Here is a 72,089-nt window from a genome sequence, read left to right as displayed (position 1 = left end):
CTGTACCACATTGTCCACCCACAAAATAATATCTGTGCACTGGCTACCATCTTACTCCTGTCTCCCACTCTTCAAAAGTGATGTTGCAAAGTTGTATTTCTTGAAACTTCTAGATGTCATTATTTGACCACTTGACAGGTGTTTATAGAAGTGAAGTCCCCTGACACTTGATCTGGACAGGGTGGCAGAAGCTAGTCTGATTTCTAGCTTCGGCTCAATCACCAGCTCTTGAGGAATCTGCCTTTCAGGAAAAGATTTGAAAAGAAATATCAACCACTTGGTTGGACTTGTCTGTTCTAACTTCCATTGTCTTAGTCCGTCTTCTGTTGGTATGAATGAATCCCAAAGATTGGGTTATTTACAAAGAAAAGGTGTTTATTAGGTTTGTGGTTCTGAAAGTCCAAGATCACGATGCAACCACAGTACAGTGGTTCAGTAACTTCCAGGAGGGGGAACCTGGCATTGTGTGGACCTTGTGCATACTGCTTCTGGGCAGGGAATACATTCTTGTGACACAAATAGTACCTTAATGACATTTTCCCCATATATATACATATATATATATATACATACATATTTATAAAATCTGTCATTTTGATATTTTTCTTTTGAAAGATTTATTTGTTTGAAAGGCAGAGATAGAAGGAGTGAGTGACAGCGAGAGTGAGAGCAAGAGCGAGAGCGAGAGCAAGAGAGAGAAAATGATGTCTTCATTCACTGGTTCACTCCGCTGTGCCAGCCAGCCTGAAACCAGGAGCCAGGAGCTCCTTCTGGGTCTACCACGTTTCAGGGATTTCAGGGGCACAAGGACTTTGGTCACCTTCTGCTGCTTTCCCACATGCATTAGCAGGGAGCTAGATTGGAGGTAGAGCAGCCAGGACTTGAACCGGCACCCATATGGGATGCCGGCACTGCAGATGGAGGCTTAACCTTCTACTCACAGCGTCAGCCCCTCCATATATATTTTAAAAGGGGTACCTGTATTTTTATGCTGCCCAGGCTCTTACAAATTATGTAGGCAGTCTTGCCAATTGAGACTAGGCAATGTTAGTTGCAAATACTGTGCTAGGATATTTTGTGTTTTTTTGTTATTTTTTTAACTTACATTAAATAAATATAAATTTCCAAAGTACAACTTTTGGATTATGTACTAGGATATTTTGAGACAGTGGAGCTTAAAAAATGTTCTAGTTATAAAAATTAGGTGATTTTACATATTAGTAGAGAGTAGAGAAATGTGTTTTGTAAAGAACTTATGAATGATAATGACCAGAAACAAGTTCCCTTCAGTGATTCACACCTTGCACTGTAGGGACTCCTTGTTAGGAAACCATAGTGAGTGAAGTTGATTGGCTGGCTCCTTAAAACATCCTAGGGGGTGGAAGTCTATTAAAAGGTAATTTTTAAAAGATATAGTTATTTTATTTCTGATTATCTTTTGCAAGGAGGACCTCACAGAAGCAGAAAAATAGGTATTGAAATTAAAATTCTTTCGATTCAGATAATATGATTTGGGGCTGAACAAATTTATAGTATATTTGGTAGGGGGTTGACTGTGTGTTTAGGACATAATCACAGAAATACATGATTAAAGACAGAGACAATGAGTGCTACATTTTAAAATTTCATTTCATTTTACTTTGTAACCACAATGGAAAAAGTTACAGGCAATATATAAAAGCTGAGGCTAAGATATGAAGTTTGAATTTTTTAAAATTTTCAGAACTCAAGGCTATGATTGTCCACCACGAAGGAAGCAGACGCACAGCAAGCATCTAAGAAGCAGAACCATGCTCAGCAATTTCACAAAGCCTGCAGCGCAGCTTTGCTTTGAGAATGTGAATGGATCTTGCATCAAAACTCCCTACTCGCCGGGGTCCCGGGTGCTCCTGTACACAGTGTTTGGCTTTGGGTCCCTGATGGCTGTGTTTGGAAACCTCCTGGTGATGACTTCAGTTCTTCATTTCAAGCAGTTGCACGCTCCCACCAACTTCCTCATCGCCTCCCTGGCCGGTGCCAACTTCCTGGTCGGTGTGACTGTGATGCCCTTCAGCATGGTCAGGTCCGTGGAGAGCTGCTGGTATTTTGGAAGCAAGTTTTGTACTTTTCACAGTTGCTGTGATGCGGCTTTTTGCTACTCTTCTCTCTTCCACTTGTGCTTCATCTCCATCGACAGGTACATTGCTGTCACTGACCCTCTGGTCTATCCCGCCAAGTTCACTATGTCTGTGTCAGGAATTTGCATCAGCATCTCCTGGATCCTGCCCCTGGTGTACAGCTGGGCCGTGTTTGCCACAGGTCTCAATGATGATGGGATGGAAAGCTTAGTAACTGCTCTTAACTGTATAGGGGGCTGTCAAATTGCTGTGAACCAAGACTGGGTTTTGATAGATTGCCTGTTGTTCTTCATACCGACCCTTGTTATGATAATTCTTTACAGTAAGATTTTTCTTGTAGCTAAGCAACAAGCAATAAAAATTGAATCTACTAGTAGCAAAGCAGACTCATCCTCAGAGAGTTACAAAGCCAGAGTGGCCAGGAGAGAGAGAAAAGCAGCTAAAACCCTGGGGGTCACGGTGATAGCATTTATGATGTCATGGTTACCATATACAATTGAAACATTAGTTGATGCTTTTATGGGCTTTATAACCCCTGCCTATATTTATGAGATCTGCTGTTGGTGTGCTTATTACAACTCAGCCATGAATCCTGTAATTTATGCTTTATTTTACCCTTGGTTTAGGAAAGCCTTAAAACTTATTTTAAGTGGGAAAGTTTTTCAAAATAGTTCATCCACCCTTAGTTTGTTTTCAGATTAAGTATAAGCATTAAATTGAAAATTAATGATATTTTTAAAATTGTGATCTTATGTTGAAATAAAACAGAATAAATGAATAATTCTTTCTAAATTTGAAAAATATATTTTTCAAAGCATTGTGAAGAGTAAAACATTGTACAGATACTTACTGTACTACATAATAAATGATCAATTGGTTTATACTTGTCCCTGTCTCAACATTCTGTTTACCTCCTTGCCATGTGCACTAATTTTTTCCAATTGGTTATTTCAATCTCATCTCTGATTATGAAATCTTAAATTCCCTTTTCTCTTAAGTGCAACTCATTTATCTTCAAGTGAAGTTAAATGTATCATTTATTACACTGTGTTAATAATCTAGGGTGGCCATAACGTATTCACACACACTGGGGAGCTTAAATGATAGAAACTCACTGTCCCACAATTCCATAGGCTAAGAAGCCCTAAGCTCAAGCGCTCTCCTCTGAGAGAGTCCCTCCTCACCTTGCACATTACTGTCTCCTTTCTGTGTGCTCTAGTTTCTTTCTTCTTGCATTTGTGTCCTGACCGCATGTTTTTATAGAATACAAGTTATCTTGGAGTAGAGCCCCCCATAAATTCTTCATTTTAACTTAACTATCTCTTTGAATATTGCAGTATTGGGAGTTAGGACTTCAGAATATCAGCTTTGAGTGGCACAATTCGGTTTCTGGCAGCAGTTTCAATTAGATATTCCACACATGATGGTGCTTCTCCAGAATCTGTTTATTTGCTGCTCTTCATTGGCTACTCTTCCACTTTCCTAAAATGTTTTCACTCCCAGAAGTTTTAGGGGCAGGAGATAAACCTTTTCTGCTTAAAGGCTATAAAAAATTTGGACTGTTCACTCAGAATTTGGTGAGACGATTAATTCTGTCTTGGGGACAGGTAGGAATTGTAGACATTGCCCCAAATTTTACAAGTGGAAAAATCTACCACAAAATACGTGGCACAGTGATCATTAGGAAATGGAAACTCTATAAAGCATTTGACAATTATTACTAGCAGTTGTTACTTGTATACTAACTTTCACCACCTGGAAATAGTGTGCAATTCACTTTTGCAACTTTTCCCAACAGGTTTTCTCACCTAAAATAGCATATATTTCATTTTTTCAGAAAATTGTGGAGTCAAAAATCCTATGGTAATATTGCAAAAAACATGCATTAAAAAGAGTATAAACAATGCATGCTAAAATATTTTTGATTAAATAATGTCAATTGGAGGGCAAGTGTTTGGCACAGTCATTAAAAGGCTGCTTAGGACATCTGCATCCCTTATCGTAATGCCTGGGTTTGATTCTCAGTGCTGTTTCTGAAGTACACCTGGGCAGGCAGCAGATGATGGTTCTAATAACTTGCATCCCTGTGACTCTTGTGGAAAATCAGATTTGCCCCTGTCTCCAGCCTCACCAAGCCCTGGCTATTTCAGGCATTTGAGGGAGTGAACCCTGGATGGGAGATCTCTATCTTGCTCTCGGTATCGCTCTGCCTTTCAAATAAGAAAAAGTAAAAAAATAGAAATGGCATTTGGAAATGCATATCTGAAGTATTTTGTAAAAAGAAACTGAAATGTGGTGTAGTATTGTTTAAATCGCTTTTTTCCTTTTCTTTTTTCTTGTGTTTATTTGTGGAGTCACTAGGTTATTGAAAAAAATATATTTTTTTCTCATTTGATTCCAATGAAGATTTTAATTACTTTCAAACAATTTTGAGCATAATGGTGTGTTATGTTCCTGTGTCAGGAATGGTTAATGTTATAAAATATAACACATATAATGTTTTTTGCCAGGAAAATAATTTTGATGATAATACGGACAACCTATTTTAAACTATATTATTGAGGACCCAAAATGTTAAGCAAACTAATTCCTGTGAGCATAGGATCAATTACCACTACAAAGCTGGTCATTCCTGTAACATTATCTTTTCACTGGCATAGGTCCCATGGCCCTGAGGTATTGAAAGTATTCAAAAAACATCTTTATTTTTCTTATTAGAAAGGATTTTTTTTTCTTTTTTAAAAGGAGATCATAATTTTTAAGTTAACTCATTAGTTTTTATTTATCTAGACAGATAGAGAAAAGGAGATATTTCCCACTCATTTCCTACTTAACAGCCAGGACCAGGCCAAGCTGAATCCAGGAGCTCAGAACTCAATCCAAGTCTCTGACATGGGTAGCAGAGACCTAGGTATCTGAGTTTTCATCTGCTGCTTCCCAGGGTGCACATTAGCAGGAAGTTGGAATGCAAAATGGAGCTGAGACTTGAACCCAGGCACTCTGATATGCAATGTACAATCCCAATAGGGATATTAATAGCCGCTCTGTATGCCAGCTCCATAGTAAGACCCTTTGATGAGTCTTCAACTACGTTGGAAGATAGACAAGAATCCTAAAAATGTTTTGTTTTTTGAAAGTTGAATTAATGTAAATGGAGAATTGGATTTTACAAATTAGAAGGCAATGAGTGGGGCCGGTGCCGCGGCTCACTAGGCTAATCCTCCGCCTTGCAGCGCCGGCACACCGGGTTCTAGTCCTGGTCGGGCGCCAGATTCTGTCCCGGTTGCCCCTCTTCCAGGCCAGCTCTCTGCTGTGGCCAGGGAGTACAGTGGAGGATGGCCCAAGTGCTTGGGACCTGCACCCCATGGGAGACCAGGATAAGTACCTGGCTCCTGCCATCAGATCAGCGCGGTGCGCCGGCCCCAGCACACCAGCCGTGGCGGCCATTGGAGGGTGAACCAACAGCAAAGGAAGACTTTTCTCTCTGTCTCTCTCTCTCTCACTGTCTACTCTGCCTGTCAAAAAAATAAAAAAAAAAAAGAAGGCAATGAGTGGATTAGTAGCTTGATAGCAATCAATAAAGTTGCATATCATTTAACTATCATCAAAAAATCATCCTATCTTTAAAACACCATGTGTTTTATTTTTATAGTATAGAGGGCAAACAGAAAAAAATAAGTGAGAGTTGGGTAGGACCTAGATTGTGGTGCAGAAGGTTAAGCCACTGCTTGTAACAATAACATCCCATATTCAAGTGTTAGTTGGAGTCTGGGCTGTTGAGCTTCCAATCCAGCTCCTTATTAATGCACCTGAGAAAGCAGTGGAAGATGGCCCAAGTGTTTGGTCCCCTGTACCCACATGGGAACCCAGATGGACTTACTGGCTTCGGCTTGGTCTTGAGCTGGCTGCTGTAACCATTTGGATAGTGAATCAGTGGATGGAAGATCTCTTTCTCTTTCTCTACCTCTCACTCTATATCTATCACTATGCCTTTGAATAAAGAAAAATAGATACTTTAAAAAGAGTTGGGGGACTGGCACTGTGGCATATCTGGGAAAGTCACTGCCTGTGGCTCCATGTGGGAGCTGGTTCATGTCCTGGTTGCTTTACTTCTGATCAAGGGAGCTGGTTCATGTCCTGGTTGCTCTACTTCTAATCCCAGCTCCCTACTAATAACCAGAGACAAGCAGTAGAAAATGGCCCAAGTGTTTGGATCCCTGCTACTCTTATGGGAGACCTGGATGAAGCTCCAGGTTCCTGCCTACAGCTCAGCCCAACCTAGGCCATTGGTGCCTACAGAGGAGTGAACCAATGGTTGGAAGACCTCTGTGATTTTTCCCTCTCTCTGTAGAACTCTGACTTTCAAATAAACATATACTTTTTTAAAAAGATAAAAAAGAGTTGGATAATATTCCCAGTCAAAAAATGTTCAGTAGAATTACACTGTAGTTAAATTAAATTATAGATAATGCCCAAATCACTAATATAATTCTAAACATGACATTTCTTTTGAAAATGCAGAGAATAAATTCAAACACAAAAGAAAGAAAAGGGAGGCAGTTACAGGTCTCCATATCCTTCAGTACAGTCTTTCTCAAGTATCACTTAATATGATAATGTGTTTGTGGTACCACTCAATAACCTCCCTGAGTTGGGTGCTGTGGCACAGTGGGTTAATTTGCCACTTGGGACACTCCTATACATATCAGAGTGCCAGTTGAATACTTTCAATACACCTGAGAAATGCACTTCCTAATAACGCACTTGCGAAAAAGCTGGAGATGCTGGCCCAAGCATTTGGTTCCTTACCACTCAAGTAGGAAAGCTGGGAGGAGCTCCTGACTCTTGGCTTTGGCCTGGCCCAGCTCTGGCTGTTGTGAATATTTGAGGAGTGGAGCCAGAGCTTCTCAAAATGTCAACTTCAGTTTTGCAGATTGCCTTTTAGGTGTTCTATTATTTATCACAGATCAGGGAGAACATTATCATCAAAATTCATCACGTACAAAATAACTTCAAAAAGTTTGTGGAAAATGGAATTAAATGATGTTTATGTGGGTGCAAAAATATTGTGAACTATCCATATGTAGTTTTTTCATAATATGCACTTTCATAAATATTTTGAAGACCTCTTACACACGTGGATTTCAAGATGTTTTTGCACAAAACTAAATTTATCTTTCAATTTATTTTCCATAACCTTTTTGAAGTATTCTCATACTTAAAGGGTAAACATTAGAAGCATTCTTTTGAGGGTCCAGATAAAGGCAATATAGTCCTATATTGTTACATTGTATAATCATTGTTTTATAAGTACCTGTTAACATAAATGGATGATGATGAGAGAAAGGTAGAAATTAAGAATTAGGAGTTAATCAATATTTGAAGATGGATGACATACCTGAAAATAACTAAGTCTGCTCTGTTGCATTTGAGGACTAATTTCAGACACCCACAGGTGTTTCCCTGATAGAGACAGATTACAGATATACATTTTCTGTGATTACTTAGTTTGCCTAAGATAAATGTACTCTGACTTTGGGTTATATTACATACATTGCCTAACACATTAATTTAATTTATTTATTTAAAATGCACATGTGTAGGGCTGGTGTTGTGGTACAGCAGGTTAAGCCAACTCCTGTGACTTCAGCATCCCATATCAGAGTGGCTGTTTGACTACCAGCTATTCTGCTTCTAAGATAACTTTCCTGCTAATGTGCCTAGGATGGCAGAGGAAAATAATCCAAGTATTTGGGCCCTTATCACCCATGTGGGAGATCCAGATTGAGTTCCAGGCTTCTGGCTTTAGCAAGGACCAGCCTTAACTGTTGCAGATGGACATTTTGAGAATGAACTAGTAGGTTGAAGAGCTCTCTCTCTCTGTCTGCCTTTCAAATAAATTAATTAATTTAAAAAATCCACATGTGGATATCTACTTCCAGTAATGACAGAATAGCTTACAGAGGGGGCTTGTGCTGTGGTGTAGTTGACTGGGCCTCTCTCTGCGGTGCCAGCATCCTGTATGTGCTCTAATTCTAGACCTGACTGCTCCTTTTCCAGTCCAGCTCTCTGCTATGGCCTGGGAAGGTAGTGGAAGATGGCCCAAGAGTTGTTCCCATTCACCTGCCTGGGAGACCTGGAGTAAGCTCCTGGTTCCTGGCTTCAGATTGACCCAACTCCAGCCATTGTGGCCATTTGGGGAGTGAACCAGTGGATAGAAGACCTTTCTCTCTGTCTTTCCCTCTGTCTGTAATTCTACCTCTCAAGTAAATAAATAAAATAATTTTTTAAAAAGAATAACTTACATAGACTAATTCTAGAGAATCTGGGAAAAGTGCTTTACAGTTTTCATAAATGTTAGAGCTAAGACAAGAGCCAGGAGTTATCCAAGGTCCAGAATAAAGGAAATTCAAAGATATGACTCCAAAATTTAGGACAACTTTTTTCAGCAAATGTTAGTGAATTCCATAAGAAGTTCTGGGAGGATGAAGAGATAGGCAGAGCTATTGACAACTTTGTTGGATTAGTGGGAAACTACTAGGTTTTAAGTTCTAACAAGAAAGATGGGAGACACCAATCTGAATAGTGGTATATATACCAAGGCAATTTCCCAAGAGCTAAGAAACCCAAAAAGAGACCACAGTGCCTGATTTTAGTACAACAACAACAAATATGCATTGAAGAAGGCATTCTTCCTAGGACAGAGTTGCCCACTTTACTCTTCCCTTGCCTCAAGTACAGCAGCATGGAGAAAGAGGTCTTCCACTTTGCAGCAAAAGAGTGAATTAACTCTGGACCACAGACTTGAAACAGCACCAGTTCTGCTATGGTGAAATCCTACAACTGAGAAGAAATTCATTGTCCCTACCCCTTGACCAGAGCCTACAAAGTGAGCTTTTGTGACTCTCCTCGGTCAGGCAGCCAAGAGATTACCTCCACCAAACCTCCTGCAACTTCTGTTAGACAAACAAGCAGAACTCTAGTTGTGGGGGAGTTAAGTGGGAAAATGAGCTTATGTCTTTGATTCGAAGCTCAGTGCTGGGTCTGATGAAGTGAGATCCAGCACTAGATAAAGCATAAAGACCTCTAGGCCCATGCCAGTGTTAACACACTCGGCCTTTAGATTCACTACGCAATAGACACTGTAGAGGGATGGATTTATTTTGACCCATGTCACCACCAACCTCATACAAACCTGGAGTGTAGTCCCAAGACTACAGAGAGCCCTGTGGCAAGGAGACACAAATGTAATCTAGCTTAGTGTCAGCTTGGGCAACTAAGGCACTGGCTTCACCAGCCCTCCTCCAACCTTCAGCAAATAGCAAGGAGTAACAATCAAGTCACTGGGGGAAGGGATAACAAAGGGAGCACAGGACTGCATTTTGAAACTGGTAAATCCATCACTGGGCAGATACTAATGGTCTCAATTCTCAGGCTAGTGACTGTGGGTTGAGCCTCTGAATCTGTCCTAATCCCAAGTAGACACCAATGGCCAGAGTCAGTGGGATTTATTCTTGTCAGCATCACCTGTGCTTGGTTGCCATGGCCTCATGCTGCAATTTCTCCTCAGCAGCAGGAAGCCTGGTGAAAAGAGGGTCTTGTTAGTCTGTGGAATCTGTATATTATCTAGCATTGCACTGGAGATGTCCACAGGATTGGTCACTCTATTCCTCTCATAACTGCAGACAACACAATTACTTGGAAGAAGTAATTACTTGGAAGAAGACAGAGTAATTATTTGGAAGAAGAAAAATAATGTGGGTAATGAAACATTGTATAGAAACCTAGTGCTGGCACCATGGGGACCCATGAACCCCTATCAGACTTTGGAGAGGCATTACTATGACCCTGTCCATGCTCCTGCCACAATATAGATTCAAATAGCTCCTTTAGAACTCCACTTTTGTGCTCCCGTGACTCCAACCATAGCAGAGTGAAGGAAGAACCTTTACAACCTCAGATCATATGCCATGGTCTGCCACTGAGACCCACTTGCCATGGTGATACTAAGAAGTGTACTCTGTGCCACTACTGTCATTGGCATGGAAGAAGATATAGGAGTACTGTAGTGCACCGTCTAACTAGAACTAAGCCAAAACAACCTACAAAATCAACACCCAAGAAGACATCTTCAAGACAAGACTTTGGAGCCACAAAACCACTCATTAAAAGTGATAAAAAAGAAAAAGTTAATAGTCTCCACAACAGACTACACAAAGCAGAACAAACAGTATCTGAAGATGAAGACAGGTCCTTTGAAGTATCTTAGACAAAAAAAGCTAAAAATACATTAAAAAATTGAAACAGATTCTGAGACCTCCAAAACAGTATTAAATTATTACACCTTTGAACAGCTGAGCTTCCTAAAAGAGAAGAGAGGAGTAATGCCATATGTGGAAAACCTATTCAAGGAAGTAATAGTTGAAAACTTCCACAATCTTGGAAAACATAGGCACACATAGACATTATCGGAAAAGATCACATTATAGTCAAAAGTATAACACAATTCTAAAATCTATGTAACCATGTCAAGTCATGCTAAGGGGAGCCCTCTTTAGACTAATAACAAATTTCTCAGCATAGAATAGGAGGGAATAGAAGGACATTTCTGAATTCTGCAAGAAAAAATAAAACTACCAACCAAGAATATTTTATTCAGCGAAGCTCTCCTTCATAAATGAAGGAGAAATAAAGATTTTCTAAGACAAGAAAAAACACACATAATTCATCACTCAAGGGAGTCCTACATACAGCAGGGAAGGAAAGATCGCAACCATCATAAAAATGTGTGAAAATTAGAAGTCTATTAGAAAAATAACAAAGGTTATTGAAAATAAAATGAACAGGGAAAATTATAAAGTCATAAGACTCACTCAGTGCTTATCAGTAATAACCTTGAAGGTACCAGGACTAAATTCCCCAAGTAAAAGATAGACTGACTGAATGGATTAAAAAAAGACCTAATGGCATGCAACCTACGAGAAAATAACTTCACAAGTAAATACATATTTAGACTGAAAGGGAAATGATTATAAAGGGTATTGTTTGTAAATGGAAACCAAAAGCAAGCAAGAATAGTAATACTTTTATAAGACAAAATAAACTTTAAGATGATAATCGAAAAAAAGATAATGTCATTATACACTGACCAAGGAGTCTATTCAGCGAGAAGATATAATGACTATAATTGTATTTGCACATAATGCCAGGACACTCAATTTTGTAAAACAGACATTATTTGTTATAAAGGGCAAGATAAGTTCCAACACAATAATAGTGGGGACTTCAATACTCTACTTTCATCAGTAGACAGATCATTCAGATATGAAATCAACAAAGGCTCATTAGAGTTAAATTATATTATTGATAAAATGGAACTCACAGATATTTATAGAACATTTCAACCAACAGTTGCAAGATATTCATTATTCTAAGAGTGGGAATAAGAGATGGAGGAGGTAGTCTATAACTGTGAAGTAGTATAGTTCTGCATGCAGTCATATAGACTTATCTCTAAGGGTACAGCCCAAGAACTTGTCATGGGGCTCCAAACCCATAAAAATTGGTGGTATAAATGCCATCTTAACTGTTAAAATGATCATATTAAATGTTAAAGTCAACATATAGCTTGGTTTAAATATAAAAGTGGTCATATAAATAACATCAAGTGCCCAGTAAAAATAATAGAATTAAAAAGGAAGGAAAGTCCAATATGGGAAGCAGTCCACACAGCAGACTCCTAGAATGACATTAGCTGTAAATAACACTCTGACCTCAGCATCAACCCTTATGGCTTCCTGGTCTGGCTGAAAGGCCTGTGAGAGAATTTCAGGCATGGAAAGCCAAGACTCTGTGGCAAAAAATATCCTACATGGAGGATCTCTGTGAGACCTCACTGGAAAGAAAGGGTTGTCAAAGAAGGACATACTCTTCTCTGAAGAGAGGAGAGAACATCCACTTTGCTTATGGCCGTGTCCAAATACTGATAGGGTCTATGGTCACAAAAGGCTTCCATAGCTTTGGCATCCCATGGCAAGAGCCTTGGGTGATCACTGATGTCATAAATAAGAGTGTTAATTGTTAACAGAACAATAGAAGTCACTGTGCACTTACTGCCCATGTAGGACTTCCATCCCTAATGAGTTGTACTATGAGAATCAACTGCAAATTTTGTTCCCAAACTGTACTCTATATGTTGTGTGTGTGCATGGGTGCAAATTATTGAAATCAATGCTAAATATGGAGCTGGTCCTCTGTATATAAAATCAAACTAAAAGTGAACCATTATGAAGAAGGAGGTGGGAGAGGGAGAGGGAGGTGGGATGGGACTTGTGGGGGAGAGTGTGAGTATGGGGGAAAGAAACACTATATTCCTAAAGTTGTATCTATAAAAAATTCATTCATTAAATAAAAACTTAAAAAGATATTCATTATTCTAATTAGGAATGGAAGATTCTACATGATAGACCATATAATATGTCACAAAACAAATTTAAAAAATGCAAAATCATATCATATATTTTTTTCTGATGGTTGTGTATCAAAACTAGAAATCAACAACAAAAAATTATTCAGAATTATCCAAATATGTGGACTAGGAATAATATGCTTCTGAATGAGCAATGTGTCTTTGATAAAATCTAAAGAGAAGTCTAAATATATCTTGAAACAAATAAAAATAGAAATACATTATATCAGGGTTGGTGCTGTGGCTCATTTGGCTAATCCTGTGCCTGTGGCGCCAGAATCCCATATGGGCCTGGGGGTCTAGTCCCGGTTGTTCCTCTTCCAGTCCAGCTCTCTGCTGTGGCCCGGGAAGGCAGTGGAGGATGGCCCAAGTGCTTGGGTGCCTGCACCCGCATGGGAGACCAGGAGGAAGCACCTGGCTCCTGACTTCAGATCAGCGTAGTTCTGGCCATGGTGGCCATTTGGGTGGTGAACCAATGGAGGGAAGACCTTTCTCTCTGTCTCTCTCTCTCACTGTCTAACTCTGTCAAATAAAAAAAAATTAAAAAAAAATAAAACAAGATACTTGAAACTCAGTGCTGTAAATTAAAAAAAAAGAAGAAATACATTAGATCAAAACTTACAGGATGCAGCAAAAACAATACTGATGGAGATGTTTGATGGTGTTGATTTCTCAACAATGTTGCAGTGGATTCGTTTCTGAGAGGAGCAGCATGGTGGGGGCAAGAGGCGCAGAGTCACCACACAGACCCCTGGAGTCGGGTGAAAGCAGGCTTGAGACAAGCAGCCCGCAGACTCATTTATTTCAGTTGGTACAACATCTTATATAGCCAAGACCAGCCAATCTGGTCAAGGGGCGGTCTATGCCCCAACCAATCACAGCCTGTTGCCAGGCAGTTTCCAAAGCCATCCAATCACAGCCTGTTGCCAGGCAGTTTCCAAAGCCATCCAATCACAGCCTGTTGCCAGGCAGGCTCTGTTGCCAGGTGGGTTTCAAAGCCATTCCTGAGTAACTGACGCTTGCTTGCCAGTGGCCACCTTGGCATGGCCTTCTCATTCCACCACAGATATTTATAATATGCATACATATTTTAAAAACTCAAATAAACAAGTTAATGAGGGGAGATTCCAAGATGGCAGAATAGGGAGGAAGCTTACTGCTCTAGTCTAAAGGGAAGATAGTTAAAAAAAAAAAAAAAAAGAAAAACGGAGAGAATACAATCTCAGGGAAAATCTAGGGAGAAAACTGCAGAGGAAACTCCACACAAATTAGAGGGACAGAGAGTGTGGATACACACAACTCAAGATCCCAGCAACCAAGAGCCTCAGCAATAGCTTTGGAGGGTAAGGTGAAACCAGACTGCAGCAGCCTAAGCCACTGGTGATAAAGTTATGAGAAGAGCCTGGCCTGAGTCTGTCTTAGAGCCCACTGGGGGACAGTGTACCCACCAACCCAGAGGAAAAAAAAGTGGACACCCCAACATCCTGGCACTAGCATCCTGAAACTAGCCAAGAGAGGGTTGGTGCCATCTTGGACATATGTGACAGCTGCACCATCTTGTGTCCCTGAGCCCAGCAAGCAGTTGAGAGGAGACATCTGAGACTGGCTGGGAGAATTGAAAGGGAGCTGGGTACTCACAACTGTGAGAACCTTGTATGCTGGGATGGACTATGAAAACACTGTGCCTACATTGGAATGCACAGGGTGTGCTGTATTTCTGAGCAGTCACTATGTACAGCTCCACACATCCAGGGCTACCTGATTTCCAGATGAGAGTCATTGCTGTGGGATACATGCTCTCAATGAGGATTACATGTATCCTTTGTGTGGTTCTTGTGATAGTACGGATGAATATTGCACCCACAGGGGCTAGCACCTGGACATTGCTCTCCTTGGAGGATAGGAGTTGAGCATGAGACTATGCCAACAGAGCTGATCAAAACCTCCCCTAAGATAAAAAAAATTACCACACCCAACTTGGGTGTTATGTTGGACACTCTTCTTACCCTGGAGCACTGAACATGACTTCCTGGCCACACCCAACACATGCTTCTGAGTATTCACTGAAAGAGCAGACACTCCGCTAATCCACAGAAGCACAGTTAAAAGAAAAAAGCCATCACATGGAAAAACCATCCAACAAGTATCTTCACAAGTGCTTAAGAATACATGCAGAAATTCAAGAAATAAGAATAAGGAAGACAACATGATACCCCAAAGGAACACAACAGCACTTCAGTACTGGAGTATGAAGATGAAGAGATTGAAGCAATGCCAGAAATAGAATTCAAAAATTTGATTGTAGGATTACTTAAAAGTAATCAGAAGCAAATCCACAAATTAAAGAAATCTGCATGTGACATGAATGAAAATTTTTCCAATGAAATTTAGATTTTAAAGAGAAATCAAAATGAAATATTAGAAATGAAGAATTCAATAGATCAAATAAAAAATATGATGGAAAGCTTCAACAACAGACTTGGTGAAGCAGAAGAAAGAACATCTGAGTTAGAAGACAAATCCCCTGAAAATTTACAGTCAGACAAAACAAGAAGAAAGAGGAGGAGGAGGAGGAGGAGGAGGAGGAGGAGGAGGAGAGGAGGAGGTGAAGGAGGAGAAAAAGAAATAATTAGAAAGCTAAAAAACAGTGTTGGAGATTTATATGATACTATCAAATGACCCAACATACAGATCTTAGGAGTTCCTGACGGAATGGAAAGAGAGAATGGTTAGAAGTCTTTTTAGGGGCAAGTGCTGAGGCACAGTGGATTAATGCCCAGGCCTGAAGTGCCCGTATCCCATATGGGTGCCGATCTGAGACCCGGATGCTCTACTTCTGATCCAGCTCTCCACTATGGCCTGGGAAAGCAGAAGAAGATGGCCCAACTCCTTGGGCCCCTGCACCCATATGGGAGACCTGGAAGAAGCTCCTGGCACCTGGCTTTGGGTCAGCACAGCTCCGACCATTGTAGCCATTTGGGGAGTGAACCATCAGATGGAAGACTCCCCCATCCTGCTTCTCTCTGTGTGTAGCTCTGACTTTCAAATACATAAATGAATTTATTTTAAAAGTCTTTTTAAGTGATATAATTATAAAAGGCTTCACTGATTTGGAGAAAGAGAAATTCAAGTACAGAAAGCATACATAGAACTCCTCATAGACATGACAAAAAAAGATCTTCACCATGACACATTGTAGTCAAACTTTCCACAGTAATGCTTATAAAGAAAGATTCTAAAACATGTATGAGAGAAACATCAGATTATGTTCAGTCTCCAATAGAAGGAATTGGCAAGATATAGTCCAAGTCTTGAGAGAAAAAAATTGTCATCTAGAATACCGTACCCTGCAAAGCTCTGATTTATGAATAAAGATGAAATAAAGACTTTCCACAACAAACGGAAATTGAAAGAATTTGTTACTACTCATCCAGCTGTAAGAAAAATGCTTAAGGATGTGCTACACACAGAAACACAAACATGATAATCACTATGAAAGAAAGTGAAAGCAAAAATCTCCCAGTAAAAGTACAAAGGAAATCCAAAGTAAAGATTAGAAATATTTATGGAAAGCAGGCAGGACCAAATCATTACTTATCATTAGTTAACTTGAATGTAAATGATCTCATTTCTTCAGTTAAATGATTCCGACTGGAAGAATGGATTACAAAACAAGACTCATCTATTTACTACCTAGAAGAAGCACATCTTTCCAACAATAATACATGCAGTCTGAAAGTGAAAAGATGGACAAAGATATTCTATGCTAACAGAAGCCAAAAAAGAATTGGTGCAGCCATCTCAATATCAGACAAAATAGACTTTAACACAAAGAGTGTTAAAAGAGACAAAGACCACCGTGTAATGAATATGGAAGCAATTCAATAGGAAGATGTGACTAACATAAACATCTAAAGAGAGATATGGACTCCTATACAATAGTAATGGGGGACTTCAGTACCCCCACTTTCAACAATGAACAGATCAACCAGACAGAAAATTAGCTAGGAAACAACAGAGTTAATTGACACTATAGACCAAAGGGACCTAATGGATATCTACAAAACTTTTTATACTACAGTTGCAGAATATATAATCTTCTCACTAATGCATGGGACTTTCTCTATGATAGACCACATGCTAGGCAATAAAGCAAGTCTCAGCAAATTCAAAAAAAAAATCAAAATCATACCATGCATCTTCTCTGACCACAATGGAATGGAGCTGGAAATCAACAACTTAAGAATCTCTAGATCATGTCCAAACACGGAGAATGAACAATATGCTACTGGATGAGCAGTGGTCATAGAAGAAATAAAAAAATAAGTTAAAAAATATCTCAAAACAAATGAAGATGAAAATAAAACATGTCAAAACTTATGGGATACAGTAAAAAGTGTTAAGAGGAAAGTTTATAGCATTTGGTGCTTACAGCAAGAAATTGGAACGGCACCAAATAAGTGAACTATCAATGTAGCTCAAAGACCTAGAAAAACAGCAGCAAATCAAACCCAAAATTGGTAGGAGAAAAGAAATAATTAAAATTAGAGAAGAATTAAACAAAATTGAAACCCAATAAATAAATAAGTAAGTAAGTAAGTAAGCAAAACAAAGAGCTGGTTTTTTGAAAATAATAAACAAAATGGACACACCATGGCCCAACTAACCAATAAAAGAGAGAGAAGATACAAATCAATAAAAGTAGAGATAAAAAAGGAACTGTAACAGCAGATACCACAGACATAAAAAAAAGCAGGAATTACTACCAAGAGATGTATGCCAACAAATCAGGAAACCCAGAAGAAATGGATAAATTCTGGATGCATATGCCCTACCTAAATTGAGCCATGAAAACACAGAAAACCTAAACAGAGAAGTAACTCAGACAGAAGGTGAATCACTGATAAAAAATCCTCCCAACAAGGTACCTTTCTCTAAAGGGAGGAGAGAACTTCCACTTTGACTATGACCCTGTCGGAATAAGATCAAAGTCAGTGAACTCAAAAGGCTTCCATAGCCTTGGCAACTCATGACTAGAGCCTAGGGAGATTACTGACCCCATAAACAAGAGTGTCAAATTGTTAAGTCAACAACAGGAGTCACTGTGTACTTACTCCTCATGTGGGATCTCTGTCCTTAATGTGTTGTCCAATGTGAATTAATGTATAACTAGTACTCAAACAGTATTTTACACTCTGTGTTTCTGTGTGGGTGCAAACTGATGAAATCTTTACTTAATATATACTGAATCGATCTTCTGTATATAAAGATAATTGAAAATGAATCTTGATGTGAATGGGATAGGAGATGGAGTGGGAGATGGGAGGGTTGCGAGTGTGGGGGGAGTTATGGGAGGAGGAAAGCCATTGTAATCCATAAAATGTACTTTGGAAATTTATATTTACTAAATAAAAGTTTTTAAAAAAAGAAAATTAAAAAAAAAATCCTCCCAACAAAGAAAAGCCCAGGACTGGACAGTTCACTGCTGAATTCTATGAGACATCTGTAGAAGAACTAACTCCAATTATTCTCAAGCTATTCAAAATAATTGAAAGAGAGGTAATCCTCCCAAACTCCTTCTATGAAGCCAGCATCATCTTAATTCCTAAACCTGAAAAAGATACAACATAGAGAACTACAGACCAATTTCCCTCATGGACATAGCAAGAATTTCAAAAAAAAAATACTAGCCAGTCACTTCCAACAACACATCAGAAAGATCATTCATCCAGATGAAGTGGGATTTACCTCAGGTATGCAGGGAGGGCTCAAAATACTCAAATCAATGTGATAGACCACATTAACAAACTGAAGAACAAAAACATACGATTATCTCAATAGAAAAAGAGAGAGCATTTGATAAAACACAACATTTTTTCATGATGAAAACATTAAGCAAATTGGGTATAGAAGGAACATTCCATGACACAATCAAAGCAATTTATGGCAAATCCATGGTCAATTTCCTATCGAATGGGGAAAAGTTGAAAGCATTCCCACTAAGATCTGAAACCAGACAAGGATGCCCATTCTCACCAATGCTATTCAATATAGTCCTGAAAGATTTAGCCAGAGCCTTTAAGAAAGAAAAAGAAATGAAAGGGATACAAATTGGGAAGGAGGAAGTCAAATTAATATCACTTGCTGATGATGTGATTTTATATTTAGGGGAGCCAAAATATTCCACTAAGAGATTGTTGGAACTCAGAAGAGTTTGGTAAAATAGGAGGATTTAAAGTCAATACACAAAAATCAACAGCCTTTGTATACACAGACAATGCCACGGCTGAGAAAGAACTTCTAAGCTCAATCCTATTCACAATAACTGCAAAAAAAATTAAATACCTTGGAATAAATTTAACTAAGAACATCAAAGATCACTATGATGAGAATTTAAAAATATTAAAAAATAGAAGACACAAAAAAATGGAAAAATCTTCCATGTTCATGGATTAGAAGAATCAATATCATTAAGATGTTTATACTACCATAAGCAATTTACAGATTCAATGCAATACCAATCAAAATACCAAGTATATTATTGCCAGATATAGAAAAAAATGATGCTGAAATTCATATGGTAACACAGAAAACCCCAAATAGCTTAAGCAATCTTATACAACAAAACCAAGCCTGAATCATCACAATACCAGATTTTTAAGACATCCTACGGGCAGTTATAATCAAAACAGCCTGGTACTGGTTGAAAAACTTTGGAAGTCAACCTATGCATCTACAATCAACTTATCATTGAAAAAGGCACTAAAATCAATCCCTGGAGCAAAGACAGTCTCTGCTACAAATGGTGCTGGGAAAATTGGATCTGCACCTGCAGAAGTATGAAACAAGACCCATTCCTCACATCTTAAACAAAAATCCACTGAAAATGGATCTAAGACCTAAATCTATGATCTAATACCATCAAATTATTCTAAAATGTTGCGGAAACCCTGCAAGCCATTGGTATAGACAAAGACTTTTTGGGAAAGTTCCCAAAGGCACCACCAATAAAAGCCAAAATTGACAAATGGGATTATACATAATTGAGAAGTTTGTACTGCAAAAGAAATAGGAAAGTGAAGAGACAACCAATATAATGGGAGAAATTATTTCTCAAACTATGCAACTGATAAAGGATTAATATCCAGAATCTATAAGAAGTTCAAGAAACTCAATAACAGTAAAACAAACAATGCAGTTAAGAAATTGCCAAATGAATTAAACAGGCATTTTTCAAAAGAGGAAATCCAAATGGTCAACAGACACATGAACAAATGTTCAGTATCACTAGCCATCAGGGAAATGATAATCTAAACCACAATGAGGTTTCACCTCACCCCATCCTACTCTACCCTGCTTTAGACTGGCTTGCATACAGAAATCAAGAAGCAACAAATGCTGGCAGTATGTGAAATAAAGGTATATTGTTGGTGGGAATGTAAACTGGTACACTCACTGTGGAAAACAGTATGGAGATACCTCAGAAATCTGAATATAGTCCTACACTATGACCCTGCCATCCCACCCCTGGGAATTCACCCAAGGTAAATAAAATCAGCATATGAAAGAATTACCTGTACCCCCATGTTTATTGCAGCTCAATTCACATTAGCTATGATATGGAATCAACCCAAATGCCCATCAACTGGAGACTAGATAAAGAAATTATAGCATATGTATGCCACAAATACTACATAGCACTAAAAAAAATGAAATCCTGTCATTTGCAACAAAATGGATGCAATCGGAAAACATTATACTTGGTGAAATAAATTGGTCCCAAAAGGACAAATACAATATGTTCTCCCTGACCTATGTTAACCAATAGAGCATCTAAAAGGTAGTCTATAGAAATGGAATTGACAATTTGAGATATGATGACTTTGAACAGCCCTTGTTTGACTATTGAGGAACAGTTTTGTTTTTTTTTCACACTGTTTGTTGAACTCTTTACTTAGCATAGAGTTAATCTTATGTATAAAGTTAATTGGAAAGATAAATCAGTAAAAACTAAGACTGGAAATAGGAGAGGGAAGAGTAAGAAGTGTGAGAGTGTGGGTGAGAGGGTGATAGGGTAGGAAGAATCACTATGTTCCAAAGTTGTACTTATGAAATGCATGAGTATGTATAATTTAAATAAAAGGTTTCTTGGTTAATAAAACCAAGTTAATCATGTATTTTGAGGACCTGGAAAAGCAAACACAGGTCAAACTCAAAGTTAGTAGATGGAAAGAAATAACAAAGATAAGAGCAGAAAAAAATGAAAAAAATAAGACCAAAAAACCCCACAAAATATCATTGAAGAGATCATTTTTTGAAAAGATAAATAAAATTGGTAAACTATTAGGTTTAGTAGTCAAGGAAAAAAGAGAGAAGACCCAAGTAAATAAAATTAGAGATGAAAAAGGAGATATTACAACTGATACTACAGAAATCTAATGTATCATTAGAGACTCTTATGAACAACAATATATTGTTACACTAGAAAATCTAGAAAAAATTTCTAGACACATATAACTTTGTAAAATTAAATCATGAAGACATGAAGACACAGAAAACCAAAACAGACTCATAATAATAGGAATAATTAAATTCAATCAGTAATGAAAGTCTCACAACAAAGAAAAGCCCAGGGCTAGGTGGCTACAATACTGAATTTCATCAAAATTATAAGAAAGGACTAACACTAATTCCTTCAAATAATTCCAAAAAATTTCAAGGTAGGAAATCCTTCCAAACTCATCCTTCAAAACTAGTCAAAGATCCACCAAAATAGTATCCCTAATGAACATACTAGCAAAGATTCTCAACAAAACACTGGCATTAAGTCCAATAACACATCAAAAAGTCATTCACTATAACCAAGTGGGATGCAGGGATGGTTCAACATATGCAAATCAATAAGCATAATGCATATTGATAGAATGAATAAAAATCACTTGATCATCTCAACAGAAGCGAATAAATATGACTGGTTTAATTCTGTAATTAATACACAGTTATTCTTAAGTGTTAAAAATTAACTGAAATGTGATCCCTGTTAAACATAAGAGTGGGGATAAGAGAGGGAAGAGATGTACAATTAGGGACATGCTCAAGCTGACTTGCCCCAAATGGTAGAGTTAGAAACATATCAGGGGACTCCAATTTAATCCCATCAAGGTGGCATGTACCAATGCCATCTCACCAGTCCAAGTGATCAATTTCAGTTCACAATTGATCATAATGAAAGGACTAAGAGTCAAAGGGAGCACATAAACATGTCTAGTACCTGCTAATACTAACCGATAGAATAAATAAAGGGGAGAGTGATCCAACATGGGAAGCGAGATACTCAGCAGACTCATAGAGTGGCGGATGTCCTAAACAGCACTCTGGCCTCAGAATCAGCCCTAAAGGCACTCGGATCTGGCTGAAAAGCCCATGAGAGTATTTCAGGCATGGAAAGCCAAGACACTCTGGCAAAAAAAAAAAAAAACAAAAAAAAAAAACCCAAACAAACAAACAAACAAAAAAAAACACCTAAATGAAAGATCTCTGTGAGTGAGATCCAAGTGGAAAGAACAGGTCTTCAAAGAAGGAGGTACCTTTCTCTGAAGGGAGGAGAGAACCTCCACTTTGACTATGACCTTGTCTAAACAAGATAAGAGTCGGAGAACTCAAGGGGCTTCCATAGCCTTGGAAACTCATGACTGGTGCATAGGGAGATTACTGATGCCATAAACAGGAGTGTCAATTTGTAAAGTCAACAACAGGAGTCACTGTGCACTTACTCCTCATGTAGAATCTCTGTCCTTAATGTGCTGTACATTGAGGCTTAATGCTATAACGAGTACTCAAACAGTATATCTCACTTTGTGTTTCTATGAGGGTGCAAACTGTTGAAATCTTTACTTAATGTATACTAAACTGATCTTCTGTTAAAAAAAAAAAGAAGAAATTATCAATTCCCAACTTGACTCTTGCTGGGATTAAACATGACAATAGGTCTGAAAAAAAAAAAGAAGCCCAGAAACAACTAAATAACTTACACAGTCACAGTACTTCACAGTATATTACAATCACAGTCACAGTACTTCAGTATACAGTATATAGTACAGTACTTCACAATATAATATAGCAAAGTATATTCTTAGTTATGAAATATTTGCCTGTAACTGGAGAAAAGTCTAAGCTTCTTTAACGATTTTCTTTACTTCTTTTTAAAATTGTTTGTGACATTATTTGTGACAGGTCCTGAAACATAGTATGTGCTCATTTCACTTATACAATAAATGGATATTATATGAATGAAAAAAAAAAGAAGCAAATAAAACATGCAATAAAATTCAACATTCACTTATGATAAGAACTTTGAATGAATTAGGAATAGAAGTAACATACTTTAACATAATAAAGATTTTGTGTGACAAACCCACAGTCAACATCATATTAAAGAGGCTAAAGCTGAAAGCATTTTTTCTAAGACTGAAAATCTGCCAAGAAGGTCCAATCTAACTGCTCTTATTTTCTATGTTACTGGAACTTTTATCCAGAGCAATAAGGCAAGAGAAGGAAATTAAAAAATATACACATTTTTTTAAGAAATGCTCAATATTGTGGAAATGTAGCTCAAAACCACAGTGAGATATCATCTTACTCTAGTTAGAATGGCTACTAAAAATGACAGAAAAAAACCCTACAAATTCTAATGAAGATGCAGAGAAAAGTGAACTCTCATGCACTGTTACAGGAATACAAATATCTTTAACCATCTTGGACAACTCCTGAGCAAGCACAGAATAAGCAGCAGAAAGCTGGAGGGCAAGAGGGAGATGCAGTGGGAGATTAAATTAGAGAGAAAACTTTGATAGAGTAAAACCTTTGAGACCCAGCTGAAGACACTGAAAATGAAGGGACTTGGAAGCAAGATTATGAGCCTGCAATTAGTCTCTTGGATTTTTAAAAAGTGGAACACTTTCCTAGAGGAAAGGTAGATTATGATACACTGACTTTGAAATACAAAATAACCATGCCAATAAGACTACTTTCAGGTTATCTGGAGCACATGCAAATGACATTGCTGCATCCACAACACTTCCAAGGCCTGGAGGGGATGTTGTGAAACATCTTGTTTTAGTTTAGGGACATGGAACCTCCTTTTCTCTCTTTTGAGGAAGATGGCTATTTTACCCTAGACAAAACCTACAAAGACAACCCAAATCTGCTCCAATGGAAGTGAGACACACTAAAAGAATCCTGGAGCTTAGCTACAATCCTAGGAGAAAAGAGTGGGATGCTCAAATTCACTGAGCTTAAATCATTGTCTCTTATACGACAGGGTTCACAAGATTAATACAGAGCAAATTACACAAGAGCTGACCTAAGTATGTGGTAGTTGAGATTTTTACTTGCTATTCAGGATCTTTCTCTACTCCCATCTGTAATCACAGGATAAAATCGAAAATGATTAATAGAATGCAAAAATTTGTACATCATGTTGGAACTCAATACCTCTTTCTTCATTCCTTCTAAAGTTGGTTTAAACTCATTCCTCAAGGAATTCTTTTTTATTTTTTTTTCATTTACTTGAAATATAGAACAAGTGAGAGGAGGGGGTGGTGGTGGTGGTGGAGATCTTCCACCCACTGGTTCATTTCCCAAATGCTCACAGCATCTGGGGATGGGCCAGGCCAAAGCCAGGAGCCAGCAACCCCATCTGGGTTTCTGACATGAATGGCTGCACTTGAACAATCATTTGCTGCTTCTCAGGTTGCATTAGCAGGAAGCTGGGCAGCAGACTTCAAACATACACTTTGATATGGGATAGGGGCACCCTAAGAAGTGGCTTAACCCTCCAAAGCACAATGTCTGCCCCCAAAGAGAATTCTTTTCAGGCACCTTCAGATACATGAGTTAATCTGTGCCATTTCTTGTTTTACATATTTTACATGTGCTTATTCATTTGGAAACACAACGCATTGTTATTATTGCTTTAGATCTGTCTCGTATTGTACATGGACAACACCCTAAGGGAGGAGTTATTTCTTGCTCTTGCTTTTCAAGAACGTGACAGAAATAGATGCCTAATGGAAAATATGAATAATAAGTACATGGATTAATTTTCTTCATTACAATTACAGATATCTTAGGTGGACTTATATTCAATGAGCCTTAGAATTTCTGAAGTATTTTTTGCCTTGTTGCTGATCTTAAAGAGAAAGTTGTCAGGGACAGGTCTTTGTGTACAGTGGTTTAAGTCACTGCTTGGGATATGTCAGAGTGCCTGAATTTGAGTTCTGCCCCAATTTCTGATCCAGCTTTTTACTAATGTGTGCCCTGGGAGACAGCAGGTGATATTTCAACTATTTAGGTCTCTGTCACCCACGTGGAGTTCCTGACTCCTGGCTTTGTCCTGATCTAGCCCCAGCTGTTGTGAGCATTTGAGGAGTGAACTAGCAGATGCATGATCTCTCTCTCTCTATTTCTCTCTCTGTGTCATTCTGCCTTTCAAATAAATAAACATTACAAAAAAGGAATGTTGTCAACTTTCACTTTTTTGATTATTTTACATATGGTATGCCCTTTTGTAGAGACCTAGAGATTCAGTTGGCAAAGAATTTTTCTTCCTAGTAATGAATAATTTTGAATTTAATCAAATACTTTTTCTGCATTTCATCAGATGATCATAAAATTTCAATCTTAATTTGTTAAAATGGCAAATGACATTAGCTGGTTTTCTAATGCTAAAGCAAGCTTCCATTCTTGACATGGAGTCCAGTGATGTTGTATCAGCAGCGTTAAATTTCAAGTGGTAATTATTAGCTAGAAGTTCCTTCTTTTTTCATTTTATTTTATTTAATGAACATAAATTTCCAAAGTATAGCTTATGAATTACAATAGCTCCCCCCCCATAACTTCCCTCCCACCCACAGCACTCCCCTCTCCCACTCCCTCTCCCCTTCCATTTACATCAAGATTAATTTTCAATTATCTTTATATACAGAAGATCAATTTAGCATATATTAAGTAAAGATTTCCACAGTTTGCACCCACACAGAAACACAAAGTGTAAAATACTATTTGAGTACTAGTTATAGCATTGATTAAACACCTAAGAGTAATTGTGTATTAATTACAGAGTTCAACCAATAGTTTTAAGTAGAACATAAAAAATTATTAAAAGGGTAAAGTATTAAGTTCTTTTTTTTCTTTTCTTTTTCTTTCTTTTTTTGTTTGTTATATAGTTTTTTTTTATTTAATAAATGTGAATTTACAAAGTGCAACTTTTGTATTGTTGTGGCTTCTCCCGCCCAACCTCCCTCCTCCTGTGGCCCTCCCCTCTCCCACTCCCTCTCCCATCCCGCCCTTCATCAAGTTTCATTTTCAATTACCTAGAAGTTCCTTCTTTCTAGTCACACCTTGCACTACAGGGACTCCATCTTAGGTGTTTTTGAGATATAGGATTTGGCTGGGGTTTTGTCATAAACTCCTCAGACAGCCTTGGGGATGGGGAGTTACATAAGGTGACATATAAATAACAAATCACATCACATATCAGTAACTGAAAAAGAGGACTATCCCAGGCATCCAGGCCAGGAAATGAAAGATGATAAACTGCAAGTTAAGAAACCTTTTGTGATTAGTAAGAAGTTTGCAGCAGATTTGCCTGAAGTTGAATTCTTATTGGACTTAAAATTATTTTCCAACCATATTCTGAAATATAATAATAATGGTAATTAATAATACTTAATATTTATGGGGAGTTAAGCTGAATGCATGATTATTTTGTAGATTCAAAGATGAAAATGGATATGGGTATGTGGCAGGGCATGGAGGTAATATTTGGTAACCACATCACGGGTATTGAGTTTAAAGACTCTTTTCTTGCCTTTCAGGAAACATAAAAGTGCTTCATGTGAATGGCAGAAGGGCAGAACTTCTCTCTGCATGTGCCTATATGCTGTGTACAGCATTAGCATGAGCAGCAACTGGTCCCTGCCAGCTGCTGGGCAGCTCTGCTACGACAACGTGAACGGGTCCTGCGTGAAGATGCCCTACTCGCCGGCTCCCCGGGTGCTCCTCTACACAGTGTTTGGCTTTGGGGCTGTGCTGGCCATCTTTGGGAACCTCCTGGTGATGATCTCAATCCTCCACTTCCGGCAGCTGCACTCTCCCACCAATTTCCTCATCGCCTCCCTGGCCGGTGCTGACTTCCTGGTGGGTGCAACTGTGATGCCCTTCAGCATGGTCAGGTCCGTGGAGAGCTGCTGGTATTTTGGGAGAAGTTTCTGCACTTTGCACACGTGCTGTGATGTGGCTTTTTGCTACTCTTCTCTCTTCCACTTGTGCTTCATCTCCATCGACAGGTACATTGCTGTCACTGACCCTTTGGTCTATCCCACCAAGTTCACTATGTCTGTGTCCGGAATTTGCATTGGCATCTCCTGGATCCTGCCCCTGGTGTACAGCGGAGCTGTGTTCTACACAGGTGCCCATGACGATGGACTGGAGGACTTATCCAGTGCTATCAACTGTGTAGGAGGTTGTCAGCCTGTCATAAATCAATTGTGGAGTTTGACATATTTTCTATTATTTTTCACACCTACTTCTACAATGATAGTTCTGTACAGTAATATTTTTCTGGTAGCTAAACAGCAGGCTAAAAAAATTGAAAATAGTAGCAGCCAAGCACAATTAATATCAGGGGCTTACAAAGTCAGGGTGGCTAAGAGAGAGAGAAAAGCAGCTAAAACCCTTGGTATCACAGTGGTAGCATTCTTGGTGTCATGGCTACCATATATAATTGATTTATTAGTTGATTCCTTTTGGGGTTTTATAACACCCTCCTATGTCTATGAGATATTTTGCTGGTTTGGTTATTATAGTTCTGCTCTAAATCCTTTGATTTATGCTTTATTTTATCCTTGGTTTAGGAGAGCAATAAAGCTTATTATAACTGGCCAGCTATTAAAAGATAGTTCATTAACTATAAAGTCATCTTCTTAATCCACTACAGAAGTAAGTAGGCAATTTTACAAAGAAAAAATTAAAAAGGGTAATAAATACATGAGATACAAAATTAATTCAAGTGTTCGTAAATGTGATAAAACGAAGTCCTAAAGAGTTCTAGAAACAAGAGTTTGCAAGCTCACCAAGAGATACTAGATAGGAAGGCTTTTATAGAAAGTGAAGTTTAGAGCACCTCAAGTCTTCCTGGTTTGTATCCTAAGCCATCCTAACATGAAGTGGGAGTTATCTGATGTTTTCTCAGATGCTTCATATTGTAAATATCTGAACTACAGACTGAAAATCCAAAAATAGGAGTATGACAGGGATCCTGTAGGAGTGCTGACTGAGATCTGGAAGCCATAGATGATTTCAGAAATAGCAAGACTGTGAAGGTGTGTGTTTGGAAGTGCTCTATGCACTGGTTTTATTACATGTGCAAATACTGGGAGACTAGCAAGTGAAGTTAAAGAAGCAAACAAGAGCAAAATGAGTCATTTAGTGTCACTGGAAGAAAAAGACTTGGTAAGAGAAGGAACATGGAAAGATATTTTTAACATCTCTGTTCTTTGATTTGACATCTCTTTAAAAACTTAATCATTCCCAAGCAATAGAGAGAAAGGTGAGTTCAGCACATCAGTACCAGCTATAGGAGCAGAGACCTGTGCCCGAAGCACATACATTGGCCCCGGAGACTTCAATTCAGACCAAGGTTGGAAGGAGTACTTCCTTCCTGGGAGGGGAATGGTGCTGAATCTGCTTCTTCCAGCTGGGGGAATGTATTTCTCCAGAGACCCCACAAAGAACACTCACAGCTACTGATACGAAGCCCAAGCACCCTGAAGTTGGATTGCCACCATGAGAAAAAAAAGTGTAAATGCTAGGCTTACTGAGATTTATTACTTGACCCAGTGGATGCAAGCCCAAAAGCAAATTTAAGCGATTTCAAAAAGAGAAATTATGGTTATAGTAAATATGGGGCTTGGTAGCTGAGATTTATACTTGTCACCAAATGTATATTTGTCCTCTTCACTCCCACACACCTCCCTCTGCAGAAATCCAAACTGCTTGCCATGATAAAAGTGGGTATGATCAATCTTAACCCTGTGTATACTGCTCCTCCCTCACCCTGCTCTCTACGTAGTGCTTGTCCTGCAGGAATTCAATACTCCTTGTCCATCTGAATGATGCTCTACATCTTGTCATCTCCAAGAACTTGGCACACACTTTCCTCACTTTCTGGGTATCTATTCTCTGTTTTTACCTTCAGTGTGTCTCCTGAACTGACTAGACCAACTCTAATGTTACCTCATTGCCAAGTTTTTCCATGCATACTTTGATAACAGTAATTACTATGTTATGTCATTTTTATCATTGCAGTATCTACTTGTATATGTATCTCTCTTAGCAACCAACATATTCTTGTTCTGACTTGTTCACATTTTGGACTCTCATACCAAAGTTAGAGAAATAAAATAGAATAATATGAATATGAACAAGCATTTGTTTTGGCAGTTAGGATGTCACTTGGGATGCTCGTATCCTGTTAGCAGAATTCCTGGGTTTGAGACTGAGCTCTGGTCCCGATTCATGCTTCCTGCTGATGCAGACCCTGGGAGGTAGCAGTATTGGTACAAGTGGTTGGGTCCCTGACAACTAAGTGGAAGACCTGGGTTGAGTTCCTGGTTCCCAGCTTTGGCCATAGTCCCAGGTTGTTGTGGGCATTTGAGGAAATGAACCACTGGATGGTAGCACTCCATCTCTTTCTCTCTCTACTTCTCATTTAAATAGATAAATAAATTTAATTTAATAATTTAAATAATTAGTTTAATAAAATAAATTAAATTTAAAAGAAATATATACTCTGTGAAAGACATTGTTCAGGAAATTAAAAGAATATATTATGGATGAGATTTTGTTGATTAAAGAATTTTGTTAAGACAAAGTCAATCAACCAGGAGGGAAGGAAATAGAATGACTTAGTGCAGGTTCCCCAAAAGCTGACACCAAGATAAAAATCCCAGTGAATGAAATTTATTTAGGAAGTGCATGGGTGTGGGAAATGGAGACATGGATGTAGAAGCAGCCAGAGATAAGTTCTACCACTGTGGGGTGATAGGAGTTAATCCTACAGGGGAAACTGGCAACCAGCAAAGTGCTCACCTTACAGTCACCCTGCCTACTTGGTAATGGAGCTAGAGGATTTACACAACTCCTGTCATTCATTCTTTAAGGGCAGCTGCCAAGAATTATCAACTCTGCAGATCTAACCACCTACATTGTGAATTGTAAAATCAGCTCTAGAGGAAAGAGAAAGACCTCAAGCAGAAAAAAATTGAGATGCTGACAGTTGGAAATGAAGCCAGTGTGCACTGGTGCAGTAAGAGCGAGAGGGTGTGTGTGAGACACTGACAACTCCTGATACAAGGAGTAAGCTGAATGAATAACCTAGTAAAAACTGTATTGACAAGGTTCAAAAAAGACTGTGAACAGAAGGGTAATGGTGAGCTAATAGCATGGAACATCAGTAGTCAGAAAGGCAGAAGTTATCAGTGGTCTTCAGGATACATGATATTGGAAATGCGGGACTTGCAAGTTTCATCAGTCTTCACTAGGCTTTCAATGCATTAGGCTTGTGGAATCAACCTTGCCCTTTGTCTACTTCTGTTCTCAACAAAGAACCTTCTCATTTTTAATGTGTTTCCCAGTTACAGTGCTTGCAGACAGCATTATTTGGGAAATTAAAAAGGGAAATCTTTCCCGTTTGACTTTTTTCTCCGTGGACAAGAAGGGACAAATGTGGTGCAGAGGCTTTGGCCATTGAGCATAGGTGCTGGATGTAGAAGATTACCAGGATGACGAGGAACAGAGCATGGAAGAGAAACAAATGAGCCAGAAGCCAAACTGAGCCTTGTAATTAGGGAAAGGAAACAGTCAATGATGCCAGGTCCAAGGCAGGAAAACATGTGACTCCATCTAATCAGAGATTTGGGAGTGGGAATGGGCTCAGTACTAGTATATATGAAGAAACAAAGTATTAGGATTAGGAGATTTAGAAAATTGACTACGTATTAAACCTATTGCTGGGATTACTGACAATCATTTGAAGAATTTAAACACTGTAAATAAATAAGACTAACTTATATTTGGATCCTTCCTGGTTCCTGATTTGTATTTCTTTAATTAATTGAAAGGATTAATTCAAACTAACATGATACCTAGAATTTTTCTTTATCCAACAGATATTCAACATTAGCTTTGTTTACAATCTGCTTTAGAAATCTGTGTTGGATTTTAGTGTGTATAAAGTATCACAGAATTTAAAACACTAATATGTAAGTGAATATTTGCAGTATCAAAGTATTAATATTATTAAAAATATAAAAATATTTTAGGTGTTCTGAACACACCCCAAAAAAAGATAACTAAGGAAGATAATGGATGTTAAATTACTGACGTATAGTTATCATTGAACTATGGATATGCTTATCAAAACATCATGTTGTCCCTCCTAAACTTAAACAATAAAAATACCAATAAATAAAAACTCTTGAATATCTAAAAGAAAATCTCTCCAATTGTAAAGTGAACAATTCACAACTGAAGGCAAAACTTACCACACTGCAGCTATGAGTCTGAAAATATGTTCATTCCCTTTGTAGTCCAATAGATATTATTTAAAACGTGTTTTTGTTCTGTATAGTTGAAAATCATTAAAAGTAATAGTATGTTGTGTTGTCTATACTACAGAGAATAAGGATGCTCATTTGCATCATCAAAAGTTAAAGCTATTTTAAATATTCTCATATATGTTTCAAAAAGGGAAAAATTTTCAAATATAAGCTATACTTCAATATAAAATCTGTTTTAAAAAACATTTAGAAGTCATTCATCGGAAAAATTTTTTCGAAGTCTAAGATAATTTGTATTCTAGAGTTCTAAGAGGAAAAGGAAATTGGTCAGAGGTAAAATACCATTTGTTGGAAGCTCTCATTCTGAAGATTCTAACATTTCATTTCTTTGGTGTCTTTTCAGTAGTTCTCATTAAAAACAAACAAACAAATCTTAGAAGGAACTCCTTTTTGTTTGCATTTGCTCTTTCCTTATGAATTTCCATGAGCAAAACACCTTGTGCTTTCCTCCCTCACTTTTCCAAATTAAAATCATTAAAACTAAACCTGCAACAATCTAGGTATTGATATATGATTCTGTGCTTTACATTTTTAACACAAATCAATGCTCAGTGATATACTTATTTAAAAGAGTTTTAATGACAGCCACTCAGAAACCAATAATAAACAGTTTTCACAAAAATGAAAAGACAATCTCCAACAATTGATAAGGACAAACATGATGGCTTTCAAATTCTAAAAAGCAGTGTGGATGGACAGGTATCATCTGTATTTCATAAAAGATAAAATGTCACCAGCTAACATAGTTTGTTTTTGACATAAACATAACAGCTATTTAAAAGTTTTTTACCTGTCTGACCTTCATGCACTATGGAGATTCAGTCTTAAAGGTTTTGCGTATTTGGAATTACTGAGCTACTTTTCTGAGGGGAAACAGTATTTTAGGCATTATCTTATCTTTGTTAAGTCAGGGGAACAACGCTAATAAAAGGTGACCTTCAAACCTGAATCACTTAACAAACCATTGCTCTTGGAACACAAACACTGTCTCTGATATGAGGAACTAAGCAATCAAACAACTGTTTTCTATTGAAATCATCAGTATTTTATGGTATGATGAAAACTGATTGCTTTTGTATTAGCAAAGGAATAATGAATCATTTCCTAAACATGCAAATAATGTTGTGCACATAAAAAGAGAAGGGAGCTGAATGTACTGGTAATTATTGACATATTTATATGCGGTTTTAAGGGACTTTTGAAAACTGCAATGACATGTTTGCCATAGAGAATGGCAATCTTATCAGGCATCCAAACGGAGAATGCTGGGTGGTGATCTGACCCCTTCCAGGACTGTACAACTGTGCTATGAGAAGTTGAATGGCCCCTGTGTCAAAACCACTTACTCCCCAGCCACCACCTGCTTCTGTACACAATGTTAAGCTTAAGGATTGTGCTGGCAACATTAGTAAATCTTCTGGTGATGATTTCTTTTTTTTTTTTTATCTTTTTTTTAAACTTTTATTTAATGAATATAAATTTCCAAAGTACAGCTTATGGATTACAATGGCTTCCCCCCCATAACGTCCCTCCCACCCACAACCCTCCCCTTTCCCACTCCCTCTCCCCTTCCATTCACATCAAGATTCATTTTCAATTCTCTTTATATACAGAAGATCAGTTTAGCATACATGAAGTAAAGATTTGAACAGTTTGCTCCCACACAGAAACATAAAGTGAAAAATACTGTTTGAGTACTAGTTATAGCATTAAATCACAATGTACAGCACACTAAGGACAGAGATCCTACATGAGGAATAAGTGCACAGTGACTCCTGTTGTTGACTTTACAAATTGACACTCTTGTTTATGGCGTCAGTAATCACCCTAGGCTCTTGTCATGAGCTGCCAAGGCTATGGAAGCCCCCTGAATTCACCGACTCTGATCATATTTAGACAAGGCCATGGTCAAAGTGGAAGTTCTCTCCTCCCTTCAGAGAAAGGTACCTCCTTCTTTGATGACTTGTTCTTTCCACTGAGATCTCACTCGCAGAGATCTTTCATTTAGGGTTTTTTTTTTTTTTCAGAGTGTCTTGGCTTTCCATGCCTGAAATATTCTCATGGGCTTTTCAGCCAGATCCGCATGCCTTAAGGGCTGATTCTGAGGCCAGAGTGCTGTTTAGGACATCTGCCATTCTATGGGTCTGCTGTGTATCTCACTTCCCATGTTGGATCATTCTCTCCCTTTTTGATTCTATCAGCTAGTATTTGCAGACACTATTCTTGTTTATGTGATCCCTTTGGTTCTTAGTCCTATCATTATGATCAATTGTGAACAGAAATTGATCACTGGAACTAATGAGATGGCATTGGTACATGCCACCTTGATGGGATTGAATTGGAATCCATTGGTATGTTTCTAACTCTACCGTTTGAGGTAAGTCAGCTTGAGCATGTCCCGAATTGCACATCTCTTCCCTCTCTTATTCCCACTCTTTTTTTTTTTTTTTTTTTTTGACAGGCAGAGTGGACAGTGAGAGAGAGAGAGAGACAGAGAGAAAGGTCTTCCTTTGCCGTTGGTTCACCCTCCAATGGCCGCCGTGGCCGGCGCCCTGCGGCCGGCGCACCACGCTGATCCGATGGCAGGAGCCGGGAGCCAGGTGCTTTTCCTGGTCTCCCATGGGGTGCAGGGCCCAAGCACTTGGGCCATCCTCCACTGCACTCCCGGGCCACAGCAGAGAGCTGGCCTGGAAGAGGGGCAACCGGGACAGAATCCGGCGCCCCGACCGGGACTAGAACCCGGTGTGCCGGCGCCGCTAGGCGGAGGATTAGCCTAGTGAGCCGCGGCGCCGGCCATCCCACTCTTATATTTATCAGTGATTGGTGATGATTTCAATTCTTCATTTTAAGCAGCTGCACTTTCCAAAAATACATTTCTCAGGAGAATGTCCCCTCTTGTTCATCTTTATGTCATCAGCATGAAACTCCTACCGTACATGGAACAAAATGGATAGTACATAAATGTTTTCTGAATGAATAATTTTGTATTTTCTTTAAATATAATTTCTTTAATGAGTGCTTTTAAGAATGTATACAGTCTTGGTAAGTAAATATGGTTTGGTATGGATCATTCTTTGTGTAACAAGATATTTACCAAAACTGAAATTTTATGAGAACATTTCAAAAATTCATGTAAAATGGAATTAAAAGATGGTTTTTTTTGTGTGAACCTGAACATATTCATTTTGTGGCATATGAATGTGAGCATTCACAGAAATGAGTTCTCTTCGAATTGTCCTCTAGAAAGACACTCTCTTTCTAATTATGTGACATTGGTTTTTGAACTCCAGGGATGGAAAAATTTTCAAAGCAAGAATGTTATATTTTCCCAATGTTATATATTTGCCTCTCCTACCAGACTTTAAACTGTGATGGTAGATTCAGAAAGCATTGAAACTAAAGTAGACTTGTAGAATGTTATAATCCAAAGCATAATTTTAAAGTACAAGACATGGCTTAAGTAACTGAGCAAATCTTGTGAATACATGTAGGGAAGTGGCCATGCTTCTGAGGTGTCTGACTGCAGGGCCAGAATTGGGCCTTTCAGTGAGAGTCTGCATATTGAACATTATCTATTCCAACTTCTGGCTGGTACACTCTGCTTTCTAAGCTTTGATTCGACTCAACCTTTCTTGGATGTGGCTTGGCTACTTTTATAGACTTATGGCAATCTGTTGCCTACTGTGTAACATCTATACTTAGTTCTCAATTATCTTTGAATGCTTTTATAGAATTATAGAATTTTAATTATAATTATAATTTTAACTAGAATTAGCATTCTGATTGAAAAAGAAATTTACCTTAATTTTAGAATCAGTTCTCCATTGCCTTCTAGGATCTAGCATAATTATGAGAAAGAAATTTGAAGCCAATAATATTGTGTTCATTTTTTTACAAATTTTTGAGAGATAAAGAGAGAGTCGAAGACAGAGAAGAAGACAAGGAGACAGACAGACATATAGAGCCCCATTTACTGGTCTACTCCTCAAATGCCTGTAACAGTTGGACTTGGTGAGGACGGAGCCATGAGCTAGGAATTTACTACAACTCTCCTACATGGATGATAGGAACTCATCTAGTTGAGCCACCACTGCTTCCTTCCAGGTTCTGCATTAGCAGGAAACTGGAATCAGAAGCTAGTTAAGACTCGAACCCAGAGTCTCTAATATGTAATGTGGATGTCCCAAATGACATCTCACCTCCTGTGCCAAATGCCTGCCCAGTCTACCCTGGCATTTTTTTTTTTTTGACAGGCAGAGTTAGTGAGAGAGAGAGAGAAGAGAGAAGGGTCTTCCTTTTTCCATTGGTTCACCCCCCAAGTGGCCACTACAGCAGGTGTGTTGCAGCCGGCGCGCTGCGTCGATCCAAAGCCAGGAGCCAGGTGCTTCCTCCTGGTCTCCCATAGGGTGCAGGGCCCAAGGACCTGGGCCATCCTCTGCACTCCCGGGCCACAGCAGAGAGCTGGACTGGAAGAGGAGCAACCAAGACAGAATCTGGCGCCCCAACCGGGACTAAAACCCTGCAGTGCCAGCACCGCATGCGGAGGATTAGCCTAGTGAGCCGTGGTGCCGGCCCTACCCTGGCATTTTAATCCATTTGATCCCATCCTTACATTCTTTCAGATATACTTTTGGGGGCATTTCAGTGGGATTTCAGGAGTAAGGAAAATAAAGCTATGTGTTCAGTTATCTTCACAGGGCAGGTCTTCACAAGGCATATGCCAATTCAGCTATTCCAATGGTTATAATGTTGATGTTCTTAAATCAGTATTTAGAGTATGGTAAATATCTATGGCCCTTAGTCCTCCTGCAGGCCCTGATACTTTCCCTTGCCTCCTCCCTGCATATCTCCAAACCTCTTTAACATCCCCAAACTGAAAGACCAATGCACAGTAAAGGAAAGCATCCCAGGTGCTTATTCTGCCTCTTAGAATATCATCCTTTGTGACTCACCATTGTGTCCGTCTTGCCATACGATCATTTAGTGTTTGAATTTGAAATCTGAATACTGAATCCAAAATCACTTGGTCACACTTTGAAAAAGACTTAATCAACAGCAAATTTATTTCTGATCACTTAAGCATAGTAAGAGAAAATTTAAAATTAATTCAGGGGGCTGGAACTGTGGTATTGTGGTAAAGTCACTGCCTGCAGTGGTGACATCCCATATAGGCACCACTTCAAGATCCGGCTGCTCAACTTCCCATCCAGCTCTCTGCTATGGCCTGGGAAAGCAGTAGAAGATGGCCCAAGTCCCTGGGCCCCTGCATCATGAGGGAACCCTGGAAGAAGCTCCTGGATCCTGGCTCCTGGCTTTGGATTGGCACAGCCCTAGCTGTTATGACCATTTGGGGAGTGAACGAGCAGATGGAAGATCTTTGTCTCTGTCTCTCTGTCTTTGCTTCTCTGTAACCCTGCATTACAATTAAATAAGCCAATCTTTAAAATGTTAATTCAGAACTACTGTACTATTATATAGTTGATTATTAATTATTATTCTAAGGAATGACTGATACCTGAACATGGATAGTACAGTGGCTGTAAATGTTTCCCGATATTCAGGAAAAGCATAAGGAAGGGGACTCTAGTCCTTATTCCCTCTGCCAAATTAGGAAGTATCACTCATTGAGCATGAGAATATCATTAGTTATGGAATACGCTTAATGTGGTGCATCACAAACTTGCTTATTTACCAGTTCATCTACTGTTGCATGTAAACTTGCTCCACTGACACTCCCTTCTCCATTTCTGCAACAATCTGGGCAGATGTCATAGCCATTTCTGGATTTAAATTCCCATTCAAAAGTTCATCCTAGTTCAGATTAAAAATCAGCCTCTGCTTTTGTACCACAATGTAACCCAAGCCCAGGACTTAGAGCCCTAAAGTAGAGAGGGACATAGTATGAGTGTTCACTCTTCCTTCTGCCCTCTTTTTCTTATTTAGTTTCACTCAGTCTACATGGTAGTGAAGATATAGAATAAGGAGAATATTGGTCATGGGAAAAAAGTTTTTGTCACGTTTTATCATGTTAATAGTGTTGTAGATTGAAGGGCAATGCTTTCAATGTGACGACTACACAAATGTATGAGGATGCTTCAAAAAGTTAATGGTAATTGGGAAATTAAAAGATCAGTTCATTGTAGGTACCAAAAATTTGGAATCCTGGCATAGCTCTTTCTGTAATATGCACTTTCTATGAACATTTTGAAAACCCTTCTATGTATGGATTTCAAATTTTTTCTAAAGATGTATTTTATTTATTTGCAAGTCAGAGTTACAGAGAGAAGAGAGGGAGTGAAAGAGGAAAAGTCTTCTATCACTAGTTCACTCCCCAAATGGCCACAATGGCAGTGCTGGATCAGGCTGAAACCAGGAGCCAAGAGATTCATTCAGGTCTCCACATGGGTGGCAGTAACCTAAATACTTGGGTCACCTTCTGCTGCCTTTTCCAGTCCACTAGCAGGGAGCTGGGTCAGAAGTGGAACAGCGAGGACACGGACTAGCACACCCACTATGCCACTACCCTGGCCCCTGTTCATGTTTCCTTATTTAATAGTTTTGCTGACCTGCCCTCTGTCCATTTTGAGAGAGAAAAGGTAGAATTGGAGAGATTGGTGGGAGGGGAAATGGGCTGGTGGCACTTGAAGACAACATGTCACTTACTCAAATGGTAAAGGTACATGAGGTTCATGTGTCTTGGAGAACATGTGGAAGGTAGTCAGGCTTGGCCTTTCATGAAGGTGCCCCCATTTAAGGATGCATCAACTGTCTGTGACATAGAAGTTGAGGAGAAAGTGTCCAAATCAGAGAAAGCTTGAGCCTCTGGTAAACTGGGGGAATGGGGATGTCTCCTGCAGAGATATCTGCAGAATTCAGGCTTGCATTGCATGAGACAGCCATAATTCCGCAGCTCAATATACATAAGTCATGATCACCAAGTAGAACTTACAAAGAAATCAAATTATTTTGTTCCTTTGTTTCTACTCTCTCTTTCTCTTTATGAAATAGAAACAGAAATGTATAGTGGATGTGGAATTAAAATAAATATTATCCTTCCTTAAAAAGGAAACGTTTTGAGATTATAGCTCTTTACTCTGGGCAGGGAGCTCAGGAGCACTCCGGTATTTACGGAGAAAAGTTTTAAAGTGGAGTTTCCTAAAACTGAAATTTTTAACACTTTGAGTAGGCAAGTATGAGTCCTGCTTAGATGCAACTAAGGGATGAAAGAAGGAAGATGTGCTAGACCACACTTGAAAGCTGTCATTGCATCAAAAATAATTTCTTATTGTTTCTCACTCTACTCAAATATTCCATAAACAGTTAATGTGTATGATTAAGATAATCTTTTCAAACACAAATGGGTTATATAAAGAGACAAGTTGAGCACTCACTCCATTGTAAACTAACTTTAAGAATTGCTCAGACCATTACCTAGATAAATTGATTGCAAATAATCAATGCCCACAGCTCTTCATTTACAGTTTAACACTTTGACTCTGCTGTGTGCTTGGTTGCTCTACCTTCTAATCCAAAGAGACAAGGATACAAAACAGTTCTGTCCCTTTCCTCTCATTAACAAACTTCTGAGCATGGGTACTGCAATGGTCATGGGGCATCATTATCACATCTGTTTTTTCCTTGGCCATAACAAGAAATGTTTCACACTCTCAGTCACTGGGGAGGTGATTTACTTAGTGGATTTAATTTAGAATGACCTTTAAGAGTCCACAACTTACAAATTAGCGTGAAGTGTAGACCTGAGACTGAAAACTTTGGCTGATGCAAGATAACCAAAACTTTGTCTCCAAACTCTGTCCTGCAAACGAAAGTCAGAAACCCCTGGAAACACAGCTTATGCCAAATTTTGATCATAACTGACACAAATCCATTTACTGGAGATGGCCATACGAGGAAGAGCGGAAGAGTCACTTATGTGCAAAGGTTTTAAAAGCCTTGGAAAGCACTTCTAATTAACATTACATCTAACCTTGGACTTTATTTATGACAAAGCACAAATATGAAAGTGTAAATTAACCTAGATCCCCCTAATAAATGTAGATGGTATACCTTAAAAGGTAGAATAATAAAAATGCCGCAACTATTGATACAACATGTTCATCTAACTCTACTTTTAGGGGCTCTTTTGTCGGAATCTGCCTGAAATTGTATTCACACAAGCTTTGTCTCTCACCTTTGCAGTACTTATTAGCATTAGTGTGAATGTATCAATCTCTCTATTTAATTGTTTAAAAATTGTTTCCTGGAGGTAGGCATTTGGCCTAGTGATTAAGAAACCAGTTAGAATACCCACACACCACATCAGAGCACCTGGATTCAACTCCACTTTGCAATTTTGTTCTATCGTGGACACTGGGAGCGGGTGGTGATGACTTAAGTCATTGGATTCCTGCCATTAAAGTGGGATACCTGGATTGAATTCTTGGTTCCTGGCTTCAGCTCAACCCAGGTTGTTATGCACCTTTGGAAAGTGAACTAGTCAATGGGAGATAGCCCTCTGTGTTTCTCTCCCTCTTTTTTTCTTTTTTTTTTCCTCTCTGTCTCTCAAACAGATAAGCAAAAAATATTTCAGAGTTGTTTGTTTATTTGAGAGGCACATATGTATACACACACACACACACACACACACACACATATATACATACACACACACAGAGAGGGAGAGAGAGAGAAAGATGGATCTTCTGCTGGCTCACTCTCCAAATGCCTGCAACAGCCAGGGCTAGGCCATCCTGAAACTGTAGGACCCCAAAAGCGGTGTCCTCTTGTGACGACCCCAGAAACACAGACTCCAGACCAGACGATGCAATAGAACAGGAGGTAATTTTATTTCATTTGCGCAAATGGGCCCTCTACTGCTGCAAGCAGCAAGTAAGCGAGAGGAGCCCCGAGCAGCTATCTCACACAGCTTTTAAGGGGCAAAACCACAAAATTAACATACCATAGGGTGGTGTAAGTTTATTGGGCAACTACAAGGGGAGGAGGTCGTCGAGGAGGAGGAGAAACGGAAGCTTGGATAAGGGGAGGGGGTCATTGAAGAGCAGAAAGGGGTGGCTACGTGCCCTACATGCCTCGCGGGTTTTGTTTTTGTTAAGCTTGAACAAGCACAGGGGAGGGGGCTTATCTACATAGCAGGATGTTCTGTTGCCCGTATCTCTGGTTAGTAGCTAACTGCTTTCTCTGTGAACCGGTTTACTCCCCATTTCCCAAGGCCGTCTCTGGAACTGTTTGTCTCAGGAGCCCCATTTTTTTTTTTTATTAAGGCTACTTTTATGGTGGCTCACAGCCGCTTCTTTCAAAACCAGAAGCACTTGGACCATCATTCACTACCTTCCTAGGTGCATTAGCAAGAAGCTGGATCAGAAACAGAGAAGATGGGATTCGAACCCACATTCTGACATAGGATACTGGTGTCTCATGCAGTGGTTTAACCTGCTGCACTACAATGCTGGCCCTGTAAAACTTTTGTTTAAAAAAGAATCATTTCTCTCTTAAGATTACAAGCTCCATAAGGATAGAGATCATATCTGTTTTGTTCATAACTTTATACCCAGTTACTGTCATTCAATAAGTATCTTTTAAATAAATGAAATAATCAATGACTAAACCTAAAAATGAAATATCAATGACTAAACCTAAAAATGATGGAGGGTGATGTAAAGTTGTTTCTCTACTCAAAATGGATAAAAATTATCACATAATAATTTTTGTTACCTGTGGGGAGCAACTCGGACTATACTGTTACTGGAATTAAGACTTATTCTATGCATCTGCTCTCCCACAATATGGTGCTGGGAGAGGAGCAAACAGCTTCTACCCAGCTGCCTCTCACCAACTTGACAAGCTGCAGGAGCTGCTCCTGATTGGAGGAGAGCGGCGCGCTCGGCGTGTGGGTAGCAGAGCACGGATTGGTGGAGAGGACTATATAGGAGGAGAGAGACGGCATGGTGGTGTGGGTTGGTTGGAGAGTGCGTTCGAGAGTTCGCGGGGAAGTTCGTTACTTCGTTCTTTCTCATTTCTCTCTACTCATTCTTGCTTTGGGAGTTTGCTGTTTACTTATTCTTACTTTACTATAGAAAGGACTTGTAAAAAAGGGAACAACAAGCGTCCGGTCCGGTGTGGCTCCTCTGCGTGCGGAGGAGCAGCAGTTACCTAGAAGAACTCAAAGCAGGTAAAGGAGGATTGAGGTTTGTCCCCAGAGGACATTTGGCCATGTCTGGAGATGTGTTTGGTTGTCACAACTGATTTTATTGGCATCTAACAGCAGGAATGCACCCAGATACCATACAATGAACAGATGCCTTCCTATATCAAAGAGTTACCAGAACTCAAATGTCAGTAGTGCTTAAGTTGAAAAAACTTGGCTCAGGATTTTGTCTATTCAAGTAGTCGACATCATTTCACAAAATCGGACACTGAGAAAAGTTAGAAGAAATCTGAAAGAATATTTGGTTAGGAGCATTACTTCTATTGACAAGGAACTGGGTAACCAGGTGGATTAATAATAATGCTCATCATTCTTTATAACTTGAAGGGTAAGTTCACAGATATTGTAAAGCCAGTTTTGCACTAGGAAGAGTCTTGTGCTCTTTCCTTGGAAAACTAAATAATGTTCTCTTATTCTGCGTTGTTCTAGCACCCCCAGGTGTGGGCAAGTCACCAGGGAATCTAGCTCGATTCCAGCTTTCTGCTGTCACTTCATTTTCTGACCTTTCTTAAGCATTGGACATAGAAAAGGCAATCATGAGGAGCCACACACAAACAAATGTGTAGCCAGAGGACTCACTGTCCATTTGTCACATGGATGGAGAGTCAAAGTGCATGTATTCCAGTGACAGTGTCTTGAGAGGAGGAATAATGTCTTTCTACCAGCTACTTAGAAATAACGAGCAGATGAAAAATTTTTAATGCTTTTTGTAACATTTTCATCAATATCAAGTTGCCATCACTATGTTAGTATTTTCTGCTATTTGGTAGCCAGTGCTGATGCAAAAATGGTCTATTACAAGACAGAAAGAGTGAAGTTGATTCTCACAGTTTGTAACCTATCGAACCAGATGACAAAATGTCAATGGAAAGGGCTGCATTTGGAACAGAAATTAAGATGTTACTGAGGACACCCTCATCCCATATAGGAATGCCTAGGTCAAGTCCCAGATCCACTCTCAATTCCAGGTTCCTACTAATGCACACCTTGGGAAGTAGCAGGTAATGGCTCAGCAGTTGGGTTCCTACCACTGATGTGGGAGACCTGTACTGAGTTCCTAGATCTTGGCTTCAGCCTGGCCCAGTCCTGCTTATTGCAGGCATTTCAGGAGTAAACCAGGGGCCAGTGCTGTGGCACAGCTGGTTAAAGCCCTGCATCCTATATGGGCGCTGATTCAGGTCCCAGCTGTTCCACTTTCAATCTAACTCTCTTCTGTGGCCTGGGAAGGCAGTAACAAGTGGCCCAAGTGCTTGGGCCCCTACACCTATGTGGGAGACCCAGAAGAGGCTCTTGGTTCCTGGCTTCAGATCAGCTCAGTTCTGGCCGTTGCAGTCATTTGGGGGAGTGAACCAGAGGTTGGAAGATCTCTCACTCTCTCTCTCTCTCTCTCTCTCCCTCTCCCTCTACCTCTCTAACTCTGTCTTTCAAATAAATAAAATAAATCTTAAAAAAAGGCAAAGCGGCTGGCACCACGGCTCACTAGGCTAATCCTCCGCCTTGCGGCGCCAGCACACCGGGTTCTAGTCCCGGTCAGGGTGCCGGATTCTGTCCTGGTTGCCCCTCTTCCAGGCCAGCTCCCTGCTGTGGCCCGGGAGTGCAGTGGAGGATGGCCCAAGTGCTTGGGCCCTGCACCCCATGGGAGACCAGGATAAGTACCTGGCTCCTGCCATCGGATCAGCGTGGTGCGCCGGCCGCAGCACGCTGGCCACGGTGGCCATTGGAGGGTGAACCAACGGCAAAGGAAGACCTTTCTCTCTGTCTCTCTCTCTCACTGTCCACTCTGCCTGTCAAAAAAAAAAAAAAAAGGCAAAGCAGCCAACAGAAGCTCTCTTTGTGTTTGCTCAGATTCTCAGATGAACAAAGAAGTACATTTTTAAAGTTCATGAAAAAAATGGAAGTAAAAGAAATTTATTTTGGTGAAAAATTTTTAAATCCATACATATGAAAGGTCTACAAAAAGTTCATAAACATGTGTTTTATGAAAAAACTGTGTGAATTTTAAAAGTTTTTGGTGGGAGGCCCCACTGCGGCACAGCAGGTTAAGCCCCCGCCTGCAGCATCCCAGCTGCCCAACTTTTGATCCAGTCCCCTGCTATTGTGCCTAGGAAAGCATCAAGCATCAGAAGATGATCCAAGTGCTTGGGCCCCTGCACCCACGTGGGAGACGTGGATGAAGCTCCTGGCCACTGGTTTTGACTTGGCTTAGCCCCAGCCATTGAGGCCACTGGGGGAGTGTACCAGAAAATGGAGGATCTCTCTTTGCGTCTAGCTCTCTCTCTTTCTCTCTATGTAACTCTGCCTTTCAAATAAATAAAATAAATCTTAACAAAAAGTTTTTGACACCAAAATAAACTTATCTTTGTTTCAATTAATTAATTTTATGTATTTATTTATTTGAAAGGTATGTATGCACACACACGCATGAATATACATAAAAAAGAAACAGAGAGATGGGTCTGACACAGTGGTGCAGCAGGTTAACGCCCTGACCTGAAGCACTGGCATCCCATATGGGCGCCAGTTCAAGACCCGGCTGTTTCACTTTCTATCCAGCTCTCTGCTATGGCCTGGGAAAGCAGTGGAAGATGGCCCAAGTCCTTGGGCACCTGCCAATGCGTGGGGGACCCAGAAGAAGCTCCTGGCTCCTGGCTCCTGGCTTTAGATCAGCACAACTCTGGCCATTGTGGCCAATTGGGGAATGAACCATCGGATGGTAGACCTCTCTCTCTCTCTCTCTCTCTCTGTGCCTCTCCTCTCTCGGTATAACTCTTTCAAATAAATAAATCTTAAAAAAAAGAAGAGATCACTCATCTACTCGCTTACCAGTTAAATGCCCTCAGCAGCCCCCGCTGGAACATAGTGAAGCAGGAACTGAATCTGGGTCTCCCGCGTAGGTGGCAGGGACCCAACTACTTGAACCATCACCTGCTACTTCCCAGAGTGTTTAATATCAGAAAGGTGAAATCAGGAGAGTAGTCAGGACTTGAACCCAGGCACTGTGATATGAGATGCAGGTATTCCAAGTGGCCTTTTAAACACTATGCAAAACACCTGTCCCAAACTTATTTTTTAAAAATTCCCATGAACTTTTGGAGTGCCCTCATATCTTTGTAATAAATAAAACCACTGAGGCAGGTAAATCACGATTGGGAACACAGAAATGGATCAATTTATTTACTAAGAAAAGAGAAACTTTTGGCCTAAAATAAATGATGACAATAGAATGCAATCTAGAGTGGAGACGTGTCTGGTAGAATATTTTGCTTAATAATCACTGCTGAAAATAATCTTACTAGTTCACACTTTGCACTATAGGGATTCCATGATGGGATTATTTTTCCCATTGATGACATTTATTTAGTTGGAATCACAACATGCTTTGGGTGGTGGCAATGCAGGATGGACAGCATACACATAAAACTAATAGGATTAAAAAGATATTGATGACTAAAAGGAAAATTTATCAAATTAAAGGAAATAAGTCATTGGTGAGTTGAAATATATCCCAAGTACAATTGTGTAATATAAAATTTGTTGGATTTTATTTTGTTACAGAAAACATTTTGATTTGTGCTACAGATAGAGTCTGATAATTTCTTGGGGTATCCTGATGGATTTATGGGAACCTTCCACCCAGGAGTATTGAAAATTAGAATCATACATTGAGAATCAAAAAGGACAAAACTTCAAACATAAACAGTAGCAGCATGAGCGGCAACTGGTCCCCACCAGCTGCTGGGCAGCTCTGCTACAACGTGAACGGGTCCTGCGTGAAGATGCCCTACTCGCCGGCTCCCCGGGTGCTCCTCTACACAGTGTTTGGCTTTGGGGTTGTGCTGGCCATCTTTGGGAACCTCCTGGTGATGATCTCAATCCTCCACTTCCGGCAGCTGCACTCTCCCACCAATTTCCTTATCGCCTCCCTGGCCGGTGCTGACTTCCTGGTGGGTGCGACTGTGATGCCCTTCAGCATGGTCAGGTCCGTGGAGAGCTGCTGGTATTTTGGGAGAAGTTTCTGCACTTTGCACACGTGCTGTGATGTGGCTTTTTGCTACTCTTCTCTCTTCCACTTGTGCTTCATCTCCATCGACAGGTACATTGCTGTCACTGACCCTTTGGTCTATCCCACCAAGTTCACTGTGTCTGTGTCCGGAATTTGCATTGGCATCTCCTGGATCCTGCCCCTGGTGTACAGCGGAGCTGTGTTCTACACAGGTGCCTATGACGATGGACTGGAGGAATTATCCAGTGCTGTTAACTGTATAGGAGGTTGTCAGACAGTTGTAAATCAAAACTGGGTGTTGATAGATTTTCTGTCCTTCTTTGTACCTACCTTAGTGATGATAATTCTCTATGGTAATATTTTTCTGGTGGCTAGACAGCAGGCTCAAAAGATTGAAAACATTGGTAGCAAAGCACAATCATCTTCAGAAAGTTACAAAGCCAGAGTGGCCAAACGAGAGAGAAAAGCAGCTAAAATCCTGGGCATCACGGTGATAGCATTTATGATTTCATGGTTACCATATAGCATTGATTCATTAATTGATGCCTACATGGGCTTCATAACCCCAGCCTATATTTATGAGATTTGTGTTTGGTGTGCTTATTATAATTCAGCCATGAACCCTTTGATTTATGCTTTATTTTATCCATGGTTTAAGAAAGCTATAAAAGTTATTGTCAGTGGTCAGGTTTTAAAGAACAGTTCAGCAACCATGAATTTGTTCTCTGAACAAATGTAAACAATTGGAACGAGGAAGTTGAAGATATGTGTAAAATTTCTAAATGAAATGCATTTTAAAAACTCAAGTAAGACTGATAACAAAGAGTAACATAACAGTCTTCAAATTAGATAGAACAAATCACTGCTTTCCAGTCTTGTTAAGATATGCACCTTGGGGCCACCGTTTTGGTGCAGTAGCTTAATCCTCCACCTGCAGCACTGGCATCTCATATAGGCACCAGTTCTAGTTTAGGCTACTCCTCTTCTCATCTAGCCCTCTGCTATGTATGGCCTGGGAAAGCAGTGGAAGTTGGGCCCAGGTCCTTGGGTCCCTGTACCCATGTAGGAGACCCAGAAGCCCCTGGCTCCTGGCTTCAGGTTGGCTCAGCTCTGACCATTGTGGCCATTTGGGGAATGAACCAGTGGATGGAAGATCTTTTTCTCTGTCTCTCCCTCTCACTGTCTATAACTCCACCCCTCAAATAAATAAATAAGATTTAAAAAAAAGGATATGCACCTCGCTGTCACTTCTTCCCAAATCTTCGGCCTGACTAATCAACATAAATTATATTCACTGCGCCAGAGCTCAGCACACTCCACTCCAGCAAACACACCCCCTTTTCATTTTCTCATCCTTCTCTTTGTTCTGTTATGTACTCCAAAAATAACTATTCTTCTTTCATTTCCTTTTCTCCTTTCCTTACAAAAGCTTTCTATTTTCTCCCAGATTGTTACTTTCTTTTGCTTTGCTTCTTTTACCAAGGGAGCCTCTTGAGAACAGTTTAATCTATTCAGTCTTGGGAGAGATCTCAAAGTGTGTGGGAGCAATTTGCCAAAGTAGATTTTATCTTGACCAGACTGTTGGATTTGCCAAACATGTTAGTGTCCCCCTAGTTAATATTTCATCTCCCAAGTCAAAGCAGGAGCCACTTTACCTCCTAGAATGATGTTAAATGGCTGATGTGGCTGTTCTTGCTATTACAGAAAACTGCGTCAAGAGTTGGTCCGGATAGCACCCGATGCTACACTATTCTGTCCACACACATTGATCGCTACTTGTTCCATTTAGGGAGAATGTTTTTCTTTTTTTTTAATATTTATTTATTTATTTATGAGGAAGAGTGAGAAACAGAGAAAGGTCCTTTATCCTCTGGTTCACTCCCCAAATGGCTGAAATAGCCATAACTGGGGCGATCTGAAGCCAGGAGCCAGGAGCTCTTGCATGGGCCCAAGCGCTTGGGCCATCTTCCACTGCCTTCCCAAGCCATTAGCAAAGAGCTGGATCAGAAGAGGAGTGACTGGGACATGAACTGGCACCCATACACAATACTGGCACTGCAGGTGGAGGCTTAGCCTACTATGCCACAGCACCAGCTCCAGGGAGAATATCTTTCAAGTGCAGTCTCTAGTTTTCTTTTTCTATAATAAAACTTAATTACAACAGAGACTGTTCAAGGTTTATGAGTCATGTAGAATATACATCAATAACAAGCATTCAGGTATTTATCTATTTGCTTTCATTTACCAATTGTAAGCTTCATGCCTAAACTGGGTCGAAATTAGTGCCGAATGAAGTGCACGCAGGAAACAACATCATATCTTTGCTTTTAATAGGTTGTGACTCTGCCAAGAAGCAATATTCCTTAATGTGGAAAATGTTTAAAATGACAAACATTAGGTCAACCAGGAGATTATCATCAATAGTGACAGGTTATTTTGATGGCATATGTCCTTAATGTTATATGATGGTAATGAGTTTTTACGTCTATAGTCATCCTTTCCCAAATCCATAACCCCAGTATAATCATGAGAAAAATATCAGATAAATTCTCATTGTGTAATATGCTGCAACATATCTGACTAGTACTCTTCAAAAATACCAAGGTTGGTGAAAGCATTTGGCGCAGAGATGCTGCCTGGGACACCTGCACCACATAGTGGAGGCCTGGGTTTGAGTCCAGGCTTTGCTTCTGATCCAGCCCACTATTAATGTGCACCCTGGGAGGCAGCAAGTAATGACTCATGTATTCAGGTCTCTGCCATTCATGTGGGACACATGGATAGAATACCAGGCTCTTGACTTTGGCTTGGCCAAGCCATAGCTGTTGTAGATATTTGGGGAATGAATAAAGGGTCGTAATCTCCCTCTCTTTTGCTCTCTCTCTCATATGTTTTTGTTTGTTTGCCTTTCAAATAAGTAATAATAACTACTGATAACACTAAAGAAAAATATGTCTGGGTCATCATAAATAAGGACAATATGAGAAACCATCATGTCCAGAAGACCATGAAAAGAAATGATAAGCAAAGGTAATATGGTGTCCTAAATGGGGTATTGGGAAAGAAAAAAAATTCAGTAGAGAAAATGAGGAAATCTGAAGAACTGATGGATTTTTTAATGATTCATTAATAATCTATAATGTTTTGATATTGGTTCATTAATTGTAATAAATGTACCATTACTAATTTAAGATATTAATAATAGGAGAAATTGGTTGTGAGTTATATAGAACTCTGTATTATCTTTACAACTTTTCTGCAAATCTAAAACTGTTCTAAAATAAAAAGATTCTGTAAGCAGATAAGGTACACAATTTCTGCTTGATGGAATCTTTATCCTTTGTTTGGACCTTAAGTTACAAAAGAAGTTTTTGTAGGAGTGAAAAATTGGAATGGATTTTTCATGCTGAGAAAATATAATAAGCAAATAATCAGAATGTGTATGGATTGTTCAGGGAATATGAAGAGAAAACAATGAAACAACCACAGGAGTAGTTACCCCTTCAAACCTCCGTAAGGTTATCATCCAAACATTTTCACTGCTGCCTTTTCCTGTCTCTTCCAGAGAATCATCTCCATATTTGGGGACAGTGTTATTTTCATCTCTCTGCTTAGGATTTGACTCCATAATTGTTTTGTCTTCTAAGCCAACATTACCTCAATGAGATTTTATAAAATAATCATCATATAAAATGACCTAGGAAAAAAATTTCTGCACCAATGATAATTCAGAATGGGTGATTCTATAACCTGCTCTTGGAGAACAGCATTGCACATTGTCATAGTAAAGACTCAGAGAAGTCCTGTTTTAACAATAACTTGTCCAACTTTAAGTATTCATCTTAGAACTTTATTTAACCATGGAGACCTCTTTGGAATATTTGGTCAAATAGCATTCCAAGGAACCATTTAGGGAATATTGGTTAACATCAACAACTTAGTACATATCAAATTAATTCTTCATTTTATATAGATCTTTTTGGTTTTTCATTTTTTATTTACTCAGTTGAATTTATACTTCTAAAGAGTGGAAGTGGGGGGCCAGTATTGTGGTACAGCAGGTGAAACTGCCATCTCATAGTACAGTGCCAATTTGAGTTCTAGCTACTCCATTTCTGATGTGACTCCCTGATAATGCATGTGAGAAAGCAGTGGAAGGCTGGCACCATGGCTCAGTAGGCTAATCCTCCACCTGCGGCACCAGCACCTCGGGTTCTAGTCCCGGTTGGGGTGCCGGTTCTGTCCCGGTTGCTCCTCTTCCAGCTCAGCTCTCTGCTGTGGCCCGAGAAGGCAGTGGAGGATGGCCCAAGTGCTTGGACCCTGCACCCGCATGGGAGACCAGGAGGAAGCACCTGGCTCCTGGCTTCGGATCAGGGCTGCGCACCAGCTGTAGCGGCCATTTGGAAGTGAACCAATGGAAGGAAGACCTTTCTCTCTGTCTCTCTCTCTCTCTCACTGTCTAACTATGCCTGTCAAAAAAAAAAAAAGGTGGGGGGGGGAGAAAACAGTGGAAAGATGCCCCAAGAACTGGTGTGTGACATCCATGTGGAAGACCAAGATGGAGTTCTGGGCACCTGCCTTCAACCTGGTCCTGTCCCATCCAGTGTGGAATTTGGGGAGTGGCACAGTAGATGACTTGTTTGGTTTTAATTTTAATATATAAATTAAATGATTTGTAACATGTGGTCAGTGAGGGGAAAGTCCTTTGCCCTCTGTTGCCCTTCCACAAGCAGCTTTAGCAAGTGGGTTTTCCACTGTGTTATCTCTCAGCATCTGAATTTGGTAGAAAAATGTTTAAACACATTGGAATTTATTTTACATAAGTAATTCTAGATTCCAAAGAGATAGTTGCAGGCTTTGGTTTGATGCCTCGTTTGTTAGAGTCAAGGGTGTTATGATTTGCCCGATATTTGATATTTCTTTAGTGATTCCAAATTGGTTTCTGAATTCCATCTGAATTACACAGACTTCTGTATCAAGGAGAAGGAAGATCCAGGAAGAGAGGACTTCAGTGTTGTTAATGGAGGGAAGGCCGTGCACTATGGAGGAAGGAGGACATTGTTATTGGGTTCCTGCCCCTTGAAGTAATCTGCAAAATGCAATCTAACAAGTAAAAATAAAACTTATTACCAAATCCTCCCACAGGGTTTACTCTACAAACCATAAGACAGTGAACTGAGGGAAAAAACACAGAGAAAATAATCAAGGTCTTCTCAATGACCTCTCTGCCATCTTTTCCTTAAAATTTTCCCTTCATATTATTCACCTTTTTCCAGCCAATGACCACTTATTAGATATGTGCTATGTGGCACATATTTTAACAGTGCAGGAGAAGGGAAGGAATGAGACTCAACCACTTCAACAGAGGTTCCAGGTGTGCGTGAATATTTGTGATGATAAGCACAGTCAGGCAGTCTGATCTTGGGACTTCTTGCCACAGTGCACATGGAGTCAGCACCAGGGACAGAGTCTCAAACACTGGTAATGGCCCGGTCATTCAAAGACTAGCTGTAATTTCTAGATAGTCAGCAAAAATTCATTGACTAAAACCTAATAAAAGCCTAATCAAGAGTAATTAAATTCTCACCAGTAGGGTCATCCTCCATCAGATGATCAGATCCAAGTCACCATGAAGAGCCAGGGAAGGTGCGGCAGGGAGTATTGTGATTAATTTTAGCTACCACAACACACACAAAACATGTGAGGTGGCAGGTGTTTGACCTAGAGGTTAGGACTCTGGTTGGGGTGTCTGCATCCCATATTGGAATACCTGGGTTTCAGCCCTGCCTCTGTATCTTGAGTCAGCTTCTGCTAATGCAGTCCTGAGAGGGAGCAGGTAAGGACTCAGTGGTTGCATTCCTGACTCCTGTAGAGGAGATCTTTATCGAGTTCCTGGTTCCTGGGTTTGATCTGGCCAAGAAGGTATTTGGGAGGTGGAGCAGAAGATATTCATGTGTTCACTCTCTTCCTCCCTCTCTCTCTTTCAATTGAAACAAAAATTTAAAAAAAAAAAAGCACAAACCCCAATCATCTTGGTGCACATCAGAATGGAGATCAGCTGCTGTCCCTACTTCAATAGTTACTGAATAAAATCCATATTCAATGCTTCAACTAATGACCAACTCTGACAAGAAATAAACATAACAATGCGAGCAAAAACACATCATCTGCATTGTCCCCAGTATATTACATCATTCATTTCTGCAAACGATGGCAGTGTCCAACCAAACACAGCTGAGGTGAGTTCTTCAAATTCTACTCATGGAAAAGAGGCAGGCAGTTTCCTGGAAGGCAGACAGATGCTATATAATGGCGAAAGTGTTGCTTCTTAAGTGGTGAGCCCATGGAACCTCAGCCATAACAGCCTGATGTAAATACACACACCCATCTCCTTGCAGATGCCCACTTTACCAAGAAGCTACTGGGCCTTGTTCAGCAGTCGTGTAACTACAAGCAGTTTTGGAAAGGGTTCAGTGAGGCCATCAAGACCCTCAACAGAGACACTTCTGAGGTCATTGTGATGGCTGCAGATGCTAATCCCCTGGCAATCATCTTGCAGCTTCGCCTGCTTTCTGAAGACAAGAATGTGCCCTATGGGTTTGTGTACTCCAAGCAGGCCCTGGGGAGGGCCTATGGGGTCTCTGGGCCTGTCAATGCCCATTTCGTCACCATCAAAGAGAGTTCACAACTGAAGCAGCAGATCCAGGCCTTTCAGCCAACCATTGAAAAACTCCAAGTATAAACCTGTGACCTCTGCCACGCCCTCCACACTGACTGCTCCTGCTGAAGTCTGAGGTTGTGTATCATAAAGTCTATGTTAGAGTGTAGTATTTTCAGCTGCTTTCTGTTATAGAATTTTGTAGTATTGAATCTGATCTCTGGATTTTTGTATTTTGATTTTGTTTTTCTCTCCATCTCAGGTTCCACCCTTTCTTTTTGCCATCTCTTTATCCTCCCTTGTGAATAATAAAGTAACGCCCCAAACAGGTAGAGGCAGCATTCGCAGGCAGGAAGAGCAGGAGAAACTTGACTGAGCTAAGACAGAGACCTGGTTCCAACTTTTATCCTTTGACTTTCTACTGTGTGCAGGGTATCATGGGAGTGAACACTGGCCCTTTTGCCTGGCCTACATAATCATTGCATACATGTGAAAATGAGCAAGGGGTTTCCTTTGCTCTCCTGGGAACTGTGTACTGATTAGGGAGGAAGCACACATTCTCTGAGGTAGTTAGACTTATGTCCAAGCACTATGTACTAATGTATCCCTGCTGTTTGCTTTTAATGTGACATTGAGTTCTCAACTCAACCTCCACAGTGCCTGGGGTTTGAATGGGATTCCATGGGCAACTGGGTGAATGAGACAAGGCAGTTGATCAAAGTCTTGAAGGATTTGAGGGTGGCAAGGGCAAAGATGCTGGAATAAAAGATTCTGGGAAAATCATAGAGACCTGGCTGGGAGCCACAGTGCAACTGGTAGAATCCAGGGAAGCATTTTCTCTCCAGTAAAGAGGGCAATCTTCAGTGGACACTTGGCACCACATCTGAGGGCTTGTATTCTGTCTCCTACCACAATGGGTCACATGGATTCATTATCACATGAGACTGCTAATGTGTCATTCATCCTTGTGAGCATCCTAATAAAAATATATTCATATTTTTAAAAAGTGCTTTAAACCTCAGGTTTCTTTTTGATGACTGTGTGAATAAGGAGAGCATTTTAATTTATCTGAATGACACCTGTTTGTAAAGATTTAAGTTCAGTAGAGATAACTTCTTTTTTTTAATAGTTTTTTTTTATGCACTACTTCAGTTTACAATGTATTTCTCTACTTTTCTACATATTGGGAAATAACTGTATTTAAACATCAATTCAAATGACTCCTCTTTTTAAAATATTTATTGACATTCATTTATTTGTAAGACTCAAACATTCATTTTTTAGCCATCCATTTTATAAGGTCTAATGACCAAACTCTGCATCCTGGAAAGTCCTTCAGAATAGAGTTAGATTCCCATCTTGAAGAGAATAGAGAAATGAGAGAACAAGTAAAGTTTCCCAGATCACTTGCTGTCAATAACTTAATAGCAAATAAAAACTTAGCAAGCAATTTTAACTTAAATAGCAACTTACAAAACCATTTATTAAAAGTCCAATGCCTTCTATAAATTCCAAGACAAGAGTACATGCATTTGGAAAGATCTCTAAAATATCTAACACAGTGTAACTTGTTTGACCATCAAACCCAAGCACAAACATGTCAATGACTCAAACATTTTTAGTTTCTCTCTACCAACAAATTTAAAACGTCTGATGCAGAGATTTACTTAGGTCATGTGAACCAAAAAAAGTATCTTTGGCTAATTTAACAATCTTATCTATAAGCCAAATAAAACAGAGCTTTAATAAATTTTCCAGTGCAGACATACAATATGTACACACGTATAACATAATATACAAGTGGCCAGGTAGGATAAGTAACATTGCAGGCAGAACTGTAAACTTCCTTCAAAAGATGCCAACTGCCTTCTATTGAGGCCAGCTCTCCTCCCAGGCCAGCTAGGTGATGGGAGTCAACAAGGTGCTATCCTTAAGGAGTTTCACACCTCCCTTGTTTGCTTCTTCCAGCACTGCATGTGAAGAGACAGGTAGGTCTGCCCAGGCCTTCAAGCCCACCTGATTATATCAAGACCCTCCTGTCAGTTTCTATTTGCCTCTCAATGAGAAAATTTCCTCATAGTTTAGACAGTACCTTTCTTATGTCCTCTAGTAATGACTCTGTCCTTTGTTTGAGACCCTGTGAGTTGAATCTGCTTGTTGGATTTGTTTTCCCCAACTTGAAACAGTGGAATTCTAGATGGTCATGCACGTGAAACCTCAGATGGAAGCAGTTTCTGCAAGCTGGCGTTGTGTCCCCCTTGAGAGGCCACTTGCTGGAACTCTGTCTTGACTGCTGTTCCCCAAATGTTGTCAATCTGGTTGTCAATCTGATTTTCAAGTTTGTTTCCTCCAAAATGGTGCTTAAAAACCCCACTACCACCAGCCCCTTCAGGTTTTGCCTCTCTTGGAGCTCCACTCTATGCCACTCAGGCTGGAGGTCTCTGACTCTAATAAATCTTGCTCTTAAATACTTTGAAATGCTTTCTCTCTGTCTTGTCCGCTTGAAAATTCTTCTTCCATGTGAGACAAAGAACCGAGGTTATCTTTTCTCTGCCATCATTTCACCCATAAAAATCAATTCAAATTGAAGAAAGGTCCTAATTTGATCCAGATTGTACAGACAGCAAACGGTGGAGCAGAGATTCAAACATAAGTTTGATTTGGAAAGTCATTAGATCCTACTGCAATGTTTTCATATCACAGTGTAGTTGTTGCAGAAATTTTGTAATTTCTTTTATGCTTATCACCACTTTAGATTTACTATAGCCTCATTGCACCTCCCAACAGATCAAGTTTGATGATTTCAGAAAGAAACAGACATAGGAATATATTATAAATCTTGATGTTTATTTAATTCGGTTTGTTTTTCAATGATTTTTTTAAAAGGTAGAGCAAGGATGAGAGGGAGGGAGAGAGAGAGCGAGAGAGAGAGAGAGAGCGAGAGTTTCCATCTGCTGGTTCCCTCCCTAAAAAGTTGCAACAGCCAGGGCTGGGCCAGGTGAAAATAAAAGGATCTGGTAACTCCATCAAGGTCTCCCATGTGGGTGGCAAAGGCCATGTTCTGCTACCTTCCCAGGTGCATTAGCAGGGAGCTGGACTGGAAGCAGAGCACCAGGGCTCAAACCTGTGCTGTGATGGGAGATGCCAGCATTGCAAGCAGTATCTTAACCCATTGTACCACAGTGCCAGCGTTCCTGTCTCGTTTTTCATGCTAGTCCTATTCACAGGTTTATTAGTGATAATAATAAACCATTTTTCCTCTAATATCTCAGGGACACAATGAATATGTTAAGAGCTTTTAAGTAAGGATACAAGGTAAATTACTGAGTCTCTAGCACAAAGTTGGTAACATCCATTTCACAGGGTTTACCGGCATTAAGCGAGATTCAGAACATTATAGGTCTCAACAAATGTTAGCTCCTCCCCTTTGATTCCTTCCAGATTGAGCCCCCTTCTGTCTAAGGCATCCCTCTCCATCCAACAGAAAACAAGAGAGGTACAAGATATACAGCCACTTTCTGCTTCTGTGAAAGTAATTAATACAAATTGCCACTTTGAGAGGCAATGGGGGATGCTTACTTCCAAGATGGGGACTGCCATGACCAGTGAATTAGAAAGTAAAAGATTTTATTTAAATGTGAATTTTAAATTAATGCCTAAATATGCATTGTAAATTATAGTTATTATATCTAAGAGTGTTTCAAGCTTTCTAATGTTTCAAAATTATATATGCTAACATACATTCCAATTTATAATTTATCTGCCAAATAATAATAATTCTTAATACATATCAAAAAAGAAAGAGTAATTTCTTTCAAAGAAAAAGATTAAAAATACATAGAAAAATTTTACAAAATAGAGGTTATCTTTCCATCTGTCTGTATTTATATTTACTACTATAAGCAATGGAACAAACCCACTGATAAGACTTGCACTTTTAAACATTATTACTGACTTTATAAAACATTATTACTGTTTAATGGCTAATAATGAATGTTGACATATGAACTATTTTTAGAACATACTCACTCATTCATTGTCTTTTACTTATTGATATTGGTATATCTGTATCTGCATCTATTTATGTATTTGAATTCCAGAGATTTCAAACTAATATATGAAAAGTTTTTCCAAATAAGCCATTAGTAATTCTTAAAAATTCTGTAAGTTGGGGGCTGCATTGTGGTTCAGTGGGTGAATGCTGCCATCCTATATCAGAGTGTCTGTTATAGTCCATTCTGCTTTGCTTTTGATTCAGTTCCTTACTAATTTGGTTGAGCAACAGCAAGAGGAAGTATTTGGGACCCTGCAATCTATGTGGGAGACTGAGATAGAGATCCAGGCTCCTGGCTTTGGCCTATACCAGCCCTGGCTGTGTGACCATTTGGAAAGTGAACCAGTGAAGGGAAGATCTCTGATTCTCCCTCCCACGCTCCTGCGCTCACTCTCTCTCTACCTTTTAAGTTAATCTCTAAATATTTAAAAAATTATATAAGAAACATTAAAGTAGGGTGATTAGAGATCTTTAGGAAAATATTCATGGAGAAGACAGAAGCAGGATGTACATAAAAGGTTTTAGCAACTTTACTAGTCATAGCTGATACAAGAAACACTTGTTTCAATTCTGATCAAGTATGTAGCACAGGTACTTGTTTTTCCAAAGAAAATCACCTGCTGTTATACCTGAAACTATATTAGATCTTGTTTGTGTACTAAAACTTTGAGAGGAAGGGCCAGCACCATGGCTCACTTGGTTAATCCTCCTCCTGTGGCTCCAGCATCCCATATGGGCACCGGATTCTAGTTCCAGTTGCTCCTCTTCCAGGGCAGCTCTCTGCTGTGGCCCAGGAGGGCAGTGGAGGATGGCCCAAGTGCTTGGGCCCCTGCACCTGCATGGAAGACCAAGAAGAAGCACCTGGCTCCTGGCTTCGGATAGGGGCAGCACCGGCCATAGCAACCAATTGGGGAATGAACCAACGGAAGGAAGAACTCTCTCTCTTTCTCTCTCTCACTGTCTATAACTCTACCTGTCAAAAAAATTATGAAAAGTGGCTGCTGCCTTGTGTGGCACAGTCAAGACAAGAAATCAGAAATCCAGATCTGGTTAGTTGTTGTAAAATAAGCAATGAACAAGGAGCTAAATGCTTATAAAGTGTTTTGATATCCAATGAATATTTAAAATATGACTTCACACTGTTCCTATACCTACTATGAAAGCATTGAATAAGGGGAGTGCTTTATCTCTTTCCAACTTAAGAACTTGTCTTTCTCCTCCACTTAAAAGCACTGCCCTTTAAGTCTTTCCACAATCTTATGAGACCACAAACCTATGTCCACAGGAACATCCATCCCTTGCATACATTAAGTAGAAGGAAGAGTCATTCTTGGTATAGATCAACAGTGGATGTCCGTGGTGAGAAGATTTCCCGACTCAGGATGAGTTTCAGTGCCTTCCTGAACCATCGGTAAGAAAAGACATAGATGATGGGGTTGCAGGCTGAATTGAAGTAAGCAAACCAGATAAATATGTCAAAGACCAGTGGTGGTGTGATAAAGTTAAGGAGGCTGTCGACCATCGTATCCACAGTAAAAGGGAGCCAGCACAAGAGGTATATGCCCACAGCAATGACCAGGGTCTTGGCAGCCTTTCTCTCATTCTTGGCAACCCCAGACAAGCTCTTGCTTAAAGTTCTTAGCTGCTGAGCCTGCCTGGTAGCAACCACAAAGATCTTCACATACAAGCTGATCATGATCAGACAGGGGAAGAAGAAAACAGGGAAGTTCAACCAGCCCCAAAACTTATTGAATAGCAGCTGGCAACTGCCCACACACGGCATCTCTTTGAGCCACTGGCTGAATCCCATCTTTATTACATCTGTGTAGAGGAAGAAGGCAGTGTAAGCTGCTGGCACCCCCCACCCTGCTAGGATGTACCTGAGTGTTGCTCTGATGGTGAACTTGGAGGGATAGAGCAGAGGGTCACAGATGGCACAGTGGCGGTCAATGGAGATGAAACAGAGATGGAAGATGGAGGTGAGGCAGAAGACGGTGTCCAGGTAAGTGTGCAGGTGGCAGAGGAAGTCCCCAAAGAACCAGCAGCTCTCCACGGAGCGGATGGTGCTGAGTGGCAATACAAGTAGGCCCAGCAACATGTCAGCCAGAGCCAGGGAAAGCAGCAAGAAGTTGGTGGGAGTGTGAAGGGCTTTAAAGTAGGACACAGAAAATACCACAAACAAATTCCCTAGGACTATAATCAGCACGCCTATTGCACAGGCCAGGTAGATAGCCAGTTGGATACCCAGGGGATGGACTGTCCTGGGGCAAGACCCATTTACCTGGTAGCAAAATGCAGCAGGGTGCTCCTCAGCACCTTGGATGAGGACAGCTCTCATTTATTGCTGTTACTCTTCCTCTCTCTGAGAAGTGGCCACGATCCCCAGTGAACAGAAATGTCTTTGCTAAACAGTGAGAAAGTGAGAGAAAGAAAAGGAAACTGAAGGGCAACTTAAACCTGGTACAATTTCCCTAGCTACTGAATTAAATGTGCCCTGAAAAACCAAATAAAGTATAGAATTTTATCCTTGGTTTGTCTGGTTAGGCACTTCGTAATCTAGACAGTCTCATTAAGGAAGGAAAAAGAATGTAAGCCAAATGTTTCCTCAAAAAAGAAAAAAAAGGCTGACAATGTTGTAGCTGCAGACAAAATATGAAAATGGTGCCTGTTTCATGTTAATGAGGCATTTGTCAAACGTTAAATGTGATTTAAAATTGTGAGTCTGAATGAAGTAATCAATTAATTCTTGTTAAATGAATCGTTTCTTATGGAAGGAGTAACCTCTACTCCTTGCTTCAAGAATTAAATAAATTGACAATAAAATAAGTAGATTATGGTTTTTAACTATACATTCACACTTTGCAGCAGCACACACATAATTAAAAGGATAAGAAGCTGTCCTTTTTTTAGTTTTGTGTGCTGCACATTTTCTAAAGTTAGCATCCAGTGATTACATACCTTGAGATAATTATCTGACATGAAAAATAAGTTTATTTATTATAATGCTAGGCTGTGAACTATTAAACAAGTTATAATAAATTGAGTTCAGGGTTTCTAAGCTACTTACACAGGTAAGAATCAGAATTGCTTCATGGGAGGAAGTCTTTGTTGCAGCCGGAGGATGTGAGGAATGTAGAATCCTCTCCTATCTGTAAAGATGACAGGTGTGCGATCAGTTAATGTTTTTATACTCCCAATAAAAACTTTCATCCATGTGGCATGATACAAATGAGCAGTGAAAGGGTACCAAGGGACCTAGTTTGGACTAATCACAAGTCTCAATGGTTTAGGTTTCCTTCTCAATACAGGATCATTTACCATGACAACTAGAGATGAAATGAAAAGAACTAGATTCAGATATTTCCTTTCTTTCACTCCTGAGTTCTAAGCTACTCCTGAGGATATTCTTAATTAAGAATTACTAAATTAAGTAAAAGAATATATATTATGTAATATATATTCTTTTACTTAATTTCACTGATAGTGAGTTCTACATATCCTGTTGCTTTAGTATAGTTTCTGTCCATTTCTTTCAACATGAGAAATAGTTGAGAATAAATCAACATGAGCCCTTTGACTTGTAAGGGGGAGCTTTGTGACCCTCACATGGTATTTATCATTATGTTTTTTTTAACTTCTATGTTTTGTGAGAGTTAAAGAAATTGAATTAGATGAAATGGTTCATCTGGAGGCAGAATAAAATCCTGTTTTATCATTTTCTGTGCCATCAGGTCAGCTCCCTTTTGTTTCCCCATTGGTCCATGCAATTTTATCCATATGTCTCTACTTCGTAGGGACACTACTAGGGAAAACGGCTTGTTGAATCATACTCTGTTTTCTCTGTTTCTTGGTCTCCTAGGAGCTGGGTGTCTCTTTATGGGCTGGAGAAATCCTTTCACAATATAAATCAAAGCTGTTGTGCAAATGACAGAATTCTAAAGGTGGTAACAGGTTACATTAATCAGAGGTGCCTGTCCAAGTAGTTGAGACAGAATCAAAAGAAGGAGGGAGGTTGGTATGCACTCTGTTTTTCACCTCAGAGCTCTGACTAAGCCTAGTGCTTTCCAAAGCTCCCCATAGTCTGATAACTTCTGTACAAGTGGCCTTTTGTCAACTCCATGTTTGTGGAAACATGGTTCCAACACCAGAACTTAATCACACTGAGGAAGCATTCTGCACTAACCTGTGAGTAACTCCTTAGCTTAAAAGACATAAATCTCATATAATCAGCTAGGGAATCCTATGACTCCATGTTGAATTGACTAAAAATCTTATGAATACTACATAAAAATGTCTTAAAGGTTGAATGAAGGCTGCAGGAGGAAACTCCCACCAGATATTTTGCTCTGGAATAGATTATATAAAATTTAATTAAGTACACTATGTATCACGATTGTGTTTGGAAATGTAGAATTTTATAGAAAGTTGCTAGTTGTCTGATCTTTTTATCAGAGATTACCTATTCCCTCTGTGTCCAGTTTTCTTTGCATTAATTGAATATCACACAATTCATCACAAGTTTGCTGTAAAAATTAAAGAGCTAAAATTTATAAAATGCTATAAACAGTCCTTGGCATGTAGTAAATGAAGTAGGCAAGTAGAGCTTGAATTAATACATCTAGTCCAGCTGTTGAAGAACAATTTCGTTTTCCTTGATTTTTGTCTTTTTTTTTTCTTCATACTATTCGTTTGAACTCATTATTTAAAGTAGAGTTAATCATATGTGTGTAAAGTAAATTTCGAAAATAAATTTCAGTAAAAAATAAAACTGGGAATAAGACAGGGAGGAGGAATTTTGTAACCATAAAGCTGTATAGCTCTGCATTCATCCTACAGACTTACTTCTAAGGGTGCAGTTTAAAAACTTGTCATGGACTCCAAATCCCATTAAGCTGGTTGGTAAAAATGCTATCTTAATTGTTAAAGTGTTCATATAAATAGGATAAAATGTTAAAGGGATCATATAAATAAGATCAAATGTCTAGTACTAATAATAGATAGAATTAAAAGCTAAATCTGAATGTGTATTGACTAAATGGATGCCCCTCCTATTCAGTCCCTTGCATTAAGCAGTACAAACATCCTTGTTGAATTGCCAAAAAAGCAGGGAGACTTATCATGGAAAGAAAACTGTAAAATGCTGCTGCCTCCATAAGGCTGTCTATTGCCTCATCAAGTCCTGGAAAAGAGATAATTAAGCTTGAAGCCTGAGGAACTCCTCCTATTCCTTTGTCTCTTCAAAAAGAAGGGGGACTTTAGCCTCCAAATGTTGCCTTCAGGCTTAGGTATAGAGGAACTATCCGAAGTGATTAAATTACTGCCACAAGAAGAGAAGACACAGTGCTCTGCTAAGTATCTCAAAATATAATTTTTGACTCAAATACTATTATGCAATAACAGTAATTTACTGTTCTGTGATAATAATAATTTAATGAAATATCCCAGGACATAAAATGTTATATTCAAATTATCAAAAATACTGGCCTTGGGAATCTACACATATTCAACAGAACATATACATCAAGAAAGTACTAGGAACTAACAACAGAGATGTTGTTAAAAGTGATTTGGTGCCCATCAACGGTAGACTGGATAAAGAAATTATGGGATATGTACTCTTTAGAATACTATACCGCAGTAAGAAACAACGAAATCCAGTCATTTGCAACAAAATGGAGGAATCTGGAACACATCATGCTGAGTGAAGTAAGCCAGTCCCAAAGGGACAAATACCATATGTTCTCCCTGATCGGTGACAACTGACTGAACACCAAAAAGGAAACCTCCTGAAGTGAAATGGACACTATGGGAAACGGTGACTTGATCAGCATAGCCCTGACTGTTAATGAACAACTTAATACATTATCCCTCTTAGTAGTTTTTTTGTCTGTTCTACTTAATATGACTGGTTTAATTCTGTAATTAATACACATTTATTCTTAAGTGTTAAAAATTAACGGAAATGTGATCCCTGTTAAACATAAGAGTGGGAATAAGAGAGGGAAGAGATGTATAATTTGGGACATGCTCAAGCTGACTTGCCCCAAATGGTAGAGTTAAAAACATACCAGGGGATTCCAATTCAATCCCATCAAGGTGGCATGTACCAATGCCATCTCACTATTCCAAGTGATCAATTTCAGTTAGTCAATTGACTAAGAGTCAAAGGGAGCACATAAACAAGTCTAGTACCTGCTAACACTAACCGATGGAATAAATAAAAGGGAGAGTGATCCAACATGGGAAGTGAGATACTCAGCAGACTCATAGAATGGCAGATGTCCTAAATAGCACTCTGGCCTCAGAATCAGCCCTAAAGGCATTTGGATCTGGCTGAAAATCCCATGAGAGTATTTCAGGCATGGAAAGCCAAGATACTCTGGCAAAAGATCTCTGTGAGTGAGATCCCAGTGGAAAGAACAGGTCTTCAAAGAAGGAGGTACCTTTCTCTGAAGGGAGGAGAGAACCTCCACTTTGACTATGACCTTGTCTAAACAAGATAAGAATCGGAGAACTCAGAGGGCTTCCATAGCCTTGGAAACTCATGACTGGAGCATAGGGAGATTACTGATGCCATAGACAGGAGTGTCAATTGGTAAAGTCAACAACAGGAGTCACTGTGCACTTACTCCTCATGTAGGATCTCTGTCCTTAATGTGCTGTGCATTGAGATTTAATGCTATAACGAGTACTCAAACAATATATTTCACTTTGTGTTTCTATGGGGGTGCAAACTGTTGAAATCTTTACTTAATGTATACTAAACTGATCCTCTGCAAAAAAAAAAAAAAAAAAAAAAAAAAAAAAGAAATTATCAACTCCCAACTTGACTCTCACTGGGATTAAACATGACAATAGGTCTGATCTGATTTCATCTTCATTTAAAAAAAATCATCTATTATTTTTCACTTTATGTTTCTGTGTGGGAGCAAACTGTTGAAATCCTTACTTAATGTATACTAAGCTGATCTTCTGTATATTAAGATAATCGAAAATGAATCTTGATGTGAATGGAAGGGGAGAGGGAGTGGGAAAGGGGAGGGTAGTGGGTGGGAGGGACGGTATGTGGGGGAAGCCATTGTAATCCATAAATCGTACTTTGGAAATTTATATTCATTAAATAAAAGTTAAAAAAAAAGTGATTTGGGATAAGTAGTAATTTCCGTACAAACACACACACATACCCACAAAAGGCGAAAGGGTAGAGTCAAAAGAGCAAAAATGTCCATAAATCATTAATGATTTATGAACACAAATATTAGAAATTTTATGATGAAGGTGTTATATGTGGAATATGATGTCTTTTGGCCAGGTTAGAGGATGGAAGGAGAGTTTTGTTAAGCAAGTATCCGGATATTACTGCAAGAATTAATAAGCAATAAAATACACTGCACATTAAACTTATGGTTAACATTTTTTCTTTGTAATTCATCAGCATGTTAAAGTTATTATTATGAAAAGCTACTTTACTCCTGCAATAACAAGCAGAAGTTGATGAACAAATTGCTCCCAACACATATAAAAAGATTCTAAGGTTGTGAGTATGTTCTATTGGGTTGCAAATGAACTTCTAGCTAATATCTCCTTTTAAGAAATTTCTCAAAGAATCTTTTAATTTATAAGATGATCAGTAACATTTCTACATGATCAAACTTTGCCATAAAGCACCCAAATTATTGAGACATTAGGAAAGGGAAAAAAAAAGACTTCATTTCTATAGTCATTCTACATCCACGTAAAGATGTGTATTGGATGTTGCAAATGCTTCACGTTGAGTGCTGAAAATGCTTCTGAGTTAATGAATCATTTTATTTTATTTTAAGATATATTTATTTATTTGAAAGAGTTACACAGAGAGAGGAGAGGCAGAGAGAGAGAGAGGTCTTCCATCCAATGTTTCACTCCCCATTGGCTGCAATAACTGGAGCTGTGCCGATCTGAAGTCAGGAGCCAGGAGCCTTCTCCGGGCCTCACACGTGGGTGCATGAGCCCAAAGACTAAGGTGATCCATCACTGCTTTCCCAGGCCTTAGCAGAGAGCTGGATTGGGAGAGGAGCAGCCGGGTCTTGAACAGGCACTCATATGGGATGCCGGTGCTTCAGGCCAGGGCGTTAACCCACTGAGCCACAGCGCTGGCCCTATGAATCATTTTCTACTATGTGCTTCTGCTGGCATTGTCCCCAAGTTCCCTAGCACATGTGACCAAGAGCTTATGAGAATAGGAATTAAATCCATTTTAATTTCTTCTTTACAAATAGGCTATCTTCTCCATCTTCCCTTCCAATAGAAACAGCCACCAGTTTTCTACCTTGCTTTGTTTTCTAATTGCTATTTATTTCTTTAAATTTGAAACATTTTCTCCTATTTTCCTCAAAGTTTTATGTTTCAAGTATTCAGTGGATGTATTTAGAGATTTTTATGAGAAAGTACCAAGCCAAATGGATATAAATATGAATATTACAACACAGTCTCTCACACAAGAAGCTTCTGGTCTAGATTGAGAAACCAGCACTTCTGTATACAGCTAACACATGCAAATCAGGCATCAGTATATATAGGTCTGGGAGTGGTGATGTAGGCATAAAAGGAAGAACTTGGATATGTTGAGTTTAAGATGTTGGTGGAACATCCAAAAAGATACCTCATGGATGGTCACAATGAGGACTTGAATCTGGAGGAAATAATCGGACTGAATATAAATTATAAAAGAGAACTATATATGGAGGTGATAATTGAAGTTGTAAGACAAGATCACAAGAGAATTTCTCAATCATGACAGTACTGAAATTTTGAGTCAAATAATTTTTCATTGCATGGGATTATCCTGTGCATTATAGGATGCTTAAAAGCATCCCTGGCCTCTACCCCTATATGTAAGTAGCTTTCTGTCTCCAGTGGTGAACATCAAAGATTTGCTAAGACATTCTCAAATGTCCTCAAAGGACAAAGCAGCTCCTGGTTAAGAAGTACCAGAGAGATGGTATGAAACATTTTACAAAAAGATCATAAGGGACAAAATTTGTTGAAATAAGCTTATGATATAGGAGAGAGAAAGACAAAATAGACTCAGAGAAAATATATTCATTGAGGCAATAGATAGTTTTTCGAATGCTTGGTGGAGGCAAGGAAGAGGAAGAACTTCAATTTTGTGAATGAAGATCAATCTTGGTGAATAATTACTATATGCAAACATGTATGCATGTACATATCAAAACACATTTCCAGACTACATGTATACATATATAAAAAGCATATAGGAAGAATATTTTCCTGGACTTTTTATCTGTTCTTATTACTCAACAGGACAGTCTAATTTGACCAAATTATTGAAACACTCACATCAGTTCTTTCTGAAAAGAGGTTTAAGTCAGAATCTATATTACTGGAAGTAACTACAACTGTCTGCTCTGTTCTTTCCTTCTCTGTCACATGCTTCATAACTTGGATTTCCAATACACTCAAACTTTCTCCCCCTCCCATAATAAGCAATAGTAACCTCAGGAAAGATTTATATAACCTCAGTTACATGTGACTGTGAAAACAAGCTACACAATTTATAAATTTTAGTCAGAAAATCCCTATTTGATTTAAGCCAAAGGAATGAAATTCTAAATCTCCAATTTTATATGTTTAGAATCAATATCCTCTGAGAAAGACTTGTTTTTTATTTCAAGTGTCCTTCCCAAAAGTTGAAGAATGAACCAGCTGGATAGTTTTTGTATAGCTGAAAAGCTAGATGTATTGTTCCTACTTCAGACTCCATTACTCCAATTGGACAAGTCATGTCCCAGTGTCTGAAGAGAAAAGCAGTCAATATCTCCTACTAGGGAACAATCTTGGTGAATGGGAAGCACTGCCTAAGCATGTACAGGAAACAGGCTTAGGGTAGAAGAGTCAGGGCGGAAGATCATTCCTGTGACAATCATCTTCAGTGCCTTGCGAAACCAAGGATAAAACATGCCATATATAATGGGATTGAAAGTGGAATTGAAATAACCCAGCCACAGGAAGACATTGTACAAACCTTCAGGGGTTGTAAAATTAATGAAAGGATCTGTGATCGTCAAGACAAAAAAGGGCAGCCAGCACAAAACAAACACTCCCATGACTATGCTTAACGTCTTGGTGGCTTTGCTTTCGTTTTTGGATGATGCCTTCACTTTGATTTTTGACCCAGCCAGTTTTGTCCTAGGACTCGTGCCAATCTGCTTAGCATGTTTCCTGGCTACTGTGAAAATATGTATGTAAATCCCTACCATGACTGTCCCAGGGAGAAAGAAAGCTATAAAGGAGGCCAGCACCCCCCAGACCTTATTGAAGATCAACACACACAAACCTGTACAGTCAATGGCTGAAACAAAATCTTCTGCACCAATTAGGTTTAATTCTGAGAATACCAGGCCAAAGGCAAACAAGATGGGAATGGACCAGCTGATGAGCAGAAAGAACTCAATGACGGGGAAGGTAATTTTGGTGACATAATGCAAAGGGTCACAAACAGCGTAGTGACGGTCCACTGAGATGAAGCAGAGGTGGAAAATGGAGGTGGTGCAGAGCATGATGTCACAGCAACTGTGGATTTTGCAAAAGAGATCTCCAAAGTACCAGCAGGACTCAATGGACCTGATCATACTGAAGGGCATGACCACACAGCTCAGCAAAAAATCAGTGATGGCCATGGAGAGAATCAGGAAGTTGGTTGGGGAGTGGAGCTGCTTGAAGTGAGCAATGGAAATTATCACAACCATATTTCCCAGCATGGTCATTACTATAGCACCAATCATGACCACATACATGGTGCAGGCAGTCAGCATGGGCCTCACATTTTTAGGGCACGAATTGTTAACCAAAGAAAAACAAAATTGGAGTTCTGGTGGTTGGTTCCAAAGGTTTGGTGAATTCATTTTCTTTGCCCTGTGAATATTATGAGTTTTTTTTTTAAAGCCTGTGTTCCTCTTCTTTCTGTAAAAGAATGAAAAAATAAACAATAAGAATTGTTGGCAGGCATAGGTTTTACAGAGGCCACACTGCTCTGCAATTTCAAGCCAAGCTTGAGCCTCCTACTGACCAGGATCAGGGTTTCCCAAACCTTTATGTGTGTATCAACCACCTGGGGATCTTTACAAAACCCAGAATTAGATGTTGGGGTGGCTGAGAGTTTGCCTTTCTCACCAGCTCTCAGGAGATGTCATCACTGTTTGTCCAAAGACTGTCCCTTGAATGGGAAGGAGCTAAATCAAACAGAATTGATTTTCAGTCACCCAGCATCCAGGCAACACATGTGGGTGCATGCTGTAACATTTACCTTGCCTTTATGCAAGATTCCAAATCCATAGGCAGACCAAGAATTTTTCCTGTCCTACTTATATTAAAAACTTTTCTGAATAAAAACCCTTTAATAATTTCAAGAACTGTGGGCTCTCTTTTAATATTTAATTTAAAGAATAATTATGATATGAAGATTATGCTACTTTTTTAAAAAAAATAAGTTTTTGGGACACTTGCAAAGCTTTTGATCATGTCATTTATTCCATACTGTTTAAGCTAAGGAAACACTTTCACAACAATGTGAAGGACATAGATTTTAGAATTTAGAGCAATATTAATGGCAAACTAAAATTATGATAAAGATTACAATGTTACACAAGAATAAGCTCAAAAACAAGGAAAAACACTCAGTTCCTAGATTTTGTAAATCTCATGGTTATTGTCCTTTGGTGTGGAAGCTGTACTCACAAATTCAAATTCAGACTGAGTCCTCTTGGCCAGATTTCAAATCTTACTTTGTTAACAAATTTTACAAGTCAGAGTGCTCAGTGTTTAATCTGTCATCTGTATCATTTATATTGTCATAATGCAAAAATAATCCAGCTGACTCACCCATTGGTTTGCTTTGTATTTCCAGGGCCCAGGCTCAATGTGCATTTCTGATGACCATCAGCAAACATTTGTGAGATCCAAGACCAGATCTCTGAAGTGGACTTTGGCCTGAAAATAAACCACAACTCACTAGTCATTGGGAAAACTAACCCAGGAGCACATTCTCACCTTACTTGAAACAAACGTTAATGAGAATATAAACACTTTTAAAAATAGGTGTTTCTACCATTTTCTACAATAGCTCAGTAATTTTTTACAATATCTCTGTCTTATTTAAAATATTAACATTATTGCACATTTCATTTGCTCCAGATACAATGATTTAATTTCTCACATTATCATTTCTCTTTTATATTTGTTCATTGTGCCAACAAAATATGATGAAATTAAGTTGAAAATGAGAAACAAATCATTTGAACGTAAAATGTAGGAAGGACCAAGACTTACTCAGTTCCTATATAAAGTGCAGACTGTTAAACAGAACATACAGCACAACTGTTTACTACTCACTTTGGTTCTTAAGCTCCAAGAGGCTGAAAATAACAAAAATCTTAAACACTTAATTACCTCATTTAGTAAATTAATATTAATCTACTTCAACTTCTTTACTTTTGTCATTCTTAAAAACGTTTGTAATTGGTTTTAATTTCTAAACAAATTACCTTTAAAGCTGCATAACAATTACCATAAAAGTATTTAACATGTTCCACTATACATCCATAAAAATATCATTCCTCATATAAAATAGCACACTCTTCAATACTTCATTGCATGGTTTTTGAATTTCAAAATTTCATTTTTGAAGCTTAATCCCTGAAAGAATTGATATATTTGAACTTTGTGGATTTGTAAAATGAGATACTTTTTAAAAACATAATATAAAGCAACTAACTTCTATAGATTAACAGTATTCTCTCATGTTCTTGGCATTGTATACACTAGGGGAATAGTTAAACATTTAAGTATTAAAACAGGAAGATAGAAAAAGCAACACACATTTATTTTAAAAATGAACGTATGAATAAATTTTTAAGGCAATATCAAAGATAATAATGTCTTAAGACAGGTGTTTGGCTTAATGATTAAGTTCCTGGGTAGACTCACCTTCCATACCAGAATGGCTATATTATATACTGAGCCCTGGCTCCCGACTCCAACTCATGCTAGTGCAGACCCTGGAAGGCAACAGTGATATCTCAAATGTTCAGCTCTTGCCAGCCTTGTAAGAGTCTTGGATTGAGTTCCTGGCTTTGGCCTGGCCCAGCCCCAGGCCATCTAAGGAGTAAGCCAGTGGATGCAAGATTTCTCTCTCTCTCTTTCTGTGTGTGTGTGTGTGTGTGTAGGTGTGTCTCCCTTTCTGTAACTCTGACTTTGAAATGAATAAATAAATATTTTGAGAAAGTGTTAGTATCTATTTGTTCCCACCAACTAAAAAGAGAAAAGTAATGAACAGCTCAATATGGGATTATAAATAAGCAGAGAAAAAGTGGGATAGGACATACAACATCTCCTTTGTCAGGCATGCCTTTTCTGCTATCACTAGTTAACACAGCTCAAACACTCCATTCCTGGGACTATCACTGCAAAAATAACAACCTTTATCTTATTTTGATGCTCTTCATCTATATAATAGTTTCTTCGGTAAGGGAGATAATCGTGAATTAGATTTAATAAAAATCTACTGTGAGACTTTCTATCTTTAAGACCCTAGTGATTTTTTTAAAATGCTCCAGTTTTACTTCTGTAGATCAGTATTTTAGATATGGCTCCCCACAACTTACAAATAAAGTCAGCAAACCAAGGAAAAACAGTAATCTGATATTTTTCCCCCCTTGCCGAATGTATTCTCCTTTGGTTTGCCGGAATTTGTTGGGCTAAGCAGGTGGAATGGAGTTAAGATCACTGAAAGGTCAACTATCTGCTGTGCCAAAGTTCTTACCAGGATAAGAGCAGCGTGCTCCCTTGTGCTCCTCATGCCCAGTTTGCCCATTGGCCCACAGGTCCATTCTCTTGTAGGGCAGCTGCTGGACGGTTGTGCTGCCATCAGTATTTATGCACAAAATATACCTCTTGAGGCTGCATTATCCTGTGTCCTGCTTTTGAGCGTTGTGTCCTTTCAGACTCCCAGAGTGCTGCCAGCAAAGAGATTACAGGAGTTCACCAGAGAATTGGCTCCAAGCTGGTGATTCAGTTTTGTGCCATGGTTGCTATGACCTCAGAGAGAGAATCTGCATTAACCTGGGACAAAGACAAAGGTGGGAAAGAACAAAGCAAACAAAGAAGGAAGAAAAGAAGAGAGGAAGGAGGGGAGGGAGACTTGAAGGAGAAAATTTAGTTCAAATCCAACGAATGCTCACAAGTTATCTAGCATTATTTCCAAATCCTAGATAATGTTTCCAAAGAGCAAATCCTTTAATTGTTGGGGCAAAGTGCCAATCGATATCGTTGCCTTCTGAGGCCATTGGCAAGTCAGTGATATTCTTGCCTTCTTTAAGTCCATAGCTTTCCACATAAACTCATAGCCCAAACCAAAAGCATAAGGAAACTTGTGTCAACACAAGCAGATGAAAAATGTCCCTCACTCTGTTTCCTGAGCACCAGAGAAGGTGTATGCCTCCTCTGAGTATGCCATCGTCCCATACGTTCAGCTTCGTTGTGTCAGTAGTTTGCACTGATAATTTTGCCATCCATCAACATAGCAAAATTGCTGCCTTAAAATAATTATTTAGAGAACATATAAGCTTAAGTATTTATTAAAATAGAATCAAGTGATTCATATATAAATCAATTATAAAAACTAGCTGTATTACATTCTCTGAGAGTTTCTTCATAAAAATAATGTTGCCTGCTGCTACATTGCTACATTGTTTAAAAAAATTTTGCCTTATTTATTTGAATGATTCACTTCCTAAATGACTGCAAGGGCCATGACTGGACCAGGCTGAAGCCAGGAACCTGGAACTCCATTCAGGTGTCTCCTGTGAAGGTTGTGACTTAGGCATAGAAACAACAAAGCACAAGAAAAATATAGAATATTCTGGCATTCTAAGAACTGTAGCATTTGAAGGAAAAAATAAGAGAAAAGATGACACCAGGAAGGTAAATCCTGATCAGAAAGGAATGGCAGCTCATGATAAGAGCCTCGGGTGATTACTGATGTCATAAATAAAAATGTCAATTGTTAAATTAACAACAGGAGTCACTGTACACTTACTCCCCATGTAGGATCTCTGTCCTTAAGGTGTTGTACTATGTGAATTAACAGTATAACTAGTACTCAAACAGTACTTTAGACTTTGTGTTTCTGTGTGGGTGCAAACTGTTGAAATCTTTACTTAGTATATACTGAATTGATCTTCTGTATATAAAGATAATTGAAAATGAATCTTGATGTGAATGGGATGGGAGAGAGAGTGGGAGATGGGATGGTTGTGGGTGGGAGGGAGATTATGGGGGAAAAAAGCCACTATAATCCAAAGGTTGTACTTTGGAGATTTATATTTATTAAATAAAAGTTAAAAAAAAAAAGTTGTGCTTTACTATCATAAAGGCTAGGTTGAGGAGCAGAGAGTAGGTAAATGAAAGTTTCAAAGCTTTAAGCTGGCCACATCATTGAGATGTTTCTGGTATCATTTCAGTGAGAAACAGGGCCCTGGTCCAGTCAGCAACAAGAGTAGACAGAAAAATTGTGAGGTGAACACAGAAAAGCAACCTTCAGGGACAAATCTGATGATGGAAAATTAGTACTCTAACCCACAGATTGTAGTCAGTCAAAACAAGTTTTCTTCAAGTAAAAAATCCAAGGATATCTATGTGTCAAGGAAAAGATTGTGTGCATATGATCACTAAAATGTCCTGCATTTATTTAAAATAAAAAGGGCAAAGTAAATAAAACCTATATTATTAATATACTTTGTGTTCAGTGTAGAGATTATTTGCATCATTGTCATTTTTAGTTTGTGATATTTAAGGAAATTTTACATGCTAAATTATTTATAATATTA

At 39.1% G+C, this 72,089-nt stretch overlaps 5 protein-coding genes and 1 pseudogene across 5 annotated transcripts; 4 read left to right on the top strand and 2 right to left on the bottom strand.

Annotated features, from left to right (window-relative positions):
• The first annotated feature begins 1,775 nt into the window (after window positions 1-1,775).
• Window positions 1,776-2,819, top strand: LOC100355052 (trace amine-associated receptor 8). The gene has a single exon (XM_002714739.5). The coding sequence runs from the start codon at window positions 1,791-1,793 to the stop codon at window positions 2,817-2,819; it is 1,029 nt and encodes a 342-aa protein (XP_002714785.4). The 5' UTR covers window positions 1,776-1,790.
• Window positions 2,820-26,544: 23,725 nt separating this feature from the next.
• LOC100355300 (trace amine-associated receptor 6-like) lies at window positions 26,545-27,573 on the top strand. Its single transcript, XM_089333527.1, has one exon. The coding sequence runs from the start codon at window positions 26,545-26,547 to the stop codon at window positions 27,571-27,573; it is 1,029 nt and encodes a 342-aa protein (XP_089189653.1).
• Window positions 27,574-45,197: 17,624 nt separating this feature from the next.
• Window positions 45,198-46,232, top strand: LOC100343908 (trace amine-associated receptor 6). Its single transcript, XM_002714822.3, has one exon. The coding sequence runs from the start codon at window positions 45,198-45,200 to the stop codon at window positions 46,230-46,232; it is 1,035 nt and encodes a 344-aa protein (XP_002714868.3).
• Window positions 46,233-50,008: 3,776 nt separating this feature from the next.
• LOC100355555 (NHP2-like protein 1 pseudogene) lies at window positions 50,009-52,235 on the top strand (annotated as a pseudogene).
• Window positions 52,236-57,529: 5,294 nt separating this feature from the next.
• Window positions 57,530-58,543, bottom strand: TAAR5 (trace amine associated receptor 5). Its single transcript, XM_002714823.4, has one exon. It carries the CDS (start codon window positions 58,541-58,543, stop codon window positions 57,530-57,532), a length of 1,014 nt encoding a protein of 337 aa, XP_002714869.3.
• Window positions 58,544-66,062: 7,519 nt separating this feature from the next.
• TAAR4 (trace amine-associated receptor 4) lies at window positions 66,063-70,197 on the bottom strand. The gene is made up of 4 exons (XM_008263529.5): window positions 70,025-70,197; window positions 69,190-69,260; window positions 68,086-68,193; window positions 66,063-67,167 (listed from the first exon to the last, which is right to left on the bottom strand). Exons 3-4 carry the CDS (start codon window positions 68,151-68,153, stop codon window positions 66,063-66,065), a joined length of 1,173 nt encoding a protein of 390 aa, XP_008261751.3. The 5' UTR covers window positions 68,154-68,193; window positions 69,190-69,260; window positions 70,025-70,197.
• Between the last annotated feature and the right edge of the window lie 1,892 nt (window positions 70,198-72,089).

The sequence above is a fragment of the Oryctolagus cuniculus genome, chromosome 5 (assembly GCF_051225735.1).
Source record: "Oryctolagus cuniculus isolate XC-2025 breed Fujian yellow rabbit chromosome 5, ASM5122573v1, whole genome shotgun sequence".
Classification (NCBI taxonomy): Eukaryota; Metazoa; Chordata; class Mammalia; order Lagomorpha; family Leporidae; genus Oryctolagus; species Oryctolagus cuniculus.
This window is presented reverse-complemented; position numbering and strand designations above follow the sequence as displayed.

What these genes read in the sequence shown, in the direction of transcription:
- LOC100343908 (XM_002714822.3), top strand. Translation starts at nt 45,198, where the DNA reads ATGAGCGGCAACTGGTCCCCACCAGCTGCTGGGCAGCTCTGCTACAAC.
- LOC100355052 (XM_002714739.5), top strand. Translation starts at nt 1,791, where the DNA reads ATGCTCAGCAATTTCACAAAGCCTGCAGCGCAGCTTTGCTTTGAGAAT.
- TAAR4 (XM_008263529.5), bottom strand. Translation starts at nt 68,153, where the DNA reads ATGTTTGCTGATGGTCATCAGAAATGCACATTGAGCCTGGGCCCTGGA. An exon ending in AATACAAAGCAAACCAATGG is followed by an intron (nt 67,168 to 68,085) that starts GTGAGTCAGCTG and finishes ATTCTTTTACAG; the next exon opens with AAAGAAGAGGAACACAGGCT.
- TAAR5 (XM_002714823.4), bottom strand. Translation starts at nt 58,543, where the DNA reads ATGAGAGCTGTCCTCATCCAAGGTGCTGAGGAGCACCCTGCTGCATTT.
- LOC100355300 (XM_089333527.1), top strand. Translation starts at nt 26,545, where the DNA reads ATGAGCAGCAACTGGTCCCTGCCAGCTGCTGGGCAGCTCTGCTACGAC.